The sequence below is a fragment of the Phoxinus phoxinus genome (genome assembly GCF_949152265.1).
Source record: "Phoxinus phoxinus genome assembly, chromosome: 10".
Classification (NCBI taxonomy): Eukaryota; Metazoa; Chordata; class Actinopteri; order Cypriniformes; family Leuciscidae; genus Phoxinus; species Phoxinus phoxinus.
Window position 1 is genome coordinate 10,661,504 of NC_136885.1, and position 65,624 is coordinate 10,727,127.

The 65,624-nt window shown below is 38.0% G+C and overlaps 3 protein-coding genes across 7 annotated transcripts; all 3 read left to right on the forward strand.

The window, feature by feature from the left end:
• Positions 1–12,526: 12,526 nt before the first annotated feature.
• prpf3 (PRP3 pre-mRNA processing factor 3 homolog (yeast)) lies at positions 12,527–25,311 on the forward strand. The gene is made up of 18 exons (XM_079625769.1): positions 12,527–12,613; positions 12,838–13,111; positions 14,121–14,266; positions 17,397–17,527; positions 17,721–17,876; positions 18,192–18,275; positions 19,725–19,987; positions 20,143–20,261; positions 20,362–20,549; positions 20,668–20,834; positions 21,033–21,115; positions 21,254–21,397; positions 21,879–21,978; positions 22,379–22,492; positions 23,613–23,731; positions 23,849–23,926; positions 24,043–24,104; positions 24,436–25,311. Exons 3-18 carry the CDS (start codon positions 14,122–14,124, stop codon positions 24,583–24,585), a joined length of 2,103 nt encoding a protein of 700 aa, XP_079481895.1. The 5' UTR covers positions 12,527–12,613; positions 12,838–13,111; position 14,121; the 3' UTR covers positions 24,586–25,311.
• A 2,919-nt stretch (positions 25,312–28,230) lies between these two features.
• Positions 28,231–46,364, forward strand: ice1 (KIAA0947-like (H. sapiens)). 4 transcript variants are annotated; one of them, XM_079626340.1, is made up of 23 exons: positions 28,523–28,748; positions 29,133–29,191; positions 31,592–31,626; positions 32,819–32,837; positions 33,295–33,406; positions 34,749–34,825; positions 34,918–34,955; positions 36,296–36,378; positions 36,596–36,672; positions 36,867–36,904; positions 37,177–37,259; positions 37,372–37,408; positions 37,500–37,550; positions 37,665–37,745; positions 37,850–38,097; positions 38,215–38,283; positions 38,819–41,044; positions 41,146–41,314; positions 42,502–42,662; positions 42,935–43,125; positions 43,211–43,311; positions 45,098–45,196; positions 45,357–46,364. In XM_079626340.1, exons 1-23 carry the CDS (start codon positions 28,659–28,661, stop codon positions 45,536–45,538), a joined length of 4,326 nt encoding a protein of 1,441 aa, XP_079482466.1. In that variant the 5' UTR covers positions 28,523–28,658; the 3' UTR covers positions 45,539–46,364. The 4 variants fall into 4 exon arrangements, with proteins under 4 accessions (XP_079482467.1, XP_079482465.1, XP_079482466.1 ...); XM_079626341.1 differs by lacking the exon at positions 32,819–32,837 and having other exon boundaries at positions 28,231–28,748; positions 31,592–31,645; XM_079626338.1 differs by having other exon boundaries at positions 37,850–38,283.
• A 267-nt stretch (positions 46,365–46,631) lies between these two features.
• LOC307005643 (terminal nucleotidyltransferase 4A-like) lies at positions 46,632–57,023 on the forward strand. 2 transcript variants are annotated; one of them, XM_079626005.1, is made up of 14 exons: positions 46,635–47,228; positions 47,321–47,493; positions 49,728–49,851; positions 50,406–50,452; positions 50,553–50,673; positions 51,255–51,362; positions 51,594–51,722; positions 51,987–52,200; positions 52,435–52,561; positions 53,394–53,500; positions 53,621–53,775; positions 54,013–54,141; positions 54,871–54,984; positions 55,503–57,023. In XM_079626005.1, the coding sequence occupies exons 1-14, from the start codon at positions 47,121–47,123 to the stop codon at positions 55,647–55,649; spliced, it is 1,803 nt and encodes a 600-aa protein (XP_079482131.1). In that variant the 5' UTR covers positions 46,635–47,120; the 3' UTR covers positions 55,650–57,023. The 2 variants fall into 2 exon arrangements, with proteins under 2 accessions (XP_079482130.1, XP_079482131.1); XM_079626004.1 differs by having other exon boundaries at positions 46,632–47,493.
• Positions 57,024–65,624: the final 8,601 nt, after the last annotated feature.

Consider the following 65,624-nt stretch of genomic DNA (forward strand, 5'->3'; position numbering starts at 1 on the left):
GACTGCCAACTCACAATGGGGACACAAAACATAGACATCATACACACATCGTGCTTTGGTATTAGTGGTAGGATGGAGTGTGCAAATGCACTCAGCCTCATTATGTCTTGATCTGTCTTTCCTGACAGTCAATAAGAGCAGAAGAAAGAGCAAGAGAGTAAATAACTCAGAAGACTGCATAGGTATGCACAGTGGCATGTGCAGACCTCTGCTGGGGCAGGGGTGAAATCGAGTTCCGGCTAGGGGACAAGAACAATCCTCCGTGGGCTAGACCCAGCGGTGGAAAGTCCAGGTTCAGAAAGTAAAAGTCCTCCTCAGTATTTTGTTCCAATCACCTGGATTTGCTAATTAGCACAGTTTTTCAGCCAGGAGATAGAAATAATTAGTGAAATCAGCTGACTGAGTTCATGGGTGGAATAAACATATGATAAACATATTACTTTCTGACCCCTGGACTTTCCACCTCGGGCTAGACCATCCCATTTAACAACGCTCGGCCCAACCTTCTTGGGCTTCAGGTCCTTCGAAGGATGCAGCCTCTGAATTGGGACACAGCTAATAAAAACTAAGAATAGATAGACAAGACAAAACATAACAAAATTGTGACACAGGATTACTGGAATGCAGTGGATTACACTCCCTTCATGACCTAGATGGTGTTTGCATGTTTGGGGAGTGATTATGTGAAGATTCCAGACTCTGGCTTGGTGGCCATCTTGGCTGAAAACTCTGGCTCGGCGGCCATCTTGGCTAATGGTTCTGGCTCGGCGGCCATGACGTGACAAGGCATAAGTTTGGCAGGCATGACATGAACAGTCTCTGGCTTGGCAGGCATGACGTGAACAGGCTCAGGCTTGGTAGTAATGACATGAAGATACTCAGGCTTGGCAGGCATGACGTGAAGAGGCTCAAGCTTGGCATGAATGACGTGAAGAGGCTCAGGCTTGACGGGTACTGTGGGATTGTGGGGATCCTCATTCACAAAACCCACAGTAAATGATGAGCCGCTCAATAGAAGGGCATGTGTTGGGCCAGGGAAAAGATAATTCCACTAATTTACTAATTTAGTGCCACCTCATTAAAATCCACAAGGTGAGAAAGTTCAAGGAAATTCTCTACATAATCCTTGATGGCCTGATGGCCTTAACGAAGATGTAGGGGGCAAACGCAGGGTTAATTTTTAGTTGGGTCTAGCTTTCTGTAGTGCATTTCCACTGAGGCAAGTTGTAGTGAGAACCCAAGTGCAGTTTTATTGAACAAGATGCATGAACAATCCATGAACCAAAAACAAAATAAACAAAAGACTTGGCAAAACTTGACTTGACTTATGAACTAGACAAACAAACTCACCACAATGGGTTTCACGAACAAAGCTAGACCAAGGAACCATGAAATAAGAGGACTATACACAAGACTAATCAGCAGAGAAGGGACACCTGTGCTAGCCTGGTAATACCAGACTCTGCTACTTCACTTTGCTTCGTAGACAGAGTCTAGAATGGCATAATAGAGAAGTGTTTTCTCTCTCGCTAGGGGGCGCTTGTCTGAAGTTTAAAATCATTGGTTACGCGTAAGCCAATCAGATAAGTTTAGTTAGGACGTATGTTATGCGCCTGTACAGCCGCATCGAACCACAGACATCATGCATCGAACTCAAATCTATGTAGCAATACTGACTTTGAGTATAAATTTGGGGAAATTAGCACTCAAATGGGGAATTAAATATTCATGAGTTTTGATGAACATTATTTGCATACGCCCCAAAGTGGTTCCAAATATGGGATTGTCCCGCCTTGACTATATGAATATGTATCAGGATTACTCGTGACAATAATTCATATAAAGAAAGGGGATTATTCTAATCAGTCGTACTTAGAAATACAACTTTAACCACCACTGCGTATAACATATAATATTTGCATCAACACTTCGATCTGTTTAGTTCTTGGCAAGCAAAATCACATCCATTATGGCCATAAATGGATATAATTCAACCTCCAAGGAACCAGATAGGGAATATTCAGACTATGCAATGTTAAAAAGGTGTGGTAGAGCGTTTAAGGTAGCATAGAGAATCAAATCTTCATTGGCTTCAGGGTATGGATTCACAACACATGAACTCAGGTAAAGATTAATGAAGTTTAATAAAAGACACTTTAAAGTACGTACACGATCAAGAGTATATCTTAACAATATGCATAAACAAGACAAATGATTATAAAATGATTACGTAGCGTACAGTGTTGGGGTAGTTACTCAAAAAAAGTAACTAGTTACTAGTTACTAGTTACTTCTGTAAATTGTAATGAGATTACTTTACTAGTTACTGCATTTGAAAAGTAACTTCACTACTTATTACTTTACTTTCCCGTTTCTTAATTTACCGTGTAGATACATGGACAAACATCATAGCCCTATCATCACTTAGCCTGCATGTCCGCATAGTGTTTATAAATGTAGCCTATAAAAATGGCATGTAAAACCATATAAAATAACAATATCCCTCTCTGCACAAAGAAATATGCCTCACTGTAAAATCTACAAACAACAGGATTATGTCCGTGGTGGTAGACACATGATCAGGGCTGGACAGAGATAAACATTATATTTTATTTTGACGGAAACTGCAAAACTGAAACTTTCTTCTCCATCTGTATTTTGACCATAGACCGTATATAAGAGATTTTGACCGATACACTGACACTGCACGCTCGCTCAAAGCCCAAAGGGGGAGGCGTTTAAAGATGTGATTGGGCCAGTCCAGTGTCAATCAAGAAAATAACCAATGGGCCAATCTACGTGTTTCATGGGCCGGTCTGTCAGAAAAAAAACTAACGCTGACTTTTTTTAACCAATGCATTACACCGGCACTTACCCAGCGCCGCCAATTAAGCAAAACAAAACGAATGGGCCGCCGATGTACGAGTTTTATGAGCCGTGGACAAACGAACAAAAAAGTTTTAGATGCATCGGATCGGCCCAAAAAGCCGTGAATCTCCCGGTAGTCCCGATGGCCAGTACTTGCCTGCCAGGGCATAGAGTGAATTTCTGGCAAATATTTTTGTCCTTTCGGGCAAAAAACTGAAAGTAATGTGAATATCGCCACTGGCCGAAACTCGCGTCTCCGTCTCCATTCCTCTCTGTCCTTCGCACCAGCAGCTACGTCACTCAAATCGATCTCTATGGCAACGGTGCTCAGGCAAGCACACACACACAGGCGTGCACGCACCACTTCGACAGATCAGAGCTTTACACACATGCAAACACGGCTTGGGTAACGCAGGAAAGCGCGTTCCTATAGTCTAGTAAAGTAGTGTAGTTACTGATATTTTGAGTGTAATGCGTTACTTTACTTCGTTACCCAAAAAAGTAATATCGTTACTGTAATCCGTTATTTTGTAACTCGTTACCCCCAACACTGGTAGCGTATATAATAACACAATATTAACCGAGAGATGGAGAGAGAGAGAGAGAGAGAGAGAGGGGGGTAGAGCGAGAGAGAGAGATTACACAGTTTAAGGAATACTTTCAATAATCAAGAGACCAGAGGATGCTCAGACAACCTTAAACTAGCTTTGTTTCAAAGATCAGATTTGGAATGAGCCTACTGTGTTGTCGTTGGAAAGAGACGTCTGGTGCGTAGCGCTGTTTCTTTTGGAGCCTCGCGGGCTTCCGGGTTGCGTCACGTGGTTGTTTGGAGCAGAGTGGACACACTAGGCTTTTCGCTCGTTAAAACGCTGGATCAAGGAAGTAGCTTTAAAACTTGTGTAAAAATAAAGACTTAGTCTTAGAAACGGAAAGTAAACGGAGAGCAAGGCTCTCTGAAGCGAAGTTGAAGCTAGAAGTTAGAGAGGCTAGCCGTTTAGACTAGAACTAGAAACTAGAGACTAGAGTAGGAGGACTAGAATTGTAGAGCAGAAGTGAAGCTTCTCGGGCTCGCTTCAAAATATGAATGAAATAGGAGCACGCCTCTTCTGGGCCTGAGAGCCAATCATGAGTGGGGATCTGGTGGCGCCAAGATTTCCTTTGTCTGTGAAGGTACGCCTATTCAGCGCGTGTGGAGAGATCAGCGTTTACTCTGGAATCATTCTGCACATCAGTAAATGTTTAATAATGCATACTTGACTGTTTCTCGAAACAGATTCGGAGTCGTCTAATTTTCTGGTTTACAACCGTACCAAACTTGATATTGTTAGATCATGTTAAAGAGAACTATATTGATTTTTGGGTATTATGCGCTTCTACTGGTCGTTTTTAATCCGGTAAACGCGCATTCCCCATCAAATTCTGCATGCATGTTAATCGCCGTTTCAAACAGAATGTTGCATTCTCACAAAAAGCGTTTTTCTCACTTTCAGAATTCTCGTGCGTGTGGCTTTGTTTCAAGCCCCACTGTGTGTGTGTGTGTGTGTGTGTGGGACGGAGGGGGACGCACAGTTGACCTGTTAACCTTAAAGGTTTAAACATGTGTCTGTGTGCGTGTGTTTAGCTTTGTAACAATGCATGAATAGCGCTTCACGACGGGAGGTCCGTGCTTGAAAGAACCCAGACGCTGTGTGCGTCTTCGCCGGACGATAAATTAAATTAAAAACTCCGGGGGTACCTCACCTTATCTGGCAGAGAATCAACTAAAAAGCTTTCAGAACGCGTTAATGTCTCTGGTAAAACGGGAAGAAGACACTATAGAATGCATTACTCACAAAGTCTGTGTTTTCTCTACGTTTAGAAAAATGCCAAGAATGCTTTTAGCCATGCAACAAGTCAACAAATAGAAAATGTATGCTTTATCTATCACCATCTGGCATTGGTGCTACATCTATGATCGAACTTACACTGTAAACCTGCTGTAAACACATGATGATGCGAGCGAAATACCGGAGTGAACATGGCTGTAAACGACTTTTGCAGATTATGCATCGTTAATCTACGCATCCACGGTACAATCACGGCCTCTAAACTTATTTTTGACTGAGTGAAACAAGAAAATATTTGTTGCCAACTCTCAAATTTAGCATTATATCTTTTAAACACAGCCAGTGCCGCTGCTAGCCATTTTGGTGCCCTAAGCATAATTCCTTTATGATGCCCTCTACCCCGAGAAGCTTCATGAGGCACACACGCCTCTCTTGCTCTCTCTCCCTCTCTGCCGTGCACTCGCGGGCGCGATCGCTCTAGATTCCGGAGATTTTAACTAATTCGCAGGCATCAGAGAGCCGCTATCAATATGCGGGAGACTCACGGAACGCTATTTTTTTGGTGCACCCTCAGCTCTTGGTTCCCTACACACAGCGCGTGGTGGGAGCGGCGGCACTGGTTCTCCATAACAGAGCGAATTGCATCCCGTGTCTCGTTTCGGTTTTCGATTTCTCTAACCTACAATGTAAAACTCGGCGCTTAGAGTCTACGTCACGGCTCTCAGCCCGCCCTCTGTTCGTTGATTGGCCCGGCCGTCCGAAGGCCGGTGGAAAACTGAAAAATAGGCTGCTATCTCAGACTGACTACAGGAGCGAAATGAAATTAGCGGAAGTAGGAAGTCTGACGTAGTCAGGCTACACCTGTGCACAATCAAGACAATGAACCAATCAGAGAACATGACACAAGACTAGGGAAGCACAAGACATGGCAAGATGACATGGAACGTGACTGAAGGCTGATTTATACTTCTGCGCCTGACATACACCGTAGCCTCTACGCTATAGACTATGTGTTGGTTTTAATTTATACTTCTGCGTTGTTGATGCGCAATTACACATGCAGAGGGAACATGTGAAACCAGAGGGAGCGGTTCACAGCGTTTGCGTCCGCGTAGAATTTACGCGTTTTACATTTTTGGAGAGGTGCACGTCAGGGTACGCCGAAGGGTACGCGCGCTACGGCGTGAGTTTGACGCAGAAGTATAAATTGGGCTTGAGGCTATGTTCAGCCTGTCAGTCCAAATCTGATTTTTGTGCATATCCGATTGAAATCCAAACAAATCCGTTTCAGTCTGACCGCTCTCACCGGATTTCGCATGGTTTATGTGACTTTCTCATGAGTGTTGTTGCAAAGTGCCGGACGAGCAGAACACTATTGTCTAGCCTAATGGAGACATGTTTTAAAACCAGTGGAGACTAGGGTGACCACCATCAAACGAACCAAATGTGGGACGATTATAAATTTGTGTGGGACAATGTGGGACATGTTACCAACGCTAAACCATAACCTGAAACTGTTATATAATGTCTATCTAACTTAAAGAGGCTATATGCGTTTTTCTGAAATTTAAGCTCGCGACTGACACCTGTGGCCAAAAAACAGAACTGCTCTTCCTTTCTGCTCGCTCGTACGTGCACACTTCACAAGTCATCTGCTGCAAGGAGGTCAGGTCAACATTATGTTTACAGAGGTAAGAACAGTCAAATACATATATTGTTTGAGATAAGTGTGCTGAGTGATCTGAAACGTTTAACATGACGTCACATGAGCTTGACGTCACATCCGCAGACAGCGCGGGAAAAATCCGACCCGACAGAAAATAGGAAAAATAGGATACAGGCTTATAGGTGCAAATATAACATAACAGACAAGGTGTCAGTATGCTCATCAGGAGATGTTTGAGTCATAAATGGTAAAATAAAAAGGCTATTGTTTCGTTTATTTTGGGGAAAAAGTTCCATGTAGCCCCTTTAATAAAAACATTTGTATTCTGCCTTTCAGCTGATAAAAATGATTTGTTCTTTAGTCCCTTCCAGAAAACACCACATCACAATGTAACATACATGTCTTTATTTTACATGTCATTTAAATTCAACATCACTGAGCCCAAAGGCATCATGCAGATAACTATTTTTTAAACAGTTCTGACCAAATCCAACTAAAATCCAACAAAATAAACAATGAATAAATAAAATATAAAACAACATGAAAATACATCGACAGTCCTATATATTAAGAATATATTAAACCAAAAACTTTCATATTTTTAGACAACCACAATTAAAAATTTTAATTAACCTAATTATCCATTTGTTTTCTGACAGGGAACACATGGAACGAATCAGCGGTCCATATTTTGAGATTGACAGCCGTCACAACCTACTAGTGACCGTTTTTACTCCTTTCTTCTCAACCATTGGATAGGATTTAAAAAACGGCTGTAGTATTTGTACTTCTGACGAAGCGCTGTTAAATATAGGTGGAAAACTACGCCGCAAAAATAATAAATAAAATGCTTTCTTATAAAGGCAAAAGAACGCATGAACGTTTTCTTAATATGATCATTAACAGACTGATAAAAATGCGGGACATTTTCTCAATATGCGACGTGCGGGACAAGGGGTGAAAATGCTGTGCGGTACAACGCAAAGTGGGATGAGTGGTCACCCTAGTGGAGACGACAGTGTGAAATAAAGCCGCACATACCAGCCTCCTAAAGCCCTATTCGGACTGGATTAGTGTGACATGGAGAAGTGGGATAAAGTAATTATTACCCGAGCTTCTTAGTAATTTTATACCCGTCTGAATGTGGTATCTCAGTAATCATTACGGACAATGTCAGTAAAGATTACAGTTACTTTTATCTTCTGGAAAATCCATGAACCGTGACAGGTAATACATATGTAATGCATCCTCTATAGATGTTTTTGAGTATAAAGGTGGAATTATACTAAACCTCAGGTTAGATACGCCTTTGGGTGAAAGGCGTATCAGTATCGGGTCCTTCCATTTAGTCTAGCTCTGGCTAGACAAGAGCTAGACAAAATGCCTAGATTAGTAACTACTGGCTTTACAAATTGCTGCAGGGACCCAAGGTTTACGGGAGTGAAGTCACAAACCCCGCTGGGTCCAAACACAATGATCTCAGTTTTTTCTTTGTTTAAAAATAAATAAATTATAAGACATCCAGGTGTTAATATCCTTGAGACATTCAAGTAACGGAGTCAGAGAACCGTTTGCATCTCTTCTCAGTGGTAAGTAGATTTGCAAGTCATCCGCATAAAGATGGTAGGAAAAACCATGTCTTTTAAAAATATATTCAAGATGGAGAAGGTACAAGGAGAACAGTAGTGGTCCAAGAACTGAGCCTTGAGGGACTCCACAGAGCAGGGGGGCGATAGATGATGTAGAGTCAGCAAGTTTTACAGAAAAAAATAGGTCAGATAAATACGATCTGAACCACTGCAGGGCAGTATCTCAGATGCCTATACAGTGCTCTAGGTCGAGAGATAAGAATGGCGTGATCAATTGTGTCACAAGCATTCAACTCAGGTTGAATGCTCAGAAGAGTGTCTTAACTCCTTCTCAGCAGACCACTTTCCTAGGTGTCCAACTTGATTCTCTCTCTATGCAGGCCCATCTGGCCCCTGATCGAGTTTCCAGTCTCCGTGTGTGCTTGGCCCATTTCAGGCTCGGCCATCATGTAGCAGTGGGCATATGTCGCAAGCTTCTGGGGCTCATGGCAGCAGCCTCTCCTGTGCTGCCCTTGGGTTTCCTCCTTCATATGAGGCTATTCCTGTGATGGATGAAACTCAGGGGCATCCGCCCTTCTTGGTCTGCCTTCCACCTGCTGAGAGTGTCGCGCAGTTGCCTTCGCGCTCTTTGGTGGTGGAAAGACTCAGAGTGTCAATTCAGAGTGTCAAGATGGGTGTAGTTTGCCGTTGCCAGGTTGTCACGACGGATGCTTCTTTGACTTGTTGGTCTTGTGCAGTCTAGTTTGTACGGGCGAGCTTCTCTCGTGGCACATAAATTGCCTTAAGTTGCAAGCCGTCTCTCTGGCCCTGGATCATTTTCTCCTGGCCCTAATGGACTGTCATGTCATTGTCAGGACGGACAACATGCCAGTGGTGTCCTATGTAAATCGCCAGGGAGGCTCATGGTCGCGCACCCTCAACAGGCAAGCGCACTGCCTCCTCCTTTGGGCTCAAGACAGGTTTCTTTAGCTGAGAGCAGTTCACGTTCCAGGGGACCTGAACATCACAGTGTACTTTCTTTCTGGCTAAAGAGTGGCTCAAATTTGGAGCATGTTCGGCAAGGCGGACCTCTTTGCGTGCCCCCTGTGGTTTTCCCTGTCTCATCCGACACCTCTGTGGATAGATGCCCTCACTCATCCGTGGCTGGAGTTGAGACTGTATGCATTCCCTCCGGTCAAGCTAATCCCTGCAGTTCCTTTGCAGAGTGAGGGAGTGTGGAATCCGCCTCCTTCTGGTAGCCCCATTCTGGCCATCTCAGACGTGGTTCTCGGAACTGAGCTCCCTGATGAAGGGGTCTCCTTGGCAGATTCCTATCAGGAGAGATCTGCTGTCTCAGCTCCAGGGCAGGCTTTGGCATCCTCGACCCGAGATATGGAGGCTGTGGGTGTGGCCGATAAGAGGCAATCGTCTGGTCTTCCCGCTAATATTCGGGAGAACGATGATATCATGCGCCTTCTACTAGACTGCTGTATTTCTCTAAGTGTAAGGTTGTTTAGTCTTGGTGTTCGGCTCATGCAGTGGACCCAGTCAGCTGCCCGGTTGGTTCAGTGCTGGAATTCCTGCAGGATAAATTTGTGGCTGAAGCATCTGCTACCACCTTGAGAGTTTATGTCGCAGCTCTTGCTGCCTATCGGGAGTCAGACGAGGTCCCCCTAGGTAGACAATGTCTGGTCTCCTCGTTTAACAGTGGAGTTAGACGCTTGAGGCCTGCACGTCCTATTAGTGTCCCCACCTGGGATTTATCAGTTGTTCTAGAGGGGCTTTTAGAGCCTTCCTTTGAACTCTTGGAGTTAGCTCCGGACCAGATTCTTTTGTTAGCATTGACCTCTCTCAAGCGCGTTGGGGATCTGCAGGCTCTTTCTGTGAGTGAGCCTTGTATGGAGTTTGCCCCAGGTCTTGTCAAGTCAAGTCACCTTTATTTATATAGCGCTTTTTACAATACAGATTGTATCAAAGCAGCTTCACAGTGATAACATGAAAATAATACAACAAAAAATGCATCATCATCCACCTTAAGGGTTAGTTCACCTGAAAATGAAAATAATGTCATTAATGACTCACCCTCATGTCGTTCCAAGCCCGTAAGACCTCCGTTCATCTTCGGAACACAGTTTAAGATATTTTAGATTTAGTCCGAGAGCTTTCTGTCCCTCCATTGAAAATGTATGAACGGTGTACTGTCCATGTCTATAAAGGTAATCAAAACATCATCAAAGTAGTCCATGTGACATCAGTGGGTTAGTTAGAAATTTTTGAAGCATCGAAAATACATTTTTGTCCAATTTTTTTTATGACTTTATTCAGCATTGTATTCTCTTCCGGGTCTGTTGTCAATCTGCGTTCACGACTCCGCAGTGACGCTGCTGACGTATTATCTGGTGCGCCCGAGCTTCGTTTACAGTCTGAGGGAGACGCACGATGTAAACAAAACAATCTTCGCAAACATGTCTAAGGATTTCGACACAGAGGAAGACTTGCATTTTTTTGCCCATCCATATTTATTTGAACCCGAATACTACACGGACAAGATAACACGTCAGCAGCGTCACTGCGGAGTCGTGAACTCAGATTGACAACAGACCCATTAACTAACACTAATTAAATTAGTCATTAACTAATTGTTCTGCATTTTTCATTGAGAGCATATGACGCAATTTAGATATATTTTTAATATGAAAAAGTGCAGATTTTACAGATGCTAGAAACATGACTTTCAAATGAAAGGCTGGTATCAAAGAGCACACCCAGGTTCCTAACCGACGACGAAGACTTGACAGAGCAGCCATCAAGTGTTAGACAGTATTCTAGATTATTATGTGAGGACGTTTTTTGTCCAATAATTAGAATCTCTGTTTTTTCAGAATGAAGTAGTAGGAAGTTGCTAGTCATCCAGTTTTTTTTATATCAGCTATGCATTCCGTTAAGTCTTGTGAAGGTGTTTCTACGGCCTAGACCTGGTTATGTCCCCAAAGTTTTGTCCACGTCATTCCGCTCTCAAGTAGCGCCGCTGAGGAGGCCAATGAATTGGTGTGATTCTATATGGGTTCAGACAATCAGCACGTCTTCACGTGGCAGCCCTGCTTTGACTAATTTTACAGTATCACACCGTTCTAATTAATTTATTCTTTATTGGAATGGTTATGAACCACAGAAACCACCAACACAAAACGATATGAGAAAGGAGAAATATGCAATTACTTAAGGGAAGTTGTACTTTATTTTTGCATAAATATGCTTGTAACCAATTGCTTTAATATATAATTGTACTTGTAATCACTTATTTATATTTTATATTAATATTACATGGCCCAAACATGTATCTAGCACATTATTCCTGGAGGAATACAAAGGAGTAATGGTCATTTTAAGGACCTGACAGCCGCCATTTTGAAAATGGGGCCTTTCTTGGAGTCAAACTTTGGTAAACTTTTAGTACGTTTTTTTAAGTACATCTGATACAACTGTAAACCACTGAAAAACCTTTTGTTAGAATTTTTTTGGGGTCAAGCCATATTTGCAGCTGACTATTAATAAATCATTCCATCGGACCTAACTGTTATAGGCAATGAGTTATATAGATTATGTGTTTGCGTACGTGATATCAGGAATCAACATAATACGCACATGATGACAGAGAGATGCGTAATTCGATTTACCGCTCCCACTCTGCTAGTTTTACTGAGATTACTTATCCCGTTAGATTTGGCCATTAACATTACAGAAGTCCTGTGGTAAAATTACATCCATCTACCCTTGTGAAACTAATCCCGTCCGAATAGGGCTTCTGTTTCTGCCGCTGCCTCATAAGACGCAGTAGTCCAGCGTGGCGGCAGCAGCACAATGTCATGTTATAAATAAGACATCTCTATCGCAAACCCCTCTATGTTGCAGTTGTTGTTGTTGTTGTTGTTTTTGGCTTATAGCCTACATACTAACACAATGTGATTGCCATAGCAACCAATGCAGATATTCCAGAAAACGAAGGAGCTGCACGGACACACAAATTAAATCTGATCTGAACATTTGCAATACACAGTGTGGACGTCAATAATTTTAGATCAGATTTCAATCGGATACACAAATGATTGGATTTGGACTGACCGTGTGAACAATAGCCTAAGTATCAAAATAACAGACATGAACCAAAAACCTCTTAACCATTTGTTAGAGCATATCCTGTTAAAATAGTTTTTACTGCACTCAACCTGAAGAGGTCAATCAGGTGCTAAGCAGAAATAATCACTGCACTGCGATTTTCAAAAATACACTATAGCGTGGTATATTTTGCGAACAAATCAATCATAAAATGTAGCCTCATTTTCATGAGAGGCTATTAAAGATAATTATATTTTATAATGTAAAATATTTCAGAGGGTTTGTTGAACAGATCAAATCCAAATATTTAATTTTGATAACATACCGTTATTTGGGTGACAAGGTGGATCATTGAGTACCACTGAGCAATAGGCTAAGGTCCAAACATTGGAGACATCCCGGCAGCAATAGTGAATTGGTGATTATTAATTTACCCATTTATTTAGTGTAAATTTAAGCAGGTTGAAGAATGGATGGGTGATATCATATTGATTCAGGTGTGTTTAATTGGGGTTGGAGAGCTAAACTCTGCAGGACAGGTCTAGTATTTTCGGAGAATCTATGGTTAGGTTAGTAACATTTAAATACACATGTTAGCAAGTGTATTTGTGTCCTTAAGAAAGTCTTTTCACTCTTTGGTGAACAAAAACTAAATTGTCATCAAAGAAATGTTCCCTTTTTCATGTGTTTGGCCATTAAAAGGGTTAATAACGTTTAATGATATGAGTATCATCAGTAGGGTACTTAATTTCAACAAGGTTATGTTGAACAACAACGAAATGTTCCGCTCCAGGTCGACAGATGTCAGCAGTGTGCCCGGCGTCAATGTCTTTCCGGAGGAAACGTTCACCAGCAACTTCCGTTTCCGTTTCACCATTGGAAAACGTTCTGCGAACACTGTGGGAGCAGAGAAGTCTAGAAACATTTCAGTTATTTTTCCCCCTTATTTACACAACTAGCGGATTATTTTTATTTTAGTGATTTGGTGTGGAGGAAGAAAAGACGAGCATTTTAGATAACGAGGAAACTTTTCCAGGTCGCTGTATAACAGCTGAATAAAGTTAGAGGTAAGTGTTTGTGTTAAGGCTCGGTTCGTTTCGTTTGCTACCGAGACCACCCCTCTTTAAAACATTACCATGATAACTAACTTATAACTACCGACATTAAATTATCCTTGCTACAATTATAGTTTTTACTGTAATATAATGGCGGCAACTTGGTACTTTTGAGTGCTGTCAATAACCGGACAGTATGATATTTTTTTGCAATGCATTTGGTACTTTGATAACATTCCGATAAGTTTAGAGCCACTTTAGTGAACTCTTAAGTAACACAACACGATTGAACTAAATATTGCGCAATCAAACATTGAATATTCGTTTCACTGATTTTAATAAGTAATGTATTTTCTTTAATGTGTCGTCTTCGTTGTTGCTCTTAGAATTATACAAAAGAAAAAATCTGTATTGCGTGCATAAGTTGGAATCACAGATATTTATAAATTGATACTAAATCAAACACCAAATACAAAACATTTTTATACTGTAGTAATTTGGTGACCATTTATTTTAGTGGTTTTAGTAATTTATTGAAATGTATTGATTTGTGGACTGAAAACACTCCAAGGAGGGGCTAATAAGCAGACTGTGATTTAATACAGTAAGTTAAAAGGATAGTTCACTTTAAAATTCAAAGTAAAATATTTTGAAGAATGTCAGTAACCAAACAGTAGTCTGTACCCATTGACTTCCATAGTAGGAAAAAAAAATACTATGGAAGTCAATGGGTACAGACTACTGTTTGGTTACTGACATTCTTCAAAATATCTTTCTTTGTGTTCAGCAGAAGAAATAAATTAATAAAGGTTTGAAACAACTTGAGGGTGAGTAAATGATGACAGATTTTTAATTTTAAAGTGAACTATCCCTTTAAATAATTGAGAACCATTATAAATAGCCTAAACGATTAGACTTATCTATTAATGTAAAATATAACAAAGTTGTTAAACTGAAAGTGGTCTGTGACATTAACATTAGTATTACATTTTGTTTGTTTGTCTGTTAAATTTTCCTCCAGTATGTCTCTTCCCAAGCGTGAGGTTGATGAGCTGAGGCCATGGGTGGAACGCACTGTAAAGAAGGTCCTTGGTTTTTCTGAACCCACTGTGGTCACAGCAGCATTACACTGTGTGGGAAAAGGCCTGGACAAGAGAAAAACCACAGGTAAGATGTTAGCCTTATATGTATATCAGGTACTGATATAAGTTATATCTTTACCTGCTATATCATATTACAATGAAATTACAGTTCTACTGTTGGAGTGAATGCCTGCGGAGATGGAAGAAACAGTCTGTCACGCAAATTGGAAATGTTTCTTCCGTCCTGAAGACAGTTTTTACTTCTGCAGCAAATCTAATGCTGGGCGTACACAGTGTGAGTTTTGCTGTCGTAGGAGCTCGCAAGTTTGCCACTGGCTTGCAATGTACAGCCACAGCCATGCCATATACAAACTGCTTTGACACGATTATCAGGTTAACCTGACTCGTATCGTGTAAAGGCTGACAACAAGCCCCCGAGTGTCTAAACTCTTACTCGCACTGTGTACGCCAGGCTTAAGTTCAGCCTCCTTATAGCTACAATGATTTAAAAAAATAAGATCTCTATGGTATCTTATCATTCATTGTGAACATGTAATTAAGCCTGATTGCTTGAAGCTTGCAAATGAATGGTGAGGCTTATTACACACACAAAAAGATGGAGTCTAGCAATTCAGAAAGTTCCTTTTATATATTCATGTAGGGTTGTGCCGATAGACGATAGTATCGTGTATCGACGATAGTCAGTGATATTGCCGATGGCAGATGCCTTTGACGATATCAATACGATAATGGGCTCGTTTTCTTATTAATGTATTAAATTATTTTTATTATTATAATAAAAATAGTATTGTTATTAAATTAATATTAGGAACTACAATTAATTTGCCTTGCCTAAATTTAACGACATCACCTCATAGCCTAACACTTGCGACATCACCATCACGCGTGAGTATGACTCCAAGATTTATTTATTTTTAAAACAGACATACAAAAAACTACATCCACATTAAAATTGAATTGCAAGGCGATCCATTCACAAATTGTCACAAGTGCTTGTTTTAACGGACGCATCATTCTTATACAGATCCAAGATGAAAACGGCATTGTTGTTCGTCAGTAGGCCTATTGTTTCCATAGCACATTATGGTTACACATTTGTTAGTTAACAAAACATTTAATGACATTAATAACACTAAAAACAATACAATTATAAAATATTAATAATAATATCACTAAAATAGCCGGCGGCCATGTCTTTAGATCACGAACACAGCACAACTCTTTAAACACTTGTTTAACAATAAATATTCTTCTAATTTTTTCACTGTCATTAATGTAGGTCCACAAGAGAAATATTAAGGCAGTAAATTAAGATAGTTGCTATACCGTTATATCCATCGTCGTCTCTGAGAGGAGAATGTGGCGTTGACAGATGCCAGCGAATGAGCGCGTTTACAAGCACATACTTAACCTGATTATGCTGAATAAACTGACAATCCATGTGGTCATATAAACGCATTAACTGTTTTCCTTTATCGGAGTCAAGTCAGAAGTTTTAGTATAAACCGATCGACTCTGTTTGCCCTTAACTCTGATTTCTCCTGGCATTTAAAACACATTAACCCGCGTTCGTTGCGCTTATTGAAGAGCGCATATGTGAAGTGCATCCAGACAGAGAGAGCACTGTAGGAGGACATAATCCCAAACTCCGATCTTTCCTGATCCAAGAAATTATTAAAAACGTGTTCTAATCTCATGCAGAAATAGCCTACAGTCAGAATGCTGCATCTGTAACGGCATGAGAGGATGTGTGCCCGTAAATTTCCCGCTGACATTTTGAAATACTCGGAGTCAGATACAAAAATGATTTGATCTTTTTTTTTATCTCATTATACCGAGAAATAACCTGATTTAGCCTATTAATAAACACTCCACCTTTACCAGCAAAATAGAAAAAGATTCTCATATATAAAACGAAGTAATAAAACAAGCAAATTAATAAGTAAAAAAGCAAGTTAATAATCAAATAAGCCCCGCCCCCTCACGATAATATCGTGTATCGCCGATCTCACAGGCTGACGATAGGACGATATGAAAATGGAGCATATCGCCCAAAACTGTATTCATGTCATGATGATTGATGTTATAGGTGCATGGGTAAACACGGAAAATAGATTTGGATGAGAATTCTGCTTAATTTTTGCCATAAAAACATGATCTCACTCAGCTTCAATTTTTAAGTTCTCAATGAGCTTAAAAATTTGTTGCAATTTAAAGAGATTTATGCACTGACTAATAAAGAGATCCTTAATTTGCCGTTTTAAAATGTTTCATTACTTTGCTTTTTAAACTTGTACAGATTGGAGAATGTTTTGTTCTGGGGACTAAAAAAGGTTTGGTGAATATTGAACATGAGTAACTTGCCCAAAATCAGTATTAAAATCATTAGTAGTTAGTTACAAGTGTATCATAGATTACTTTTATTTGAACTCCTTTTAAATATTTATCAACAGTTGTGATTAAATCCAGCATATTCTGTAAAATCTAGAACATTTAAGGTCTGTTCACACCAAGCACGTTAACTATTACGATAAAAATATACGCCTTGTTATAAAAATCATTCTATATCACTACTATAACAGCACAGAGAAACAATATCGTTGGCATTACTTTAGAAAGATTTTTTCCAGCTTGAACGTTTAAAACACTGACAGCCAATCAGAATCCATTCTGCTTTGAATAAACGGAACAATATCATCTGCTAGTTCTTGGTGTGAATGGGCCTTAAGTTTGGCATGTGTGGAAACAAGCTAGTATTTTTTTTGTAATAAATATGTGATTAGAGAGGAAACATGATTGCTGTTCATTGATTGGCTTGACATGTCATTGCCTATCTCATCTACACCAGACGTGAGCGGTGCGATGCGACAAAAGCAAACAGAACCCATTATAATCAGTGATGCTGTGTCTACACTGGATGCAGCGCGACACGACAAATTCCCGACATTAAACGGATGCCCTGTTCTATTTCTGAAGTACTTCAAGTGCTCACGCTTCTTACACAAAGAACAAATGGATTTGTAGCGGTTGCTTTGTCACGTCCAGTGTCAATGGCAGCACTGGTTTATGAAGAATTACTTTTCATTTTAGCGGATTTTAGAACTGTATTATGCGGCGGCTGATATACTGTGGCAAGGCAGTGATAATTCCATGAGACTCTTCATTAATGAAGATCAATATCTCTCCTCTTTTAGACCAGCTAAGGCCGTTTCTTGATGATTCAGCAAGCAGCTTTGTTGAGCGTCTGTTTGAAGCTCTTGAGGAAAGCAAAAACACCCGTGGCAATAAAGGAGCTGGAGAGAAGAACCGCAAAAGAGAGCTTAAGGTATAGTTTTCTGTGCCTCCAATATCTAAGCAAGAAGGAACATTTATTAAGGAAATTAAGTCTGTTCTGAATCAATTGAGTCACTGTTTTATGAAACTGACTTTAATATAAGGTAAAAGTTATGGTTAAGTAAACTTTCTCTGACTGTCTTTTTTTTCATCTGTTTTATTTTTCCTCTCTGTCCTTTGTTTAGGAAGTGTTTGGAGATGAGGTGGAAGGAATGAAGGATGGACACAGTGTGGATACAGGGGTAAAGAAGAAGAGAGTTCCTCGCTTTGAGGAGGTGGAGGAACCAGCTGTTATACCTGGACCCCCTACAGAGAGTCCTGGCATGCTTACCAAGATGCAGGTAACACACACCATCAGTAAAAGAATACACTAGACAGAGGTATCTGATGGAGCACATACAGGATCACTTCAATAAAATGTTGACGATTTAATGAAATGAGTAATGGGATTAAGTGTGATCACTACAATATTTAGAACATTTAATGACTTGTAAGTACTTGTGGGTAAAACAGATATTGCTTAGTGCTGCACAAGTATGAACGTTCACAGCTTCTTTTTTATAGTAGAGGACACTACATAATTGCTCATAATTTAATATTTTTTGATGGACTGCCTGTGTCAAGCGTAAATACTACCCGTGATATTCTATTTTCAGATTAAGCAAATGATGGAAGCAGCCACACGGCAGATTGAGGAGAGAAAGAAACAGCTAAGCATTGTGGCTCCTGTCCCTTCACAGGTAATAAACAATACCAAACACCTGTTTACAGTAACAGCCCTGTACTGCCTGTGTGTTCAAAAGAACTCTATTTAATTTATGATTGTTGATGAATTAATTTCAGGTCATTTTGATTTTCACAACATAATATATGCGCAATAAAATATTAAATAAAGTTAAATGTAGGTTTAAAATGTTACCTGTAATAAGTGTGTACAGTAACAAAGCGCTTATAAATCATTTGTAAACTATTAGTTCAGTTAATTCATAGTTTATAAACTGTAGTCTTTACTTTAAAGGCACACTATGTACGTTTTTTGGATTAAAATATCGAAAAACCACTAGAACAATTTTATATATTTTTTTTGATTTGTGTACTTTTATTATCCCAAATGTTTCTAAGAATGTTTAAATCCAGATAATAAGCAATTTTATCCAGGACACGGACCATCATACCTGCACTTCCCTACATTTATTTTGTAGAAACCATTGAAACACCAAAGACACTTTAATATATTGTTTTATTAGACAGGTGAGCAACTGTGTATACATTCATCGACAAAAACCTAATCATTGTTATACAGCTCAACACAGTTAGTCTTTTTTTTTAAATCTCGTTTTCTTGATTTACTGCGAGTACCATGTTTTACCGTACCTAATATCGATCTAGCTCACTGCAGTGTGCAACAAGTGTCTCGTATAGTAGCCGCCGAGCGAACTCAGAGTAGCATTATAACAACTTTCATCACCCTCAAAATGTATCTACGTAATATGATAAAACAGTGCTGAGTTCGTCCACATACGCATGACTGGAAGAAGCAAAAATCCTATTAAATAAGTACCGTATATACCCGAATATAAGACGACCCTGAATATTTACTAATAGTTTGCAAATGATTTAGAAGTACGGTATAGGGGTATACATATAATTACTATGTTCCAATGAGTGTGTTACTTTTGTTTAATTTGAGTGATTTTAACTTCTGCTTTAAAATAAGTAATTATACATTTTTAATAACTGTTGTTGTTTTTTTCATCCTGCTAATCGATTTATTGAAGACAATAGGCCCTATGCACAGCTTCACTACTTCCTGACCTTAAGCAGGGACCTTTGTTTCCTGTTTGCCAGGATTGGCCAAACTGATTAATCCAGGTGTGTCTGATTATTGTTGTTGGTCAGACACACCTGGATTAATCAGTTTGGCCAATCCTGGCAGACAGGAAACAAAGGTCCCTGCTTAAGTTCAGGAAGTAGTGAAGCTGTGCATAGGGCCTATTGACAAAGTAATCAATCAAAACAATCAAGTGTAGCCCTAAACTCCATTGTTTATATTAAATGTCATGTTATAACTGGTACAGAGTAGCAATGTTGTTATCTCTTATGTTCTTTTTTTTTGTCCCTAATTGTCCGTCATTCTTTGTCATCTAAGCTTTAAAAATGGATACCAAATTGTGTTCTTTCACCTATAGCCCAGAATGGTTCAATCTCAGACGGACTCTAGTGCTACACGTTCCAGCCTCCCAGCGGGGGGTGCCACCCAGTCCATCGCTCCCTCTCAGGCTGCTAACTTCATGAATGACGCTATAGAGAAAGCCCGCAAGGCAGCTGAGCTGCAGGCCAAGATCCAATCCACACTCGCCATGAAACCTGGAATTCTGGGCGCTTTGGGCAACACAGGGCCACATAACCTGGTAGCCCTGGCCAACCTGCACGCCATGGGCATTGCACCACCGTGAGTGTTGTAAACGTGTAGAAATTACTTTTTTTGTACATCATAAAGTACATCATAAATATTGGGAACAGGTTTCATGTTTCATAGGAACATTTTTATTAAATTGCAATGTGTTTTCATTATTCGCTTAAAAGTTTTCTCATATTTGCTTATAGTAAAGTGGAGCCTCGTGAGATTACAAAGCCAACTCCCCTCATTTTGGATGAGCTCGGACGAACTGTTGATGCCAGTGGGAAAGAAGTTGAGCTCACACATCGTATGCCCACTCTAAAAGGTACCACACACTGCTACAGAAATATGAATCTCTCACATTTTGTTGTTTTGAAATATATTTTTCCTAATGTTCTGTTTTATTTTCCCCCCTCTGTCTCTAGCAAACATCAGAGCGGTGAAGAGGGAACAGTTTCGGCAGCAGTTAAAGGAAAAACCCAGCGATGACCTGGAATCCACGTCTTACTTCGACTCACGAGTGGCCCTTACTCCTGCACAGAGAGCCAAGAAAGGCTTTAGGTTCCATGAACAGGGGCGCTTTGAGAAGATCGCCCAGCGCATTCGCACCAAGGTGGGCAACAGCATCCCTCTATATTTTTGACAAAAAAAATCATATATTAAAATTTTGACTTTAAAAAAAAAACTTTGCTCAATAATGGCTGAGAAATAATATTATCTCCTGTCCTCAGGCTCAGCTGGAGAAGCTACAGATGGAGATTGCTCAGGCTGCCAAGAAGACAGGCATACAGGCTTCCACTAAACTTGCTCTTATTGCCCCCAAGAAAGAGATGGGAGAGGGAGAGGTTCCTCGTATCGAGTGGTGGGACTCCTACATCTTGCCTTCCCACATAGATTTGTAAGAGTCAATAGCTTTCAAATCTGCTACAGACAATTATACAATATACAAGACAGGTTCGGGAAACACAAATTGTGCTGTTCCAAAGTCATATTGACATTGTGAAGAATTAAGGCTGTCTTTTCCATATAATCTGGCAGTCATGCAGTTCCTTTTGATAATTAATAATGTAAGTGAAAGTTCTGTTCTTTTTCTCAGATCTGCTTGTACAAATTTAGATGATGTGGAAATGCACGGAGTCACCAATCTACTTGAACACCCTATTCAGATGGCCCCTCCAGGTATTTATGCATGCATTAAACATCAAAACCTTCTGCAGACACAAACTGGTTGAATTTGAAAAGACCCATTGATCCAAATTTGGTCTAACCTTTTGTGTTTCTATTTCTGTCTTTCTTTTTTTTGCTTCTCTTTCTCAGTGGATACAGATAAGCCAGTGACTCTGGGTGTGTATTTGACTAAGAAAGAACAAAAGAAATTGAGGAGACAAACACGTAGAGAAGGCCAGAAAGAGGTGCAGGAAAAGGTCCGATTGGGTCTTATGCCTCCACCTGAACCCAAAGGTACATCACCAGCCAGGTTTAAATGTTTAATGATTTAATATGTGAAACAACCAGCCAAAGGTTTGGGCACACCTACTTTTCAATTAAAGGTTTTTCACATCATAACTCATAAACACTTGGGTTTATATTCAGGGTTTGTACAGTCATGAAAAACATACAAATGTTGGTTATTTCTTAAGTAAACACAAAACAGTTGAGAATCAGTAAATTGGATCAGTACTTTCACCCCACAACCATTCATGATCGCAGCTTAATACCCTTACTCATCATTAAAATGAAAACATCCCTCCTATAAGAGTCACCTAAGGGAATTCCCCCCATATTCGTGACGCTGTGTTCCCTTTATCTGGCACAGTCGGAGTAAAATGGTAAAAATGTGTATGAACCCTGTATATTTCAGCTTCTACAAAGTAGCCACTAGATTACAACTCTGTACTTTTCTCTGTGTATGCAATCTTCATGTGTCTATGTTTGTCTGCAGTGCGGATCTCTAATCTGATGAGGGTTTTGGGGACGGAAGCTGTGCAGGACCCCACTAAAGTGGAGGCTCATGTTAGAGCACAAATGGCCAAGAGGCAGAAGTGAGTGGTTTCACAAGCACAAAGGATTGGTATCAAAGCCAATAGTACCGTATTTGCCCGAAAAGAAGCCCCACCTGGTCGAAATGGCACATTTACAATCATTATAAACATGTATTTTAGCTTCCCTCACTCCACAACAAATACTTTAAATGTAAGTGTATTCAGAACAGGAATGAAAGTATACAACAAACAAATTAAATGCACTATACAAACAAACTTGAGCATTTCTCTCACCCGGCATGTTTGCAAATGTGTGCGCATTTTGCATGCTTTGCTTTGGGAAATAAGTTATAAAATGTTTTAGATGATTTAAAAAATGAAATTTATACTCTGTGACATACAGGTTTTTGTTCTTTCATGATTGATTTGCATAGAGTGATGTTTTATTGTGTATGCTTAGGGCGCACGAGGAGGCAAATGCAGCACGCAAACTCACGACAGAACAAAGGAAAGAGAAGAAGGTGAAGAAACTTAAGGAGGATTTGAGTCATGGGGTTCACATTGCTGTTTACAGGTACAAAACATGACTAATCGGCTAAAATCTTGCATTCAGATGTTATATTTGTCCTGTAACACGCACTGAATAAATCGTAGATTAAACAGTTTGATTTCAGGTCTTGTCAGCTTGCAGGGTTCTGCTTTAGAGAACAACATCTCCCACAGTGTTTCCAACTCCAGTGTTAGAGCGAACACCAGCCAATAGAGAAGCCCACAATTCAGAATAATAGTAGTCATAACATTTTTTTAAATGATACAACTGTATGAGAATTAGTCAATGGCCAAAAAATATGAAAATATTTTAAACTATTTTGTAATTTAGCTTATTCAAAGTAGCCACTAGATTCCAACTGGATAGATTTCCCACTCTTGGTATTCTCTAGTCTCAACCAACTTTGTGATGTACCCTGGATAGTAGTTAAGCAGGACACTAGTTGGTTACTTTTACTTTACTGTCCAGTCTGCCATTTAAAAACATTAGTTAGGTTAGATGCCATATTGAATTTAACAGTATTTAACAAAAATGAGGGATAGGCAAACAGTCGTCACTAGTGTAGATGTGATGCACCCTTTCTAGCTCTACGGATCTGTTTTTAAGGGAAGGAATCCACTGGGATAGCTGTGTTTGCTTGAAGCCAACAGAGTTGCTGCCCTCTTCCCCTTCTCTAAGGCCGAAGAGACGAATGTTGCATTGACGACTTTTATCTTCTAGTCTCACCATCTTGTGCTGAATCCTGCTTTACTTTCTGAACAGCTGACTGAATATTATCAAAGTTGTTACTGATTAACTTCATCTCTCTCTCAAAAAAACATTCGTTCAGCAACCGGTTGAAATTCCTCTGATTTCTTGAACGATACCAAGCCGTAGCTTTAGCTCGTCGGTGATCTCCCCTTGTTTTTGTTAAAATAAAATTAAATATGATTGTATCTGACTAAGGCTTATTATATCAATCCAAATTTTTTCTTTTTCGTCACATTTAATACAGATTTTTTATTTTTTATTTGCTCTCTTGATTTCAGCTTTAAGTCAACTTTTAATTGCATTGTTCTTGCTGCTTGCACACAACAACATACATATAGCGTGGCCAGTTTATATCCTGTTGTTTACTCAAGTGGTTTATGTGCTTTGCCTGCAGAATCCGAAATCTGTATAACCCAGCCAAGAAGTTTAAGGTGGAGGCCAATGCAAACCAACTGTACCTTACTGGCACTGTAGTACTGCACAGAGACCTCAACATCGTAGTAGTGGAGGGAGGTTGGTGAATGTGATATGGGAATCTATAGATGATTATCTTCAAATGTTTTCTTTTTTTTTTGTATACATTTTTTAAAGATATCATTATGTATCTTTAATTGATCTTCCTCCCTTTAGGACCCAAGTCACAGAAGAAGTTTAAAAGACTGATGTTGAGTAGGATTAAATGGGAGGAGCTGAATTCCAAGAGAGATGGTAAGGGGAAATAGGAGTGACTGAAGAAGACTAAACATTTATGATCAGCCTTTTTATGAGCTGTGAATTGGAGCTGACCTTTGACCTTCCATGCTTTTTCTTTTTTTTCTTTTTAGAACCTCAAGATTCAGATGATGAGGGTTCCAGGAAGAATAATAAATGCACCTTGGTTTGGGAGGTAAATGCATACCCTTTTCATATGTAATTAAATTGAACATTTACCGAAATTGATGCATTACTTTCATTACTCACCATTTGTAATAGAAATCTATTTTTGCCGTTTCATTCAAGTCAAATTACCTTTATTTATATAACGCTTCATGCAATATAGATTGTTTTTGGACCCAGTAAATGGCAAAATAATGATCAATAATGTTATTGACCATTTCATGGTTTTTACTGCTGTAGACATCATGAGATATGAAGTAATTCAAAGCAAATATGAAGTTTTTCTTTCCTTTTTCTTATTAATCCTTTGTGTACTTAAATATATCAATGTTATTCCTCAGGGTACAGCCAAGGAACGTAGCTACGGGGAGGTTAAGTTTAAGCAGTGTCCAACGGAAAACATGGCTAGGGAACATTTTAAGAAGCATGGCACCGAACACTACTGGGACTTGGCTTTGAGTCAGAGTGTTCTGGAGACAACTGACGACTGAGATATAGACTGAACTCCGAAGAAGAACAACAGAGGACACGTGGACTTTACACACATTTTTATTTTATTTTTTATTTTTTGAGAGAGAGGTGGAATAGACTGTGGCAGAGATAAAGATGTATATGTAAATATAGTTTGAGTGTGTAAGAGGATGATTGTCTTTTGCATACCTGCAATATAGGTGTGAAACAATGCAAGGCTTAAGAAATGAGCTAGGATGTCAACCCTTATGTGAACAGCTGCAAAACCTAATAGTGGTGGCAGCTTAAACAAGGGTGGACACTGGTTTTGTATCTCTTGTAACAGTTTTATAGTGTAGGCTGTGCAGTCTTTGATCTTGTGTGATCTGGTTTGAGTGATGCATTATGTGGTCTCACCATTTTGATGCAGACGTTTCAGTAAGTAAGCCTCACTCCTGAAATAAGTTCATTGTTACTGTGTAGTTTGTTACTGATTGGACAGACATTTTTGAGAGCAGATACAAGAGTGTTGGTTTCACTATAACACAAAAGTGTTGCTTTTAGTATGGCTGAAGAATGGAGAAGGATTTTTATTTTAGTTCACCTATTCAAATGTCCAATAGAAAGTGACAGAACACATGGCTGCTTACGTTCATGGCACATTTATTTTTCAAACTCTTATCCCCCCATTTCATGTCAAGAAATCAAATGCAAAAAGTGCAACCAACCAAATGCTGATCATTAAAGCTCGGGCAAAAAAAGAAAAAGTTTGTTTGTTTTTTTGAGAAAGTTTTACTTAATTTTAAGATATTCTAACATCATTTCAACTAGTTTAAAAGACATTGACTTTATTAAAGAATACCACCTCGGCTATTTCTAGTGCCAAAACTTGATCTCCAGTTGCTAGACTAAATAAATACTTATATGCTCCCAAAGATGCAGTGGTGGTACAATATTTGGACCATGCATTCTTTCGTCAAGACTGTGTTCCACTTGGTTATTTAATGGCATGATGCTTGTAGCTACATTAAGATCACTTTTTGTTTTACACAGCTGGTTAATTGTATTATTATTTTATCATTGTATTACCGGTATTCCCCAACAGACCAAGCATTTTCCTGTTGAATGGTGTGTACAACAAATTCATAAGGAACATTTGTAAATAATAAATAAGCTCAGGGGTTTTCTATTTAAAAACAAATATTTTTCCACCAGTAGTGGGCTCTTGCTCAAAGCAAATATGTACATTAGAGTCCACAGAAGTTAGTGTGGGAAGACCTTAAAATAATGTAAGTGGAACACAGCTGAAGTCCAAAACCTGAAATGCGTGTGTCACAAGGAAACAATCAAATTGTGTACTGGTGTGGCTAATCCAGTCCCACAACAGACAAATCATATTTTCGTATTCAATTCAGAATGCAGCTTTGTGGAGTTGTGGATCAGCAGGATGCAGCGCGGCTGTAAAACACTGGAGTTGGAAACACTGTGGGAGATTTTGTTCTGCAGAACCCTGCTAGCTGACAAGACCCTGAAATCAAACTGTTTATTCTAAGATTTATTCAGTGCGGGTTACAGGACAAATATAACATTTAAATGAAAGATTTTAGCTGATATGTCATGTTTTGTACTTGTAAACAGCAATGTCTGAAGTTCATGACTCAAATCCTCCCAAAACAATGACACTGACATTTTTAGGTCTGTGCAAGTTGCTTTCAGTTAAAACGGCTCAAACATGCATTTTAGCATTGGACTAGTCTTAAACCTTGTCTGAAACCGGGGATAAATGTCTTCAGGGCTTATGCCCGTCTCATACCATTTCAACCATTTTTAAAGGCAGACACACATTGGGACCAGGCTCGTCATTACTGGTAATGCTTCCATGGCTTTCGTTGCAGTGGCAGTTGTAGCTGCTAGTTCTACATTGGTGGAAGTGCAGAAATGTTTATTGATACATGAAACTATCCAAAGAACAATCTGCCAATTGTTATCCCTTTCTCCCCCAATAAGGAGCTAGGCCCATGAGAAGCATCCCTATGGACATAATAAGACCTGAAGCAGGTAGCCTAGTTGCCTCTGTTTCTTAGTATGTGAGAGAGATCTTGACTGTTAAGCAAAGTTTTATTAAACCACTCACACTGACCCTTGGTGTGTGTCTTTTGGACCCAGTAATAATCACGTAATAACTAAAGCACTTCCTGAATTCTTGCATTGACTAGTGTATTTGTGTAGATAACCTAAACGTATATACACTCACGGACTAGCGCTCCAGCACACAGTGTCCCCACTAGAGACTGCCATTCTGGGAATGGCCAAACATGGTGAAGTCTGTTGCAAATGACAATGAGCTACAATTAAGACAGCGTTGATGCTTTAATGGTAATTGCATTGAGTTCTATTTACAAAGTGATGTTTATGACACTGTTTTAATATCTGTGTTGAATGACTTGGACAGTCCTGGGCTTCATCATCAGAGTGTGACTAAATTGATAGAGTGGTGTGTGAACAATGCTCTTGTCATTAATACGGGTAAAAGCGAGGAGATTATATTTGGGTCTACATCTGATACTAATGCCTGTTTTTATTCAGAATGAAAAAATCTGACTGGTTAAAACACAAATATTTAGGAGTGATGGTATGTTATCGTGGAAATATCATATTGATACTCACTGTAAAAGAATAAAGCAGATCATTTACTTTCTTCTGTTGTTCTTTAGGTCTGTGATGAGTATACTGCAATATTGCATCTCTATTTGGTATAAGAGTTGGTCTGTTATGCTAAAAACAGAGTTGTTTAATCAATTAAAAATCTGTTCAAAGATTGTAGGTCAGATTCAGCTTATTATAACAATTTGCTAATAATAAACTAATAATATGGCTTCTAACCCTATTCACATCCTGCTTAATGAGATCGAATTACTACCATCAAAGCGGAGATACAGAGTTCCAAGATTCAACAAGGTGAGGCTAAAACACTCTTTTGTGCATCAGGCTATCTTAGCGTTGAACAAAACACTTAATCAGAAATCAAGAGTATTTTGAAGGTGTTGTAGTTATATACGTGTAGTATTGCATGTATAATGTGGGAGGTTTAAGTCTATGTCGATGTTTAATGTATGTTGGTTTTTGACTTTTCTGACAATTAAGTATTTTGGTTCAATATCTCTTTTGCTTCCCCAATAAATGTTGAAACAATGTTGGAATAAAAAAAAATGTCTACATTGCTACACTGCTGTTGAAACATTGAAATTAACAAAAATATTATTGTTGAATCAATGTTACAGTGTAATGTTGATTCTAAAACCCTTTGTACAAACATTGAGATGTAACAGTGTTGCCATCTGAAACAACAATATTACACTTCAATGGAACATCAACAAATTCCTGACCACTTCAAAGTTTTGGGGAAAAAAACTTTTTAAATTAAAAATGACACCTTTCCAGCAATTGAGTCATTAAAAAAAAAAAAACACAGTTTAACACATATTTTCTCGATGTTTTGTTCACCACACTACAGTGTAGAATTGTAGATTAATTCCAAGGACTGGTTGCTACTTGACGCCGCAGTGTTTTCTTTTCTTTTTTGATTGGTCAATCGTGACCAGCGCTGAGAAAAGTCTCAGGCACAACTAAAGATCGCCTTTTTTTGTCCTTGTTTTTCATAAATTCGTTCTTAAACATGGGTAGGTCCGGTATTTCGGATGGTTATTGCACATTAAGCGTCCTCCTGGTCATTGTCAACCAGGACGTTTTTTTGCCTACCTAGAATTTCACAGCGGCCAGAAGGCAGAAGCTATACCCCATATGCCTAGAATCAACTCCAGTATTATAATCCAATTATATAAAAGTTGACCACATTCGTTTCACACTGTAAATTACGTTTTACTTTATAAAGTGATGAATTTTGTTTTAAATACCACCGTACAATAAATAAAAAAGTTTTTTTTAATCAGGCGTCTACAGCGGGCAGCTGGGGCCCTTACCCAGGGGTCCTCAGTCAACGTGCTGCTGTACGTTTGTGTGCGCAATGATCTGAGGGGCTTGTTTTGGTAGGTTGCACGTTTTTATATATTTGGAGGGACGAATACGATTCCGGTGATATTATTGAATCTTTACCATGATGCCGGGGGAGAACCAGTCCAAAGCCGGAGGAATCGCCTCTGAAGCAACTTCTGGCACCTGTCAAAACTGCACTGTTTTAAATCAGGTGAGAAGTTTATTCCTCAAACTAACCAGTAGCTAGTCATTTGCTTGCTTAATTGGTTACCCCAGTAATTATGGCCATGCCACGATAATTAATAACGCAATATGTTAATTTGGTTTTTAAACATGAATATTGAGTGGATGATTACGCTATGTTGTTTATATTACACCTGTCTTAGTCACTGTTGATTTTAATTTTACAGTCACAGCGTGTGAATTTGATTTCCAGGTAACGTTAGTGGCACCCAACTGTTTATGTTTTGTTATTAGTTTATCAATTTGGCGTTTAATGCTGGTACCAGTAACATTCTTTTAGTTTGATGAATTAATTATTCATGGTTTTGGCTGTTGATTACAAGTAAAACTAATACTATGTATACATTTTCAGAACTTAGATGAATATGTGGCTGCTTTGTTAACTCTCAAGCAAAAGATCGTCGACACGGAGTGAGTGCTTTATTTATTACTAATATTGTTTTTAATTATATTCTATCAATTGAATACCTTACAAATACATTTAGTCCAGTAACGTTACTTGTAAGGAAGCAAAAGAACAGTATTAAACCCTTTAGGTAAGTTTATGTCTGACTTTGGTTCTTCTGCACCACCGTTCTGACAACGCTCTGTTGTCATGACACTCAGCGTATTGTTTTCTGCTAATGAAAAATGGGATATTCACAATTTAGTATGCAAATAGATGCAAGAAAGTAAACCAATTATTGAAATACTTTGCAAGTATTACAGTGACACCACTACAGGTTACAATTTGAACGTTGATCAATTCATTGGCAGAGCCGTTGAAAAAAAGAGAGAATTGCGACACTTCTGTGCTCTCGGGGTCACGTGGTTCATGTAGATCTCAATAGTTCCAAACAAAACCCAAGCTGTCATCATGGTTGCAGTGGGACAGATATCAGGCAATTTTGGTAAATATTAAAGCATGTTTGCTTTTGTATTTGTCAGAGATGAAAGTCGGAAAAGTCAGTTTGGTCTTTGGGGCTATTTTTCCCCAAATCAAGCCGTAAAGGTGGACTCATCTGACCAAAGCACACATTTCCACTGTCTTTTAGACCATCTGAGATGAGCTCGGCCCTGATAACTCACCGGCATCTCTACATAGAACTTCTCATGCAATGCCGTCTGAGGGCTCAAAGGTCACACATTCAACAGGTATCCTGTCTTGCCCTAGCCTGGTCCTTCCAGACTCTCGTACATTTCATTTGTACAGAGAGTCTGGCCTCTCTCCATTGACAAGCGTTAACTTCCTTGAAGGCGGGTACTCTGTTGAAGTTTAAGACTAATGGATCTACCCAGAGCCACTCTGGATCTGCCATAACCAAACGCTAACGTTTGGTCGTGTCGAAACTTCAACTCAAACTAGCGCACGACCTCAACGTCATCGTTCTCAACCACTCCCTCTGTTCGCTGGTTGGACTGGTAAAAAATGTAACGGAGAAAACCCAAGAATATACCACAATCCCAGACGTAGCCTAGTGCTGAAGGAAAATGAAAATTGAGCGGAAGTACGTAGGAGGGCGGAGCCAGGCTAGTCTTGCCCTACGTGTACTGAGATTTCTCAGGATTCCCTGAATATTTTCACAATATTATGTATGGTAGATGGTGCAAAACCCTTTTTTTTGAATTTTGAATAGTTTAACAATTCTCTCATGATATTTGGCACAAAGTGATGAGCCATGAGTTGACCTATCTTTGCTAGCAAAGACTGAGATGCTCCTTTTACACTCAACCACGATACCCTCACCTCTTTCCAATTCACTTATTGTTGACTGTTTCAAAACAGTTTAACTTGGATATTCTATAAGCTTTTCACTTTTATTTTGCTTCTGTCCCAATTTATTTTAGTGTGTGTAGCAGCAACCAAAATCAAAATGTTTGTATTTACAAAATATACAATTGTTCAGTGAAAACAAAATATTTTCTTTGTACTTTTGCCAGTTAAATAAAGTTAAAAGAGAATCAACAAATCACAGACGCATGATTTTATTGCATTTTTATTGCATCCCAACTCTTCTTGCATCCCAACTCTTCCCTCCAATTTGGGCTTATATAACGATAATCATCAAACAAAAACTGGCAAAATAAAAATGATAGACTCAAGCTAGGTCAGCTAAAGCGTGAAAAAACAAACAAACAAACAAACAGTAATTTCATCAAGTTGCCAGCGGGTGTGCTTGGATACTGAAATTAATGGGGTTCATCGCAGGAACCATTTATTGTTTGGATTCCGAAGTTCACAACTATCGTTTGCCCGACGACACACGATGCTTCTGCATTCTCCGATTCCAGTGGAAGTCTATGGGAGTGTCGCAACTCTATCAACGACTGGTCAATGGAAGATTCACAAATTTTAAACACAACATTGTGTCACGGTTTACAGCGTGTGTGTTCACTACTCACAATACTCCTAATGTTTGTGCACTAACTTGTATGGGTTAAGTGCAGAGGACAAATTCTGAGTGTGGGTTGCCATACTTGGCCTTCACATGTCACTTTCACTTTATTACGTATATATTTTACAGTAAATAAGTAAAATATAGTTAGCATATCTAAGACTTAATGCACATAGCAGAGTTTGAATATAACATGTTTGTTAAATGGTTCAAACTTTAGTAATTGCAATTGAGTTGCAAAAGTTTAATATTTAGGATTAGGGCATTCCAACTAGAGTGCTTAAAGAAATATATTTACAGTTTTTTGTTGTTGTTAGTACTGTAACTAATGATCAGATTCATGCTTAATGAACATGTTACTTGCTGACATTTCAGTTTGAACTGCTTTGTCAAATAACACTATTATCTTCTAATAACTTTCACATTTTTATTTCAGCCGTCTCTTGAGTGAATACAAAGAGAAGTGTGATGATATCCTTTTCATAGCTATGTATACGATAACATAGTTCTTGTTTTTGTCATGCTGTCGGTTGATTTACTGATTCATTTTATATGTAGAAGTTTAAGAAACAAAGTTAATACTGAATTGGAAACAATATTTTTGTTTTGGTTCAATCTAAGTTCAATCTTTTACGTTGTATTATGCAGCATCCTTTCCAAACGGTAGCCGGTTAAAATGAAATAAATTAACATTTGGATGTAAATGTGATTGCATTTTAATTTTGTAGTAATTTTCAGTGGCACTGAGAATTTAGTTGTCTATACTGTCACTGTTTTATTACACCGCTGGTGTAAAATCAGAATGCAAGTTTGCTCACTCGGCACAGGTGGTTTGTGTGAAATACGCCTTGCTCTCATTTTTATAACAAAATAAAGTAAAAAAAAAAAAAAAAAAGAAAGTTTGGTTTCATTAATTTTTTTTGAACTCAATAAAAAAAAGCATTAAAAATAACAATTCCGCTGTGTAACAATTAAGGTATTTTGATCCTGTTTTCTCTTAATATTTAACATCCAACAAAATTGTTATTTTCATTCTTCGTTCTTTGAAACATTTATAATTTCTGAAATCAAGTAATTACATTTTAGAAAAAAATTTGGCCAGTTATCCCCCCCATCCAACGAAAATGGTTGCAAAAGAAAGTGTTCAACTTTGCAAGTTACCAAGAATTTGTATTTATCTAGAGCAATGGCAAATATCCTTTCCTAGTTCCTTTAAAATATCACTTACTTAATTATTCTGCTTAAGCTCTATCATATTCTGTTCTGCCGCTCCTCGGATCTGGAGTTCCATCCCCGACCATCTGAGGGCACCTCAAACTATTGAGACTTTTAAAAAAGGACTAAAAACATTTATTTTTAGGAGAAATTATGACTTGAAGACTGTCTATTTGTATTTTATATTGATGTTTTTACCATCCTTTTATGATGTTAAATGTAGATTTGGTACACAGATTTGTTCCAAATGTAAAGTGCATTACAAATAAAATCTATTATATTATTAATCTACCGGTACTCTAAAGTGCCCCAGGCACAATCGCACTCTACTATCCACTCCGTACCGCTCACATACACTGGACTGGAGCACAGTGAAACCAAAACTTTAAAAATTACAAATTAACATTGTTCTCTGAATACATCTTTGTTTTCCTTGACAAAAAGTCACAGCTTCAGAAATCACAGAGGTAAGACCTTTTTTTTTTTTTCACTACAGTTATATGTAACAGATTTATTTTTAGGTGACATTTATGTTTTAAGCAGCTGCTGTTTATCAAAGTGATTTACAGTGCACATTTACCAGGCTGTTACCAGACGAATAGATATACAAGAGAATATGCCATGCTGATTCCTCAACTGGCATACCCCTAATTACTGCAAATACATTGTACTTTTCATGTTGCAACTAAAGTAATGCAAAGCCAAGATGCTGCTGTACAAGTACATTTACGCTCAGTTGCTACAGATAAGTTCCTTAAAACAAGCACAGGTATTTTGTCGTGCAGTAGCCTAAAGTTTTAGAAGTTTGTTAATGTGCACAATAGCATAATTTTCTGCAAAAAATTGTTTGATTATGATTGAAGTATGTTGACTAAATGTGTATTTGAAGAATTCCTTTGAAACATGGTGATGTGTTTTTCACAGAGAGAGCAGCAAACTGCACAGACAGCTGGATGAGGTGCTGCTGAAGCTCGAGCCCTTAGAGAAGCAAACATTGGAGTATGAACAGATGAAGACAGAGCTGGAGAAAATTAAGGTTTGTGTCTCACCATCTCATCATAATTTAAATAATCACTACCAATTGCAATGACATTCCCAGATTCTCATTGCCAATTTCAATACAGATTAAAAACTCCCACTTTTATTAAAAAAAGTTAAGTATTAATATAGACTAGGGCTGTCAAAATTAACACTTTAGCGCAAGCAATTGATTCTAAATCCTTAACGCATTAAAATAATTTAACTTAATAACGCATATAAATTATTGAAGCATGTGAAATAGGCGTCATTAACGTAATTTACGTCACAGTTAGATGATCTTAGAAGTTGGGAGTTCATAACACTGAGCATCTACAATACCTCTAACCCTGGTAGATGTAAATTTCTATTTTAACCCTTTGACCAGATTTTGCTTCTTTGTTTGCAATCAGATCATTTTAAGCTGCTAAACTAGAAAATGTTCAGTCCAAAATCTACAGAATCTACAGAAAACCAGGCTGATTACATCAGAGATGGCTGAGAGAATAGAGACTCGTGTAGTGTTTTCAGTGAATTATTCATTCCAGTGTGTTTTTCACTTTAAAACACAAGCTGTGTCATATTCTGAATGGAACATCAAAACATCCCATCACTGTATGGCCAGATGATATGCAAACTACTTTTCTCGGCCGAATAAAGCAAACCAGAGTCTCGCTAGTAAAGTTTTGATGGATGAGGATTGCAATCAAGGTAAAGACGATTACTGTGACGTACAGGAATCGTACAGTAAGCACGCGCGAGTCCGTTATATTGATGCGCAAACAGTCCGTGCGCACTCGACACACTGATCGCACATTGTATTTATGCATTTACACATTTCAGCACATTCACGTCGTTTCCAAACACATTCAGGATAATGTTTTTATCGGTTGGTGAGTCTTCATGTCTTACTATTTGACTACATAACTATGACTTTGCATGCTCGTAGTTTCTTTTGCGCTTTAGTGAAGTGATATACTGTACGTGCCGCCGCGATGTGGGTGTGTTTGCACAAGATCTGCCGCAGCTTTCCAGTGTGTTTGTTTCTTGCTTTGATATTGTTGGATTGAACAAAAAAACTGAACCGGAAAAGATTTCCACATCAGAGCACAGCTACTGATCACCACGGTAGTTTGAAGGTGTTTACCAGACAACTTTTGTGGAAAGTTCTTTAATTACTTTTGATTGAAATATATCAGGGTCTTTAAGATGACAATCTTTACTACCAATTTAATACAAAGACTGTTCTAAATTCAAAGTTAGAATGGTCATTCATCGTGAAGTTAGTTAAGCTAACTTTAACTGGACTTGAAATATATGCATGCTAATTTATCTTTTCTTTTTGCTTTTTTATACAACAGGCTGAATTGAAATTGTATCAGCAGAGATGTGAAGATGTCGACAGACTGAGAGCTGAAAGTGTTCAGACACTTTCTCTGTAAGACCACTCTCTACTGTAGTATCACTGTTACTTAGCTCTGCTTGTCATGATGTCTTCTACTCACTGTATTTATCTTTCTCTATTCCCAGGAAAGAAAAAGCTGAAGAATCCTTAAGACAAGCAGAGGGTACATGCATCCCAAATTGTCAAGAGTGCTGATCAAATTAATCAAAAAACAGATCAAAACTAGGGATGCACCGATACCACTTTTCCCAAAACGAGTCCGATACCGATACTTTCATTTTTGGTACTTCCCTGTATTTTCTCTGGTCCTATTTTGATACTTCAGCAAAAACTACTAGCCTTATAAATTAAAATTTAAAACATTAAAAACAAGTAAGCAGTTAGTAATAAAATGGAAACAAATAATCAAACTACAAATAGCACCAATAAATACAATAGAACAAAGAAAGAAACCAGTGAAATAAACAGCAGTTTTGGGGGTTTTCAGGTAGGTCTAACAGTAGTTAAGTACATCATTTGAATAAAGTAATCAAATGTGAAATAATACTGCATATTCATCACTGTATAAATTAAATATAGATGAATCTTTATAAATTTATAAAAGTAATTCAGTCAATAGCAGTGAGTGATTACTTTGTTTTTTGTAGTTTTGATTAGCAGTAAAATAAATACAGCAGCAAGTTTATTAGGCTGCTGTCCCTTTAAGACTGAATGCACGGATTCAATATAGCCTGACCTACTGTACATGCATTTTCTTTATTTACGTTCATTAAGATATAACCGACTATGTTTACCAGGATACTCGCCAAGATGGATGTTTAACTTAATTTTGTGCAAATTTGTCCATTCAAGCGCAAAAAGTGAAAGAGGATTCAATTCAATTCGCACGCTGTCCGAGGCAGCTTTCAGGGCGTGCTTCAGGTGTTTGCGTTCATGAAAATTCTTGACCTGCAAACATCCTGGAATAATGTAGGGAACCACTCGTTATACATAAATCACATAACAGTTCATGTTTTACATGCATATACGATTTAGTTTGAATCCAAATGATGCATGTGTGCTGAGTGAACAATCAGCAGTCTCGTTTTACTTTCTTTCCATTTACATATCTGACTGAACTACAAACTTTCCACTGATGTCTGTGGAAAAGACTTTTTCACTTATCAGCTCATAATACCGCAGCTATATAGGATTTACTGTATTTTGTTTAATATTTCACTAATTGGATACATTTACTTCATAGACAGCCTCTTTTATCCCCATTATACTCTCTGTTGCCAGTGTTTTTCAGTCTGTACACAAACACTGTAGACATGCTGCGTGGTATCGGTTGTTGGTATCAGAGCATTTTTATGAGTACTAGTACACGAGTCCAGTATGGGTGCATCCCTAATCAAAACTGAAACTGTCTTTTCTGTGATTTGTTCACTCACTGAATCATATTCCTGGATCATATTTGTGTTGCCCAATGCCCATAAACATGTAATTGTGCCATTTTGACAGACACCGTCCAAAAGCAAAACCTGGAGAATGAGAAGCTCAAAACAGAAATAAAATCACTGAAGGAGGATCTGCAGGAAACTCAGGTTAGGTTATTTGAAGTTACCACTGTGATTTATAGATTGGTCAGTCCAAAGAAAAGAATACTGTATTTTTAAAGTTAATTTATCAGTACCACCTTATATTGGCTCTAAAATAGTGGAGTTAATATACTATTTGTCTTTTGCATCTTTTTGTATTTTGTTGATTGTCATAGTTTTTTATTTATTTTCTGTCCCATTTTTGGGGTTTCTTTATTTCAAGAATTCTCTCAGAAAATATGTTCAGACCTCTGAGGAACATGAGAATCTCAAGTTGGAGAATGCCAAGACGCTAATTATGTAAGTCCAGCCGGGTCGGTTTGAGACATATTTGTAATTGTTTGTAAACGACAAATGCTTGTCTTTTTTTTTTTTTAAATGTGTGGTTGATATTTAAATGTGTTGTTGATATTTGTTAGTGTTGAATTGGACAGTGATCTTCTAATAATTTTTAAAAAAAGTTTTAATGGATGTCTTTTTTTTTCTCCTCTCAGGAAAGGAAACCTTGAGAATGAGCTTTTGGTGCTGAAAGGTCTGTGTTAGTGATCTTTGATCACTCTAGACTGCATGCATAAATTGATCATAAATTGAACATTGATCATATTAGACTGCATGCATAAATAAATTTTTTATTCTGCTTTAGATTTGTTTAACTTATCTGAATACGGACAATCCCAGCACATTAAAACATATATTGGATTGTTTTCTAATCTCTTTATCTATGTTCCAGCAAATGGTTTTGTGCACTATATAGATTGGAGATAAAAGCTAAATCAAAGTCTTACTGTGTTTATTTGTACACAGAGTCAAAATTTCAGCGGGATAATGAAATTGGTGTTCTAAACAATGAGAAGAGAAGACTTGAAGAAATGCTGTACACAACACAGGTGCAAATTTTGCTGTAATAATTGATATGCTCTGGTGAAATGTAAAGTAAAAGGCAACCTGTAATCATTCATTCTGATTTATATTTTCTACTTTTTTCTTTACCGTTTTCAGCAAAGACTGAATAAACTTGAGAAGGAGTTCAACAAAGGTATGAGTTATGCATAAGTACACCTACCGGTAGTACCTACACCTAGTATATTATTTGTTTTCAGTCATTAAGCTAATTTTTTTTATCTTAGAAAAGAAGAGTACGTCTTCTCAAACGGATGCAGAGACGCTAATTGACAAAGGTATGCATTGTTTAAAACTGTTAGACACTCCGTTGTTCAATTAAATGCGTAGATATTTAAAATAAAACATCTTGATAGCATGCATGATGGCAATTGATAATGTTTCCTTTTCAGGCAAAGTCAGAATGCTTCTGGAAGAGCTCTGGCATTGCGTAGAAACTTCATCCCAAACAGAAGAAAAATTGTTTATTGCTGGTAATCATTCTTGTGTTGATTAAGTTAATTTTACCTTGCTGAAATTCATTATCAAGTCACCAAGCTTAATCGTGATGAAGAGGCAATGCATATTTCTTTTACAGGAGAAGAGGCAGCACCCTTGAAAAGTCAACTTAAAAGAATACCTTCTCAACCACTGCTTAACAGTCCTTTAGGAAGACCGATTTCCCATCCATCTCCAGGGAATCCCAGTCCAGAAACTAAGTTTCAATCTTCAAAACGCTTCACACCTAAATCACCTCCAGTGATCAATAGGCCTACATCATCACCTCAACAACTGAAAAAGCTGAATAATGACCAACAGTTCAGTGCACCAAGTAGAAAGAGGAAAGTAAGTTCAGATGTGCTTGAACATGTGAACACTTGGACCGATGGTGCCAATAGACCTTCACTAAAGGAAATGACAGATGGAGATTTCTTACATGGAGATTACTGTATTGATTTGCAGGGCATTAAAGAGTGGTTCAAGCCTTTGCCCACAGCTTTATCACCTGTGCATAGCCCCTCAATAGAGCTGGTGAGTGAACATTTACATTTCAATTACATTGTAATGCTCAAGTTATTAAATTGCAGTGCCATTACTGGGATTTTTAGAGATGTGGACTTGAGTCTTGGTCTTTTAGCCAATATTAAAATACTTCTGACTTGAATTTGACTTTACTTCAAATCAACTATTTGTGACTTTGCTTGTAAAAAAATATTTCCTTCTAAACCTTTCTATTGAGATCAGTTTAGATACTGGTATGTTGAGAAAGCATCAAATGTGCATTGCGAAAAAGAAAGAAAAAAAGTAGGTTTCAAACCGACACCTACACGAGATTTAATTTCAGCCTACATAATTTGTGCTGTAGAAGTTCATAATACAAGTAATTTGTATTTGCGTTGCATGTCATCTCAAATATAGTGCTATCCATGGAGATTCAACAATTATGTTGCCTAAGGCAATTAGGTAAATCATTTAATACTGGCTTGTAAAATGTAACCAATAATGTTCCTGTATGGCCAGTAGTGGTGAAGAGATGTAGTGTAACATTTTTCATTTGTTCTTTCAGGTCAGTGTAAATGACGACCAACCAATGTCCGATACTGAACAGGAATATCAATCAGATAACGGAAAACCAGAAGCACTGTCAAGGTTACATGAAGATATTCTTCAAAACAACACAAAATTAGAACATTCAGATGTTGAGGATCAGAAGTCATTGCTAAAAGAAGTGGAAAAATATTCTGTACTTTTGTCCCCAAACACTCAAGCAAGATCTGCTGTATCTGTTGATAATTTAGATCTTGAAAACACTTTGTCTTCCAGCCAACACATGGAGGTAGAGAATGTGTTTGAAGGAACGAATGGCTGTGAGGCCAACACTAGTCAAACTGCAAAGTCAGGTATAGAAAATGGACACAGTGTGGACAGTTTCGTAGAAAGTGACACCACACAAACCGTGGTAGAACTTTCGCTGATGAATCCAAATGATGACACAACCAAATTGGAGGATACAAAAATCACTAATAATCATAAAAATCTGTTGGAAAACTCAGATCCTCAGCAGGATATAAAGTCTGAGCTAGTGCACACCAATTCTATTGAATCTACAGAAAGCAAAACTTCTCAGGTACAGCCCAATATGACATTGGAAACTAATGTCAAGAGCGTTTCAACACTTGATGTGAACTATAGTAAGTTAGACAGTATTGACAATAAGGAATCAAATAGTTGTGTACCACTAGAAATGAAAACTGTTGCCGATATAACACATGACATTCAGAACAAGGCTGACCAATCTGAAGATAGTGCTGAGGATATTGTTTCAACGCCTACAGAAGATCAGAAAAGTTTGGATGCAAGAGTAAATGGAGGTTCAAACCTTTTAAGACCCTCAAAGGCTGAAGAATCATCATCAGAAGATGAAGGATTTTTTGGTTTGAAGATCAAGGTTAGGGGTGTTCACACAAGGTCAGAAGGAAGAATCCCCTCAGAAGAGGTGGATAATGTTCCTGGGAGTACTCAGTCAGAAATTGACAAAAATGTTCAAAAGTTACTGAGTCAAGAAAATAACCCTAAGGATACTGAAGAAAATGATTCGGCGATCCCAGGAAAAACATCAGTGCAAATGAATAATGAATCTCAACAGGCAGAGGAGATGTCAACTGATACCTGTAGCCCCGTTGTCAAAAATGTAGTCAGTGATGTTTATAACCACAAGGGAACATCAGGAGATTCTGCAGTAGATAGTCTTGAGGATACCAGCACACCTTGCCAAGGTACTCTGGATGCAGAATGTTCTACCTTTGAAAAAGGTGACAATATTTCCCTTGCTCCAGGTCTCCACACCAAAACTCCTATTACACCAACCTCATGTTTATCTCTTGGAAGGGTTCGAACAGAGATGGGTCCACCCCTACCTCCAGTGGTTATGCCACTTACTGCTACTCCTCCAAGGTTTGTAAAACATTACACTCCTTTAAAGCCTACTTCAATATCATCTGGATTACCAACAGATGGACCAAATTCTCCTAAGACGATACCTTCCGTGCCTGTTATTGATTCAGCTCTTCCGGATGCCTCAAAAATGTCTCCGTGCTTGACCAATCCATCACCGTCTTGTGGAGTTCCCTCCTCACCACTTCAGTTTGGATCAGCTACTCCAAAACATGCTGTTCCGGTCCCAGGAAGGCTCCCGTCATCGGCCTTATCCTCCTCTCCTCCCGCCGCTTCTCAGGAAAACTCCATGCAGATGCTGGATACTATGTATCCCGACCTCTCTGCACGAGCCCGCACATTAAACATACTCCGTGGGAATGTTAACTTGAACCGAGCTGGCAACGAGAATGGTTCTTCCCCTCCTTCTGTTAACCAGATATCAGGAAATAAAACAATCAGTTCTTCATCTACTGCTTTTACCAAAACAGAGCAGAAACCAAAAAAGACAGGTGTGAACATGCTTTTGCCAAAGAGTGCTAAAAGACTCCGACTTGATAACTGTTCACCTGCTCCTCCTGGTGTTGATTTTCCTGCAGAACAAGTAAAGGATCATCAAACAGAGTCCTTCCAATCTCACCAAGAAATACAAAGCAGTCAGCAGATAATTGAGAAAAAGCCAGACAACAACACAATGGACAAAGATTGTAAAATCTCGGAAGCACTGGCCAAAGTTGGAATGTCCTGTTTTGATGTTTTGCCTGTTGTTAAGAGCCATGTGTTCCTTGGGAGAATATCTCAGGTGCCGATTTTGATTGATGAGGAAAAGGCTGTAATTGCTGAATTCTGTGTAAATCAGGTACATGTTTATGCTTGGCACAAGTCAGAAGGCTTTTTTGGGTAATGCAAATGTGTGCAATTAATATCCTCAAAGCTGCATTTTTTTTTCTTATTCTTTAGTCTTCAGCAGTAAAACTCATGTCTGCCATATTGACTAAACTAAAGACTGAGAGGAGCATTCTGAGTTGTGAAAATATACAAGCTCTGTGTAGAGTCTACACCGGGATATGTCGCCAGATAGGGGACTATCAGAAAGCCCATGCCTTTGCATACAACATTCTCAAAGAGGGTGAGTTTACAGCAACTTTTCCCATTTTTATATATATATATATATATATATTAGGGCTGTCAAAAGATTAATCGCGATTAATCGCATCCAAAATAAAAGTTTGTGTTTACATAATATATGTGTGTGTACTGTGTATAATTATTTATATATATAAAAACACACACAATCATGTATATATTTAAGAAAAATTGGTTATATTTATATATAAAATATTTATATATAATATAAATTATATAAATGTATATACAGCATATAAATGCAATTATTCCTTAAAGTCCGCGTGAACCGGAAGTTGCAAACGACTTTTCTCAAGTGTTGTGACGCATTTCCGAGTGAACCGGAATATTGAACAGAGGGCAGGGTTTTACTTCAGTGTTCCTCCTCTCCATCTCTCGCCCATAGCAGAGTAACGGTTTGAGGGGAGTGGCTAAGCGTTTAAACAACCCAAGTTCTCATGCCTACGTCATCAGAAAAAATAACCATTCCAGACCCGGAAGTAACTTTTCAGACTTCTATTAAAGATAACTTCGGCAAACAATTTTTTTCCATGTGTTAACTTGCACGGATTAATTGTTCACCACAAGACTAGTAATATCCGCTAACAAAGTAAATAGGGTCAATTTTGATTTCATGCCGACTTTAAATATATATATGAATGTGTGTGTATTTATACAAAATAATTCTACACAGTATACACGCATATAATATGTAAACACAAACTTTTATTTTGGATGTGATTAATCTTTTGACAGCCCCAATATAATGTATATATATATGCTACATATATATATATGTATATATATGTTTATTAAACATGTATCGTTTTAGTTGTTTAGCCTAATCACGATTAATCTTTTGACAGCCCAAATATATATATATATATATATATATATATATATATATGGTATGTTTATTAAACATGTATCGTTTTAGTTGTTTAGCCTTTTTAGTCAACTCTAGCCCACGAGGTCCATTTTCCTATAGAGTAAGGAAAGTCACCTTCCCATAATTTATTTGTAATCCTGACGACCTTTATTAGCGTTGGAGAAAAACTCTGCAGGAAAATTAACCTTGAGGGCCAGAGTTGAGCTTTAAGTGTTGGTATTATTAAATGCAAGTAGACTTTCAGAGACATGGCATGTCTCCTATTTTAAGATGTTGATTCAATCCGGATTCTTCACTCACAGATTTTCCTGATGCCTCCAAGCTAATTTTGTTCATGGTAACAACATGGCCAAGTGTGCTTTTCCATGAGACCTCCTTGTGCAAAGCCATTCATACAGTGGCCAAGCTCAAATCAGAAGAAGAAATTTTGGATTACCTAACTAAATATCTACACTGGGATAAGGTATGCTTTATTGCCCATTCTTTTGCTAGTCTCTGATGGCTGGCGCAAACAAATACCATGATTCATTCCATTACCAATAATTATTATTACAAAGCCAATAGATTCTGTAATTTTCTTCCTGACCCTGCTATTTGTCCTCTGGACATCATATGTATAAAGAGAGTGGGCACAGAACAGTTTAGTTTAGTACCCTTTAATTCAATGCATAAAAACGTACAGTTTAAATAAGTTAATTATCTTGCATTTTAACAGTTGTCCCTAATATTTCTTAGAGTCCTCCTGATGACATCCAAGAATTGATCAACAACACACTGAAGGCACTTCAAGAAGACAAAACTTTGACATTCCAGAAGCATGATCGTCATGGTCACGACCTTTGCCCCTCTGCTTGGGAATATATATATACCTTGGATCTCTTGTGTACACACATGAAGTGGAAGTGGACGCATGATTATGTTATTGGGTATATTTATTTACCAAGTACAGAATTTTAAATCGTTTAAAAGAATGGATAATAAATATAATAATTAATTTTTTTAATTAAACAGCAAGGAGCTCTGGCCCGTAATGAACACTTGGGTGACACAGTCGAGGCTTCTGCAATCCCCAGTCCGTGATGTTACTGTAGCAACTGTTCTGCGCTTGATCGGTAAGTTGTTTTATTTGCATGAAGCGATTAATACTGAAAGTATTTAGTTTTAAAGTTTTTTTTAAACACTTTATTTTGATGATCCCTTTTGAGCTTTCTGTTATGTGAAGTTAAGTAACTTTGCAACTACATGTCAACTTATTCTAACCCTAACCCTACCAGTCTAATACTCTAAGGAGAGTAAGTAGACATGTAGGTGTTACTTACTTATAGTCAGCAGAATGTGTTAAAGGGAAAATCTAAATAAAGTGAAACTAGTTAAATTATTAAACAAAATATTGAATAGTATTTCATTAATAATATATTTCATTCTACTTCATAGGTCTTTAAAGGGTTAGTTCACCCAAAAATAATGTCATTAATGACTCACCCTCATGTCGTTCTAAGCCCGTAAGACATCCGTTCATCTTCGGAACACAGTTTAAGATATTTTAGATTTAGTCCGAGAGCTTTCTGTCCCTCCATTGAAGCTGTATATACAGTATACTGTCCATGTCCATAAAGGTAATAAAAACATCATCAAAGTAGTCCATGTGACATCAGTGGGTTAGTTAGAAGTTTTTGAAGCATCGAAAATACTTTTTGGTCCAAAAATAACACAAAATAAGACTTTATTCAGCATTGTATTCTCTCCCGGGTCTGTTGTGAATCTGCGTTCAGGACTCCGCAGTGACGCTGCTGACGTAAGGCGCTGATGACGTGTTATCTGGTGCGCCCGAGCTTCGTTTACAGTCTGAGGAAGACGCACGCTATATTCAAGCTATTCTACATTGTTTGCGTGGATATAATTTTTTTAATGGTGCGTAAATGTGCATGTCGCGGATGAGACACTTTTACAGCGTGCGTTTCCCTCAGTCTATAAATGAAGCTCGGGCGCACCAGATAACACGTCATCAGCGTCTTACGCCATCAGCGTAACTGTGAAGGATTGACAACAGACCCGGGAGAGAATACAATGCTGAATAAAGTCTTATTTTGTGTTATTTTTGGACCAAAAAGTATTTTCGATGCTTCAAAAACTTCTAACTAACCCACTGATGTCACATGGACTACTTTGATGATGTTTATATTACCTTTATGGACATGGACAGTATACTGTATATACAGCTTCAATGGAGGGACAGAAATCTCTCGGACTAAATCTAAAATATCTTAAACTGTGTTCCGAAGATGAACGGATGTCTTACGGGCTTAGAACGACATGAGGGTGAGTCATTAATGACATTATTTTCATTTTTGGGTGAACTAACCCTTTAATGATTAGTATCATTAACTTTTTTAGGGCTTGATGGTGCTTTTTATAACAGCACTACAAGTCAAAATGTCATTAACAATAGCATAAAGTCTCGCAAATCATATAAAACTCTAGCCTGGTCCTACCAGACTCGTACATTTAATTTGTACAGAGAGTCTGGCCTCTCTCCATTGACAAGCGTTAACTTCCTTGAAGGCGGGTACTCTGTGGAAGTTTAAAACTATTGGATCTGCCGTAACCAATCGCTAACGTTTGGTCGTGAGTCTCGTGACGTATGTCAACTCAAACTAGCGCACGACCTCAACGTCATCGTTCTCAGCCACTCCTTCTGTTCGCTGGTTGGACCGGTAAAAAATGTATTGGAGAAAACCCAAGAATATACCGCAAACCCAGACGTAATGCTGAAGAACAATGAAAATTGAGCGGAAGTACGTAGGAGAGCGGAGCCAGGCTAATAAAACACAGCATTTTAAAAGATTCGTATTACCAAGTTTTGTTTCCTTTTGTTTATTATCTGTGTTTTTTCTCCAGGACGACTTGGTCAGTTAGGAATGAAGCAGATGCTATGCAAATCAGTCCAAAACGTTGCAAAAGCTATAAACCTTTTTGGAAAACATGGGATTACAGAAGGTACACATCTGCTCATGAAGCACAACAGTAATAGCAAATAAATTATATTTTAGTTCAAAATAAGATGGCTTGCCGTAGTTTTTTTATGTTTTAAAGTTGTATAACCCTTAGGGTTATAAGTTATAACACCTCAATACATCCATTTGTCATATGATTGTAGGTGTGCCCGAGGAGGTGCAGTTGTCTGCTGTCTATGCCATTTATGACCTGGCACCCTGCAACCCCAAAGATTCCCTGGAGGCTCTGGCATCATGGCGAAGTGAAACCACACAGTCCGTACCCGCTGCGGTGACCAGCTGCATCACTCAGATTGGCTCCCTTTGTCGTCAGATTAAATCCTGAGACAAATTTTTTTATGCTGTTTTTGTGCATTCTTTTTTTTTAAAACAACCCTCAAGCTGTGACTGTGCTCTGGTTTTGCTCTGTGACCTGTCAGAATGTTTGCTCATTGGTTACAGAAAAATTATGCCATTCTTGTACATTTGTGTATATGTATGTAGATTAAAGATATTATGTTTATACCATAAAGAACATTTGTATTTAACTTGAAAATGTGTTTTTGACTGTTGTTTTGTCAGCATTAATATACAGAAATTGATAGATTGTATGGTTCTTTTGTTTTATTGTGGCAAATGCGTTTCAGCTTGGAATGTTATATTTTGTACATTCTTTGTACATATGTTATTTTTGTCCTGATCTGATTAGACACTCGAGACTGTGGTTCCTTATGTAATATAGCCCCTTTTTTCCCATTTTAGTTCTGATCATTTTCATGGCAGGTTTTGATAAAGGTTCTATTAGCATTTTTTAAATTTTTATTAAAATTTCAGTGAGTATGGGGATGCTTTGGTTAACAGACTGAAGGTAAATCTGGTGACGGATAAAGAAACTGAAACAAATTCATGTGATCATTCACAGACTTGACTTACAATTTTATCTGTAATATATTGGGAGTAATAAGCTGTGGTGGTTATCGTCACTCAGATTTTACAATACATTTGAGATGATCTATCTTTGTAAGACGTTTTTTTAAAGCCACTATCATATTGGCAACTTTGTATCTCCCCACTGGAAACTCTGAATTCATGGTGGAGGCTCGACCACAATTTTTCCTTTGTACTCATAATTTTGTCATGCTAATGCTGCTTAAATTTCATGAATACTTCTGAACATAATTACCATTACATTTTATAACCGTAAAATTAAGACAACGTGCTAAGCCCTGTTACAAAATATTATGGCAAAATCACATTTAAACACCAAACCAAAGATAATAATTATAGGATTGTAAGTAACGTTAATTCATTAAACTGCAAACCTAGAAAACGCTTGCAACACATTTCCATAAGGTTGGACAAATGGGTGGGGGGAATGGAAGGGGGTGTGTCCGTTGCTCTTCCAGAAGAAGTTTAAATTCCCAGAGACATGCGCACTCGACTCGAGATTTCCTGTGCGCCATATTGGAATGCACTGGATTCAACAGTTCGCTGAGAAACGGTTCACGTAGAGGAGCTATCTCGGTTTCTGCAGCCTTTCCCGGGATTTTTAAACTTCTACTCAGCGTCTCACACATTCACGTGAGTCTTGTAGCTCTTGTGGGCGCCTGTCTGCCCTTATGCGAGAGAGTGTTTGGGAGATTTGTAACGGTAAAGTTAGATGGATCCTCGGGTGGCTTGGATTCAGCCTGAACAGAAAGGACCTGCCAACGCTTTATGGATGCGCGTATGGGAAACCTCGCAAAGGCGAAACCACTGTCAACCGCTGCGGGTGAACACACCTGCGTTGGTGGCCGGTTTCATAAAGCAGTTAACGCTGGTTCCCAGCAACACAGTTTTAAAACCTATTAACAATTTCACCAAACAGCCTTGCAACGATGGTGGTGCCATGAGATCTCAATACGCATGTTCTGGTCCTGCACCTCTTTATGTCACCCCTGTCGAGGTCAACGGTTGTGATTCTTTATCGCCTCTATCTTCAGCCGATTCCGAAAGTGACAGTCCGACATCAGATTCATCATCTACTACTGGTGACGGTATGAGCTCAAATCCAGCCAAAAATCACTTTAACTTCACTGAACATATGCACAATGTCAATAATTGTTTACAACAACAACAACATTATCAGCGGCTACAGACTCAAATAATGATGGACAACCAGCTTAAACACCATGCAGAACGAAAGAGACATGGCAATAAAGCGAGCACATATGGAATGAACCACTTTCTGTCCCACTCTAATGACAGTCATTTAAGTGGGACCCCATGGGCAACCAGAAGATACAGTCTAGGTATCAATGGGTAAGAGTACTTTCATTAATATTGGGTGAAACTTTTCACTGTAGTTTTGTTGTTGTTGCTTTTTTAACTTTGCTTAGAGTTATTAGGTTGATTAGTTGTGCATCAGTCTTTGTATTGGCTTGTTGGTGGTAAAAAGGGACTAGGGAACTTGCTTGGTTCTTGCGGTTTAAAAGTCTATAATGACTGCTGAGCCAGATCGGCATTTTGTCTGAAATACTATAAACCCGACATAAAATGTTTTTAAGTTACTAACTAACATTTGGTCTGTGGTGTTAACTGAGCCCACAAGTCCAAAGCAATGCGACAAATTGATAAACCAGATTACAAACAAGCTTAAAGTCCATACGTTTGAAACTGAATGTGTTTATAAGCATATAACTATTACAAGGGAAAACTATGATCAACTAAGGAAAACTTTTTTTCTCAAAGGTGTAATATATTTGCCATTGATGCAGGTCTGTATTAGTTAATCACTTTTGAAATGTACACTACTGAAATATCTTTTGATTCTATATTTAGAAGGTCACAGGGCTTATACAGTGAACATATTATTTTTTGTTTCTTTTCCCTCATATAACCAGTGTTGCATATTGCATTACCTTTCTTTCACAACCCACAATGGGTTTGGTACTAACATGAACTAACAATGATCAACTGGATTTTTATTAACTAACATTAATAAAGATTCATAAATACTGTTAATGTATTGCTCATTGTTAGTTTGTGTTAGTTAATACATTAGTTAATGTTAACAAATGAGACCTTATTGTAAAGTGTTATGGTTAATTCAAAAAAGAAAACTGTGATTTTTATTTTTTACTTTTGTAGAATGGCCTGTCCCCTCTTTCCATATTCTTGATATCCACCCTAGCTCTTGATGTGAGCTTTTGGATTCCTAAACGGGCGCTTTTTGAGTTGGCTTTTTTCCCACGATATCAATTTATTCCAGTGCACAAAAATGTCAACTTTACTTCGGAAAAATAGTCCTCATAATCCTCACAATCTCTCTGTGGTTAAAAGATGTTCAAACTGATGTTTGCTTCAAACCCAAGCTGTCAAACTGATGCCATTCAAGAGACGAAGCAAATTTTCTGATTTTGATTAAATATTACACATTTACTTTGTGGATTTACTTGCACCTAACAAAATAGCCTAAATGGAGTAAATGTTGAATTAACGTGGAACTTAATTAGTTCACGATCCAGTTCTCAAGTTCATTTCAGCCTAAATGAGTATGTTTACATGTATGCAGAAAGTCTGTTATTGCGAGAGAACTGCTTAAAGTGACATTTACATGCAATTTTTTTTTTTACCATTTGTACTCTTAACCCTTGTACAAGTTGTTGAGTAAGCAGCTTTCTCCACACCTTTCCATTACTTTAGTGATCTAGTCTTTTTTCATGTACATACACGCTCTTCAAAAACATGTAAGAACGTCACTTATTCATTATGGCATTGTTTTCTGGCAGAAACATCTCTGGTCCTGTCCCAATAGCCACACTTGCGGTCTTTGCACTTGACCATTTGTCTACTTGCATGATGCATTCCCTGTATTTGGTCCAGGTGTTCAAGTAAGCATGAAGACCACAAGTGTGTGTGTGTGTGCAGAACTTTTGATTTGCTGATGCAGCACATTTACAACATTGTACAATGTTTTACAGCGCTTTATTTACACTTTATTACTTTTATTTTAATTTTCAATACTTTACATATGTTTTTAGTAGTCTCTGACAACACAATTTAGTAGGCTAATTGTATAAAATACACAAATTGTGTACCAATAAAGTGGGCAACGCTTAATGTTTTGCTACTGAATTAAATGCAATAACTAGCCTAATTTAACTTACACTGTAAAGTATTTCTCGACATTATGCACTTTTAGGGCACATGAGTTCCTTAATGAATTATCGTAATGCACATCACTTACCCTCAAATAACTCTCTAAAGTGTGGCTTGAGCGTGCATTAAGGAACTTTTCTGACATGAGACAGTTTGCGCATTTACTTACAACCCCAGCATATGCCTATTATGAGCTCAGATGCACACAAGATAAGGAAGGTTTTTTTTTTTTGCACCTGGGACAGTTATTTCTGCACTAATGCTGTAACATAGGAGTTATGTTCTGAGCTTTTACCTGGTGTCTCTTCATACAGCTCCAGTTTCATGTTATTCATATCATACATCTTCAATTGGAAGCAAGTTGTTGTAAGGATTGTGATGTTTATCTTCCCCAGCCTGCATGAGGAGATTGTGGATTTTTATAATTTCATGTCCCCACGCCCAGAAGAGGAAGCAATGCGGAGAGATGTTGTCAATCGTATTGAAGCTGTAATCAAAAATCTGTGGCCTACAGCAAAGGTGAGTCCAGCACAGAGAGATAACATGTTTGACATTGGCGGGGAAAGTATCCATACATTTACTTTACCGCATGACATTCTGACAAACAATCCATCTTCAAGGCAACTAACAGAGACGCAAACACAAAGATTCATAAAGGTCTAAAAAGACTTGAGGTCCTCTTCTGATCAGATATTTAAGTAACCCCTACCTCAGAAAACCAAGTCATCATAGTATGCCAGGAAAATTTGGACCACCAAAATCGACCATGAATTTGCTCTTTTAAAACTGAATGTAATGCATCACTTCCTCAACCCATATTCAATGTGTTGGAGTCAGCACTTTTTCAGTGAAGAATTAAACGTCTCGCCAACAGCATGGTTAAGCCCTCATATATTCCCTCCTTAAGTACAATACTCTCAGGACTAGTACAGAAGGACCTACAAGTTCATCTTAAGATCTTAAGATGGAGAGGTGACATTCAGGCTTTGCTTTTCTTTTGAGTGTCTGTCAAAGATTGCAGTGTGAACTAGTCGATTGCCACGTCTTTTTAAAAATGCCATTTCATCTTTCAGGTTGAAATATTTGGCAGCTTCAGTACAGGACTTTATCTTCCTACCAGGTATTGCATATGCTTGTTTACATATGTTTGAACTTGCAGTGATAAATGGAATTATTTTATTGCTATTGTGTGACTTTTTATTCTTAATTGCATTATGTAGTGATATCGACCTGGTGGTGTTTGGAAAATGGGAGCAAGCACCCCTGCAGCAGCTGGACCAGGCACTCAGGCAGAACAACGTTGCTGAGCCCTTCTCCATCAAACTACTTGACAAGGCTACGGTTAGTCATTATCAGCCTTAATTGTTCAGTGAGCACCTCAAGGTCATAGTCCTTGCCTCTTTATAGAAGTACCTTTTTTCTTTTAGTAGTAGTAAGGTTGTTCAGGCTGAAATGATCAGGGACCTATTAAATGTATGTTTTGTACTGCATAGTTGTGCCTGAGTCTTTGCAGCTCGTTCGTTTGAACTTTATGGACTAGGGAGGAATTTTGAGTTCTGAAAATTAAAGCGTCAACGTTTTTTATTGAGTACTATGTCAAGTGCTTGCACTTTTAATTTCTTATATCAACCATTTTAAAATCTTTTATGAAGTTAAACAACAAATTAATGAACATGTAAGCAATGTGGGGGATGATTGTGAATGACAATGGCATTCAAGTACAGATTCTGTACAGAGCTACATATTAGTTTCATAATTGCTATTGATGTGAAAGTACACAGCAGGGACTTTTTTTCTTCTTTTTTTTTTGTGGTTTGCTGGTGATTGTAAAAAATAACAGTAATAATTCCAATATTAATAATGGTCTTCTTTCCAAAAACTAAGAGGAATCAATTTAGTAATCTGTCTTTTTTTTTGTACAGGTACCAATAATTAAACTGACTGACAGAGAGACAGATGTGAAGGTAGACATCAGCTTTAATGTTGAAACTGGTGTCAAAGCAGCTCGGTTTATCAAGGATCATCTTAAGGTGAGAGCTTGCTTTAGTTAATTGAAATGATCATGTTGAGCCCCGCATTAAGTGCTTCATTTGGTGCTGTTGAACTGAAAACATGTAGCCACTGAATCTTGTGTTAAGAACTGGTTTTCATTGATATTGAATGGTTAATGTCGCCATATCCTGGTCATATATGAAAATATAAATAATTCTGAGTGAACACACTGTGCTGCTATTATTTTATTTTCTCTCTTTTAAATACAGAAATACTCAGTGTTGCCATACCTGATCTTTGTGCTGAAGCAGTTTCTGCTCCAGAGAGATTTGAACGAGGTGTTTACGGGTGGTATCAGTTCCTACAGCCTCATTTTAATGGCCATCAGCTTCTTGCAGGTGAGGCACCAATAATTTGGTATGCCTGGTATCTTCGTGCTGTGGTTTTTTTTTTTTTTTTTTTTTTTTCTTCAGCTGGTGTTACTCTCCTACTAGGCTAATTGATATCATTTATCCCCATTTTGCATTGAGCCATTTGACCATAATGTTATAATGGTATTTATCCCTTGGGGACCTTGACGTTCATGATTGATCCGATATTTAAAACAAATAAATGATTTGGTCATTTAATTGTTACAATAAACAGAAATTTGTTTGTTTCAGCTCCATCCCAGAATAGACTGCAGGGCTTCTAATATTAATTTGGGCATCCTGCTCATCGAATTCTTCGAATTGTATGGAAGGCATTTTAATTATCTGAAAACGGGCATCCGTGTGAAGGATGGAGGAGCGTATCTGGCCAAAGAGGAGATCGCGAAGGTCATGGAGAATACATACAGACCCTCGATGCTCTGTATTGAGGACCCAAACTTGCCAGGTATGAGGGCAAACCACCATAGATCAACCAGTTTTATCCCCTTCCAATGAAGGAATATAGTCAGTCAAATTAATTGTTTATTATTGATGTTCTAGATGTCACAATCAAAATTGCAAGTGGCACAGAGTACAGCTACAGAATGGCCAAAAAAAAAGCATAGTTTGAAAAGCTGTTAATGTGAATTGAAATGAAACTAACCTTAAGCATTTGAACTAATGATTCTCTGTTTGTTAGGAAATGATGTCGGCCGGAGCTCTTACGGTGCCATGCAGGTGAAGGAGGTGTTTAACTACGCATACCTCATCTTGAGTCACGCTGTATCTCCACTATCCCGCTCCTACCCCAACAGAAATATGGAAAGGTTAGTCCCAGATGAGTCCACAACTATTTAAATGGAAATTGCAGCCACAACCATTTCTGTGGTGCTTGAATATTTGTAGCCAATGACATTTTAAAGACTTAAAGGGTTAGTTCACCCAACAAAAGGAATATGCCATGATTAACTCGCCCTCATGCTATTTCAATACTTGCATTCATCTTCGGAACTAAAATGAAGATATTTTGAATAAAACCTGAGATTTCTGTCCCTCCATTGAAAGTCAAAACTTGGGTGCTTGATATTTCATAAAGAGATCTTAAAAGAATTAAATGGTTTAATACAAGTCTTCTGAAGTAAAATCACTTACTGGTATTTAAATTTTTGTGGCTTTACAGAGTTTTAATTTTTAGCAATTTCATGTAAATATGGATATTGTCCTGCAATGGGACTGTTCTTATCATTATGAAATGCATCAATTTATGTTTTGGATATTGAGCTCATTTACCGGTTAATATTTGCATGATCTCATTGGGGTCATGAATTTACAACTGTACATAAATTGCATACATTTAGTCAACATTTAGTTATATAATAATAAGAGGTAAAACAATATATCTTTATATTTATGTGGAACTACCATGTTCATTCATACATTATGCTTAATGCAAAAATGATTTCCATTCCTATTATGTAGGTTAAAGAATTATTACAATAAAATTTTACTATATATACAGTAACTACCAATGTTGTTCATTATCTTATTTCCCTTCACAAATGAGGTTTTGGTTCTATAACATGATGAGCTTTTCCGTGCAATGAAATCTGCCAGCCTCATTTTGTTGGAGAAATAATATTTTACACTTTCAATCTTAAGCACATTGGGACGCATCATCAAAGTGACCCAGGGAGTAGTTCGCTACAGGGAGTGGATCATTCAGCAGTGGGGGAACAGACACAATGCCAAGATGATTGACATTAAAAGTAAGTCATTTGAATCACAAATAATTTTTTGTGGAAAGTGGTTGTTTTTATTTATTTTATAAATATATGCTTTGAGGATGACGGCCAAGTTGATTTTGACAATGTTTCTGGTCATTTTAGTCCAGAATGTTGTAGACTTGGAGAAGACCTCAAGTGAGAAGCAGCAGAGAGACTCGTCATCACCACTCAGTGCTGGCTCACCTGTGTCCCTGTCCAGCCTTCAACAGCGCTCTTCATCATCTTCCTCGGTGTCCTCACTGTCTGGGAGTGACATTGTAAGTTCCTCTTGTAGTTTCCTGAAGACAACTAGATATGAGTTTGCAAGAGAACTCATTAAAGGCACATGTCAGCACACTTCTGCATTAAATTCAATAAGTCAACCCATACAAAACCATTGAAGGGATAGTTTACCCCTTATGAAATCTGTCTTCATTTATTCACCCTCAAGTTGTTCCAAACATGTTGTCTTTTCTTTATCTCTCTCTCTTCATCTCCATCTCTTTCTCTCCCAGGATTCTGACACACCGTGCAAAGCTTCAGTTCTTCATGAATTCTTTCCAATGTCCTGCAAGACTGATACCAATCAGACACCACAGAGAAAAGCAAACGCATCTGGAACTTTTCTGCACTCTGGAAGTCAAGTAAGGCCAACATGTCCTCTGATTTTTATTTCATTTGCCCAGTCATTGAGCTTAGGCAGTGACTTGATGCCTGACTGCCCTATCAGGCAATGACTTTGCAGGCAGATTTTGCGCACAAAAGGCACCTCACTAAACTGATTTTGGACAGACTTCTGAGGCAACTTCTCACTAGAAATTACATCAAAAGTGGGAAAAGTTTGTAAAAAATTTACATTTACACACAAACTGACCACCAACCACAACTTTCAGACACCATGTTTATTTTTGCTATACTGTCTTAGAATTAAACGCAGAGTAGTGTGGGATATCAAAGGCAGCGAAGGATACATCTATGCTAGCTTGATCTATCAAATGAATGTATCGTAGTAAACCGAATGTGGCATGACTATTGGATTTGGACGTGCCTTGTGTCCTTCCCTACCTCTTTATCTTGCCTCTGGAGGCTGCATTTTTCAGCTTTCGGAGTCAGCCAATATGTCTCTCAGCAACTCGATTCACATCATCCACCATGTTTTTAAAAGAACTACTCTTTTTATCTGGGAGTCGTCTACATTTTAAGCGGTGGCAGAACGGGTCATTTATTTGAGCATCTTCCTCCTTTAACGGCCATTTAAAGAGTCCTTATGTTCTGTCAAAATATATTTTTGCTTGTTTTAAGTTGGCCTGTGGAATTCCAGTTGTGGTTGTATTTACCCATGCACTGTTTTGTATTCCCTCTTCCTGTTTCAGTCACACCCATTACCCAGCAAACAGTGTGTGGATGGTTTGACTCATATGAATGGAGTACTCCATGTGTCTCCTGTTTACTCCAGCTCAATACCCAGCCAAAGTCACTACACTAATGTAAGGGACAAGTGTGATCATATTAAATTCCTAGATCATATTAATGTGTGGGTATTTGCTTGTATGTAAGGGTTTTAACCTACTTGTTTTCTTCCCCCTCCCCCCCCTCTTCAAATATCCCATTGACAAAGATGGCACATCAGATTTCCAAGTAGTTCATAAAAAACAAGGCAGTGCTTGATGTAAATTGGGACTACATATTGTGTTATTTTTCAGTAAATACTGGTATTAAATTACCAGGACTCAAATTCTGGAATCTGACCCAAACAAACTGCTGCTATTTAGTTACAGACAGTGATGTAGAGTTTGATGTTGTTTTCAGTCCTTAACAGAATGTTAATGCATTAAAAGTTTGCTGATAAATCTATTTTCTGTAATAGTAAAGTTACATTGAATTGATTGACCTCCCTAGTTAAATTTTTATCAGTCAACATAGGTTGTTTGTGTTGCCTAAAGTTTTGATAAATTTTTACTGCTGGCTGGTATCATACTTAAACTACTTGTATGTATTGTTTCAGAATGGCCAGAGGTTCAAGGGGCCTCCACACACTAATTGTTTAGAGCGTAACATCGTGCATGTTCCCAGAGGACACCATCCTCAGTATGGCCGTAACACCTGGCGTCGGCGTCGAAGGGACACTGTTCCCATGAGCCTCAGCAGATAGTGCCAACCACTTGTCTACCACTTCCACTTCTGCCCAAGACAAAGAATGTGGGCCACAGACCTTTGTTTATCTAGGTCAAAGGTAACACTTCTGTTTAAGATGGGCACCGTCTGAAATTGCACTTTGATTTGTTTTGTCTAGTGCTCTTCCTTCCACATTTAAATGTTCCTGTTTTCATTTGTACATATTCCTATTTTTTTTTTTTTTCGTATGACAGTGTCTGAAATCTTTTTTTTGTTAACTGATACTTTTAGTTAATTTTTCATCTATTGTTATTGCTTTTCAGAATATTTTTGATAACAGAAATCTTGTTGCGATACCGCTAGGCTGTGATTGCTTTTGTACTGTAAATCTTTACGTAATATACTATCTTTGTGCAATACATTTTAATTTTATTTTAATTTTCTTAAATTGAATGTAAATTGACATTACACTTTGGATCACTTTGCATGTACGCATTTTATCATGTTCAAATCCCTATCACAACCAGTTTTATTGTTGGGATTGTGGATTTGTGCATGTTAAAATCTTGTGTACACTTCACATGACTTGCTATCTGCTGGCCTTTCAGGCATGCACTTAAGTCTGTAACCTTAACATTTGCTCTGTATCAAAATCATCTCTCCTCTCAGACTTTATACTGCCATCCATGTTACGTGTAATTTATTTAACACTTAAAGTATCCGGTGAATTACTTGAATATCTTAGGTTAACGATTAACCAATAAGTATTTTCTGTTGATCTCCTGATTAAGGACGTACTATTTTTCTACAATTTAAAGGGGTTTTAATCCGTTTCATATTCTCTTGCATCCCCCCCTCCCCCCCAGATGCATGTAATGATCAAAATGTGGTCGTCTTTCTATTTTACCACAAGATGGCGACTGCATCCACTAGTATATTTTTAATTTAATTTAAAAAAATAATTCCCATGAAGCTCACCATACTTGTACAAAACATTTCACACAAACATTTTTTGTTCCATAACACCTTTTGACAAAAATTGGCACTTCATACATTCTTGCATGAAAACCTGATTATAGTTTCTAAGGCCTCGCTGATTCAAACCGATTCCATTTTGACCATTTTCAGTATGGTCCCGAAGCCAACTCTTAATTTCTCTAGATGTGCTGAAGGTTTGATCACCAGAGAGGCTTTATAGTTTCTTGAAAGTGGAGTTTTGTGGCAATGCAGTAATTAAACTCAAGAAATGAAACACTAAAGGATCTACAAAGAAAGTCCTCTCATCTGAATTCAGGTGATGTTTGAATGTAATGTATGTCTTAAGTTTAAGACTTTTTTTTTCTTTCTGATATACATTTTTTATGTATGTTTTGTACTCAAGTTATTTTTAAAATAAACATCTTAAACTGCTGCTGTGTTCTTATGCCCCTTTTCTGAATTTGATTTTTCTTTGTTCATAATTATTTGAGGCCTCTTTTACACACCAAAAACACGTTTTGTGCCCATATTAACTGCCACTGGTTACACATTTTTACACTGTCAATGTACAGTAGTCAACATTTGAAGTGGATCAAAACCTTTCATCAAAGTTATGCATGAATTTTGAACGATACCTATTCTTTTTTAATCCACTTCAAAGATTGACTACTGTAGTACTGCGACACTGCATTGAAATAGTGTGGTAACCCTCCCCGCACTGTTTCTATCTTATATCTCAGTACAGTTACATGAAGTAGTCTGTCATTGTCTTCCCTCAGAGTAGCCACTATTTTTTTTTGTTATGTGACCATGTTTAGGACCTGCCCATCAATTGATTTGGCAATTCCAGCCAACAAAGGACATATTTTACAGTATATAATTTAATTTTTCATGTATTTTTAAAGTAACTATGAGAGAGGTGCCCTTATTTTCTTTGAGCGCCTTTCCTGAAAAGATCTGCACGGCCCTGTCCCTCATACACATTTGCCTGTGATTAGGAAACAATAATACTTGAGAAAAATACTAAGCAGGTTATGAGTGAAATTAATGATACATTCTTGGCTCAGCAAGTTCAATTAATCTTGTGCCACAGCGTGCACACACTCACTCACATTCTTGTACATACTCTTTGTGAGGACATTCATTTCACAATGCAATCTCTAGCTCCTAACCCTACCCATCATCACAACTAACTGCCTAACTCGAACCCTTATCCTAAACCTACCCTTAACCCAAGTATAACCTTATCTCTAAAACCAAGTCTTGACGCTCAAACAGGCCTTTAAACGGATCTCAGAAAGTGAGGACCGGCCCAAATGTTCTCACTTTACTCTGTCTTCACTCTGGTGGACTAAAACTCAAACCGGTCCTCACAAAGAGTGTATACATACATACATACATACATCAATCAAGATCAGTCCTATTGTATTCCAGAAAGAACAGTATATGATAATAAGTGGATGTAGATTTTTTTTTTTTTTTCTGGATCAGGAAAAAGCCTCGACTTTGTTTTAAACAATGCATGCTTTTGGGTTTTGAAAAGTTTTTATTTCTTGGATCAAACTTGTTTATGAATTCATATTTTGCTTTAAAAATGGGTGGAGGTTTAAGTCAACCAATAAGAATATGGAAGGGTATTAGACAAGGGTGTTCACTGTCAGGTCAGTGTTATACTTTAGCGGGGGAACCACTTTTGTGTCTATTAAGAAAGGGTCTGTCCGGCTTAATGGTTGGTGATGATACTCGTTCTTTTAGATGCAGATGACATTACTGTAATTGTAAAAGAAAAAAAAGACATTGATTTGATTGGATTGAATGAAAGAGCATCATCTGAAAACTTCAACTAGGGTAAAACGGAAGCATTTTGGTGTAATGATAAAACAAAAATGCCTTTACAAGTTATCCCTGACAATTTTGAATGAATTCAAAGGAGATGGATCTTAGTGGACTCTCTTCTTTTTATGCCTCAGTGTTTAATGCAGAGTTTTATTGATTCTGAGACACCTAGTCAATGCATCTGAACCCTTCATTTTTAATTCTCACCTCTCCAATGTGATATTGGAATCACAGTCTGTGTGCGCAAGCTTGGTGGGAGCGGGAATTTATACGATTTGCCATTTTAGGTCAAATGACCAATGGATTACTGCTGAAAAACGCGCCATAAGGATCCGTTCTGCTTGAACTCTGTCAAAAATTGTTAGCTGATGTTCAAGAATCTTTTCCTGTTCTGCCGCTAAAAGTTGGAATATCTGAAAAAGTATTCCCCAAGATCAGCATTGCTGTAGATGTAGGAGATTGGCAGGAGGCTGAAGGAAGTTTGCTCTCTTTTAGAACGCCTGCACTTGTTTGTTTTTAACACGGTTTCTGAGAAAGCACTTTATTGTTTGTGTAAAATTTCTCAATATAAGAGCGTTAAAAGAACTTCCAGAGACCAAGTGTTCTTGATTCAGGCACTTCTCCAAAAGGTAGTTGGAGGTCCTTATAAGAAACCAATTTAAAAAAGAAATGGAGACTTAATGGCAGATTTTACATTGGATAATAGCAACAAATACTGTAGATATAAGGCACATTTGAATCCTTTGCAAGGGGAAGCCTTTTCTATTTGTGTGGTTTCCCAAAACGGTTTTTCATATTTTTATTGGTTGTTTTCTATGGAGATGTTTCTTTACAAATGGTCTTTTTTTTTTTTTTTTTTTTTAAGACTTTGGTCAAAAGTTGGTTAATGTTTAAATATACGTTATATGAATTAGTACACTCTAAAAAATGCTGGGTTGTTTCAACCAAATTTTGGGTCAAATATGGACAAACCCAGCCGTTGGGTTAAATTTTTACATTACATTTTTTACTCAATGTTTGGGTTTGTCCATATTTGACCCAAAATTGGGTTGAAACAACCCAGCATTTTTTAGAGTGTAAAAACATATCTTAGTAAACTTTGTACTTTTTTGTCTTTTTGGGGTACGAAAGTATTTTATGTCAACCAAGTGAGGAGAGTGGTTATGATATGAAATGATGTAATAAATTGAAACAGATTTTTATATATAGCCTATTTATATACATATGTCTTTTAAGTCACGTTTCTTGTGTAATGTAATATACATTGTATTTTATAACTGTTTGTACATAAAAGAGGCTTAAAGTCTCTCTCTCTAGTTAACTGTACTAGTTAACGGTGTAATTACAAGCTAGCTAAAAAAAATTATGATAATAATAATTATTATTATTTAAAGTATTGTTACTTGAAATGCTGCTGGAATTTAACCTCCCAGAAATCACTAGAAACAAAGGTAACACTTTATTTCGATAGTCCACTTTAGACATTCTACTAACTATAAGTAACTTTGCAACTACATGTCAACTAACTGGCATTAGTAGACTGACTGCTTAATATTTTTAAGCACTTTATTTTGTTGGTCCCCCAACAGACATTCTACTGACTATAAGTAACTTGGCAACTACAAGTCAACTTATTCTCCTAACCCTAACTAACACCAAACAGTCTACTACACTCTGCTAATACTCTAATGAGAGTTAGTTGACATGTAGTTGAAAATTTACTTATAGTTAGTAGAATGTCTAAAGTGAACTATTGAAATAAAGTGTAACCGAAAAGAATGTACTTGCCATACAAATGGAATGGGCAAGAGAAATCCTTCATCAAAAAAGTGCGGGAACCCTGTATGTTGTACAGCATTTCTAGAGGCAAACTAATGATATTTTAATAGACAATGTATATTCAGTTTATATAAATGATTACTGTATAAGTGATTCTCTCATATGACCCATATTATACAGGAATTCCTGTCTTTAACAACCACACAGAGGCGCTCTTGCTCTGCAGTTTGAAGCATTGCTCATTCCATGCAACTGAGATCAATGTGACCACTCTTTAGCTTGACAAATCTTTCCCTCATCAATGTGGCCTCAAGTCCAGGTGTTGTCCATTGAAAAGACAAGTGTAAACGTGTTTGTGATCAGAATGTTATGTTTTCCAGGTAGAGAGGACACATTGTATTTGGTTGTAATCAGAGTAATGTAAATGCCTTATAGCCATACGATCTGCATTCACAGGATGATGAAAAACTCACACATTATCACATAGCTGGGTATTTTTGCGAGACAATTCAAGAATGCAGAACGCAGTAAGTTTGCTTTCGCACCTGAAAGTTGCAGTCATTCATTGTCTGTAAAGGATGCGCCACATTTCCCGCCTAAGATTCCGGACCCATACGTTTCTTTTTACCATTTCGATCACAGCATCTATGCCATTCATTATTATTTGCAACCTCCTTCTCCTCATTTTATGATATTTGAAATGCTTAACCCCACCACCTTAGGTCGACTTTACACAAGGGCCATTTTTCCATTACAAACTTATTTTAAAGGTGCTGTATGTAATATTGACGGCTAGCGGTTAAAATGGGTACTGCATGCGAGCGCAATTGACAATGGAAAACGACGAGTCTTACACTGTACGTTGATCAGTTAATGTATTTGCATTTTTATTTTATTGACAAGCCTTTTTAGGTCGGGTAGAATCTGCAATTTTTTACCGTTTCCATGGCTGCAATACGCTGTATGTACGCTGTTGTCCGCCAACTGGAAACCCAGGGTGTCGAAATGCTAAGTAAATTGACAGTGTGCGGGATCACACGGAATAAAACGTCTGAGTAGTAACTACATTTTAATATTTTCCGTTCAAAAAGTAAGTTCTATAGTATGATTGTGTGTAGTATGACTGTAATCTAGTATTAATGTTGTCATCTGTGTCAGTTGCGTCGCTCCACCTCCATTCACAAATCCTCTCCCATGACCTCATGGTATAGTAATGCCCTGTCCCAAATAGCACCTTAAACACCGCGAGGCCTTCCTACGAGTCCGCACTTTCGTGACGTAACAGTGCTTTGACTGTCTGGAAGAAATCTGCTGCGGAGCTCGCTTCAGTGCAGGCTCGGCGAAAGTGCACATCAAGGGGGCATATGAAGCACTCGCGAGCACCCTTCCGAAACCTAAAATGACAAATGGGACACCCTATGGTCTTGTGGACTTAACGTAGATTAACGGTCTATAGAATAACTTGCTGTAGTTTTTTTGTAGAATCAAGTATTTGAACTTAATCTTAGATTTCCTAAATCTCAGCAAACATACTAAACATTATTTATAATAAAAATCTACATATATACAAGAAATAATAGACAAGAAAAGCATCTATTACGTTTAAATGCAAAGTTTACAAAAGCATTTGGCTTAATTAGCCAAATGTACCTGAAATACAGAAAAAAGAATCAACTGAAATAGCTGAAATATGCCTTCCAAGAACAGTTTTCTCTTTATATTCTGAATGCTGCTTCCCTTGTCCTCTCTTCCTGAACAAGCCGAGTTGAGCTGTACCTGAATGGCTTTCTATTCAATGGGGGCATTACATTTTCTAGTCCCATACATGATAAATCTATTCATTCTTTGTCAATCTTTCATTGAAGGGATTATGAGTCACAGTCGGTCTTCTATATAAAAAATATAAAAAATGGTAAACCTACTGTACGGTGTTGTATTAAGTAGGCTTTGGAGGAGTAATGGTGTAAACCCAGTTATAAAACACATTTTATCAGGCGCTAACTCAAATTAAGTAGCTTACGTTACTTGAACATTATGTGGTTCTTTTTTGGTACTTTGTTTAAAGGCTGTCTATATATTCGGCCCTTTTTATGACATTTATGCATGTAATAATAATGTTGGCTTATTTTACAATGAAAAGATCTGTCACCATTCACTTGCATTAACAACATGACAAATGTAGCAAGCCAAATCAGATTTCTGAAACAAAAGTCATAAATTGTACTTTCATTGAGTAGCTAATGGCCTCTCTTCTCTCATATTTAAGGAAGTAGCATCTAGCCTGAGTAAGCTCTGGGCACACGGCTGACCCATGGGAGTTTTGGAGAGAATATTTGCCTTTTAGCCTACTTTTGTTTACATTTACTCTGTAGCTTGTTTCTAGACAACCCTCATTTTTCACTTCTCAGGATGGGAGCAGAGCCTCATCAAGCCCAATAGACTCAAGACTGAGATCTACGAGTTTGTCTGCCTGCTTTTATTTTCGAAATTGCTGGCATTGATGGAACACTGTGACTTTTATAGAAAGCATGAGCAGAATTTAACATGACAATTCTTTGTTTTTAATTAGTGGAGCTTAAGGCAAGCAACACTTTTACTAATACTTAGCATCAGACTCCTGCTCACAGCACCATATCTATAACTGTAATAAAAATAAATAAATCATAGTATAACTTGCCCCACACTGTTTGTGCTGATCATGAATGAAACTTTTTGAGGAGCGGTGTGCTATTACTTTTCTAAGCAGTCTGACAATTTTGCTTGGCGGATGATAAATTGGCAAAACGTTTCCCATGTACATTGAAGGAGTGACTCAAATCATGGAGGGTCATAATATATAATAGGTTTCTCATGCTGTGAGCAACAACTCATGATAGAAATGCTCAACAAACCGCATCGCTTAAACATGCTTAAATCAACTCATAACACCTTTGCAACTGCATACACATTTTCTTCAGATAATGTTAAAATCTAGTAGCTATTAAGATTCCGTTATTAATCGTTAAAGTCAAGTTACAGATTCCCTACAATATAACAATAAAATACCAACATTTTTAGTTTAGTTAGAAGCTGAGTTCAGCTTGAAATTGTATTAGAAAATTATGTAATACTACATAGGTACACTACACAGTGCATACATACTATACACTGTACACATGTCCAGTGTTTTTTTTTTTTTTACCCTGTATGGTAAATGCATAAAAGCCAATCAAATTAGACATTGACCGTAGTCAATATGATAGCATGTGCTCAGAGTAAAATACATAGTATATACATACACAGTAAATATTATGCATCTTATTGTTTTTAATGTCATGTATCTTGCTTTTTTTTTTCAGGTACCTGGCCACTGGATATTCCTTCAGAACAAATGCCTTCAGTTACTGTCTCAGGCATTGTGACGGAGGTGGCCAGTGCCATCTGGACGGCCCTGGTGGAGGAGACTATGCCAGTTCTCAACATGGAGGACTGAGGGGCCATCGCTGACCAGTTCCAAATTGTCTTGGTGCCATCGATGGGAAATATGAGGTCTTACAAGCGCCGGCAAATTCTGGGTCCCTGTTCTTTAAAGTGCCCCTAATATGCAATTTTAAAGTTTACTAATGTTGTTTTGGAGTCTCATACAACAGGTTTACATGCATCAAAGGTAAAAAAAAAAAAAACTATTTCATAATATAAATTTTTTTCCGCACATGACCACATTATCAATGATTCTCAAACAACTCGTCAGATGAATCAATTTCTCTAAATCCCTCCTTTCCGCGAGCAACTCTGCTCTGATTAGCCAGAGAGCTCAGTCTTTTTGATTGGTTTACCGCATACAGTACGCGTGTCGAAAACGACCATTGCCATAACAACATCAGCTCTGCTTGTCCCGAGGCTTCCTACACCATAAACTAATCATAACGAACAATGACGTTGATTTTACCATATCAATCCGACCGCGAGTGCGATGATGAAACACTGGAAAAACTAATTATTCAACCCGAACCTCCATCGCAAGGACGACTCGAGCAGGACGTTTATCAGTGATACAGTACTCGGTTTGGGGTACATTATGAGATGTTACAACTGTAATTTCTCACCATCATCATTTACAAGTGCATGTCCATGAACAAACTGATTATTTTACTTGTACTTATTTATTTACAGAGTATGTTTCTAATTTATTGAGGTGAACATGTGGAAACTGTATCAATAACAGTGCATACATTAGCCGAGCTCTAGCTTGAATGATGTCTATTATTTGAATGACGAATGATGTAACATAAACATTGGTAAAACAAATCTTGCTCTATGCTTAATCTTTCCTCAAAGTAGTGAGAATGACAGACAAACTGCATTAATAGACAGTTTTAGGTAATAGTGGTCCACAACTGATTAGCAGAACCACTGATTCTTCACATGCTCGTCCTTGGGCAGTTAAAAAAACTGGCTTCACGTCACATTGTAGAGCACAGCGTCTCCTCGACATGATGCTGTCCTGTATCCACAGGAATCAGCTGCTGGTTTGAGAGGATTCAAGTTTTCCCTGGTGTCAGTGCGCGCAATAAGTGGGCGGGCAATATGCTAATGTTTCGTCTTGACGTCACAACCAAACGGCTTATGATTCGTTTGAAAAACTATTAATTTCATTGACTCAAAGTTGACTCTTACTTTTGAAAGAGAATAACTTTATATACGGTGCACTTTCAAATTTAAAACTTTGCAGGATGTTTTCATTCACTTAGAGCTATGTTGCACACTACATGAAAGGTAATTTTCAAAAATCCATAATAGGGGCACTTTAACTACAAATCCACCTAATCACTGGTTAGATTGTGAGTTAGGTTGATACCTATTGTCGATTCCATCTATCTGTACAGGGTTGTGGATGTTGGGGGCTATGGCAAGACCACTGACAGTGGGACACTCCAGAATTCAGCATTTGGAGAAGGCCTCAGAGAGAAGGCACGCTTGATTTACCACCAGACGCTGCTATCCCAGGAAGGGGGGTCTCTCCCCTTAGTGTTTGTGGGGGATAAGGGTTTCCCGCTGATGACAAACCTCGGCCATACCTCGGCCATACCCTGGACATGATGTACCACCCGGATGTACCACCGTGTCATTGCGACAAATCCAAAAGTTGCAGAGGTGTGTGTGCAGGCCACATGCGTGTTGCACAACTTTCTGCGCATGAAGACACTGTAAAGGGGGAGAAGATGCACACGCAGAGCTAAACCCACCATTGAGCCATCTTTAGCTCCCGAGGCCCTCAAAGATGGACCAATGATGGGCTCCAACAATGCCATCCGTAGAGTCATTCAACTCCGGGAGATGTACTGTGCCTACTTCAATCAGGAGGGTGCATTGCCATGGCAGCTGAGATTTGTCTCCTCTAAAGTTTAGAAGAGATCTCGACAACTTTACAAATCAAACG

Bases quoted from the DNA above. Each gene is read 5' to 3' on its own strand.
- prpf3 (XM_079625769.1), top strand. From the start codon at position 14,122: ATGTCTCTTCCCAAGCGTGAGGTTGATGAGCTGAGGCCATGGGTGGAA. The intron at 21,979-22,378 runs GTGAGTGGTTTC...GTGTATGCTTAG, and splicing joins CAAATGGCCAAGAGGCAGAA to GGCGCACGAGGAGGCAAATG. The intron at 23,927-24,042 runs GTAAGGGGAAAT...TTTTCTTTTTAG, and splicing joins GCTGAATTCCAAGAGAGATG to AACCTCAAGATTCAGATGAT.
- ice1 (XM_079626339.1), top strand. From the start codon at position 28,659: ATGATGCCGGGGGAGAACCAGTCCAAAGCCGGAGGAATCGCCTCTGAA. The intron at 33,407-34,748 runs GTTTGTGTCTCA...TTTATACAACAG, and splicing joins CAGAGCTGGAGAAAATTAAG to GCTGAATTGAAATTGTATCA. The intron at 38,284-38,818 runs GTGAGTGAACAT...TTGTTCTTTCAG, and splicing joins ATAGCCCCTCAATAGAGCTG to GTCAGTGTAAATGACGACCA.
- LOC307005643 (XM_079626004.1), top strand. From the start codon at position 46,853: ATGGATCCTCGGGTGGCTTGGATTCAGCCTGAACAGAAAGGACCTGCC. The intron at 52,201-52,434 runs GTATGAGGGCAA...TCTGTTTGTTAG, and splicing joins TGAGGACCCAAACTTGCCAG to GAAATGATGTCGGCCGGAGC. The intron at 53,776-54,012 runs GTAAGTTCCTCT...TTTCTCTCCCAG, and splicing joins CACTGTCTGGGAGTGACATT to GATTCTGACACACCGTGCAA.